The sequence below is a fragment of the Chiloscyllium punctatum genome, chromosome 35 (genome assembly GCF_047496795.1).
Source record: "Chiloscyllium punctatum isolate Juve2018m chromosome 35, sChiPun1.3, whole genome shotgun sequence".
NCBI lineage: Eukaryota > Metazoa > Chordata > Chondrichthyes > Orectolobiformes > Hemiscylliidae > Chiloscyllium > Chiloscyllium punctatum.
Window position 1 is genome coordinate 67,571,307 of NC_092773.1, and position 72,089 is coordinate 67,643,395.

Consider the following 72,089-nt stretch of genomic DNA (forward strand, 5'->3'; position numbering starts at 1 on the left):
CATGAATAAACATCAAAGGGACAATCTATGTGTGAAGCTGGGAACATTGACAGATTGTGACGTGAGAGCTTTACATCTGTTTTATTTGGGAGAAGGAGACTGCAGGTACAAATTGCAAGAAGGTGTGTCGGACGTTCTTGAGCAGATTTTTTAAGATGTGAGCAGAGATGGGCTTGGCTGGAATAGGATTTGACCAATTCCGAGCTCTGGATGAGTTGTAACACAGACTGCTGTGGGAGACAAGTGAGGAAAGGCCCTGACTATATTTGTTCAGCAGAATCTCACCAAAGGGGATCTGCCAGAGTACTGGAGAAGTGCTAATGTGGTTTCACATCATTGCAAGGGTGGTAGAGGTAGACCAGATTTTTATAGACCAGTGAGCATGAGGTAGGTGCTAGGGAAAGTGTTAGAGAAAATAAGGAAGGAGAAAATTGATTTCCTCTGAGAGGTAATATTTGATAGTCGTCACGACGTTATCAGAGAGAAGTAACACGTGATGAATTTTAATTAATTAGTTTGAGGACGTCGTTTATTTAGTTTTTCAGCAAGGCCTTTGACAAGTCCCACGTGGGAAACTGATAAAGAAAGTAAAATATTTTGGTATTTTGGGTAATGTGGCAAGTTACATGAAAAATTACCCTCTTGGCAGGAGACAGAGAGTGGTGGTAGAGGCTGTTTGTGTGGATGGAGACTTGCTTCTGTTCTGTGTCCCTTCTTATTTGTATTATTAATAAATAATGTAATTGAGAATGTTGGGGGATGTGTGGAGAGTGTGACAAGTAAGATTGGCCGTGTGGTTTGCAATGAGGATGAAAGTATAATTTTGCCGGAATATATAGACGGAATGGTCAGATCAACTGTAGATGGAATGTAACTCTGATAAATATGAGATGATGCATTTTGTAAGAAGGAACCAGACAGGGGTGTACTCAGTGAAAGGCAGCACACTAGAGAGCTCAAAGGGTCCTTCTCCACAGGTCCCTCAATGTGACTCGTCAGGAGAACTGACGAGTTAAGAAGTCATAGGAGATGGTGGAGCTAGCGTTTATCCATCCAGCCATAGATTATAAGAGCTATACAGGACTTTGGCTCGGCCGAGGTGGAATACTGTGTGACGTTCTGGGAGCCACATAAAAGGAAACATGTGATTGCACTGGAAGGATTGTAGAGTTTGCTTCCTGGGATGGAGTGAATCAGCTATAAAGAGAAGTTGGATAAGCTCGGGTTTTTTTCCTTTGGAGCAGAGAAGTCTGAGTTGGATATGATTCTGAAGATAAGACTACGAGGGGCATGGTCAGGTTGGATAGAGAGAAGCGGTTTCTTTTCGTCAACGGGCCAATATCAAGGGGACAGACTTTTAAAATGAAGTTTTGAGGTTTAGAAATGAATTGATTCTTGCTTTTACCCAGACGGGTTTGGGGTCTGGAATGCATTTCCTTAGTTGTTACTTGTCAGGGTAAACATGTAACCGTTAAAAAGTACCTGGAGGAGCACTTGAAATGTCATAAAATTCACGGTGACGGTTGTCTTGTAAGAAAGTGGGACTAATGTCGACCATGCTGTGTTGCTGCTGGTATGGAGTTGAAACTTCTGTAATTGTTTCTTACATTGTGGAATGTCAATCATTCAACAGCTAAAGGCAGGAATGTTTGGGTTATGCTGAGTATATTAACACGGTAGTAAGCGTGGAATGTAAATAGCTTTTAAATGTAAGTCAACGGGAAACGGAACAATGAACAAGCGCAGGTTCTTTACAGACTGAAACCAGAGAATGGAAGTGGAGAACTGGGAAATGACAGAACGATGGAGAAACTACTTTAGTTGTGTCTTCACAAAAATAAAAATAAAGTAAAAACAAAACATAAGGTAATAAATCTTCCCAGCACTACGAAGAAGTTTAAGTCTGGTGAGAAAAAGGAAAGTAATAAATAATATGAGTAAATTACAGTGTTGGACAAAAGATTTATATGCAAGGAATGTGCAAAATTAAAATCAACGTAGATTTGTGAATTGGGAATCAGATTTGAGAATCAGACTGGTTTGGAGAACAACAGTGAAGGAATAAGTGCAATACATTGTGATTCTCAGAAAGATTTTGATTAAATCCTAAACCTAGTGTGTAAAGTCAAAACTTATTGGATTGAGGGTAATATATGAACGTGGTTTTAAAATGGGAGAGCTGGCAGGAAACATTAAGTATGAATAAATCAATGTTTCTTCACAGTGGAAGGCGCGGGGGATAGAAAAGTGTTCGGTGTTCGGCCCCAGCTCTTTCCGAAATATCGAGCCTGCTTAAGGCACTTAATGATGTTGTTTGTCAGTGGGTGAGGTGGATGTAAAAAAGCTCCAAAGTGATACAGGGAAGTGCAGGTAATGGGCAAATATGTGGCAGATGAAGAGCAATGTGGGTACTTGTGACATTGTGCAATTTGGAGGGAGAAGGTAAAACAGTAGCCTGCTATTTGAAGAGGGATTGGTTGGGAAATGTTGTTAATTAAAGGGACTTATGCTGTAGATTTTGTTTCCTACTGTGCAGACCTCCGAGTTCCATGCAGGGCAGTTGCTCAGAATCCAAGCGTCAGTACTGGGATTGGCTTTGGAATGCTGACCAGTGTACACAGACCTACTAAATCGTTAGCTGTAACATTGACAAGGATCTGGATCTACTTGTACACCAGTCACTGAAACGACATTGTCGGAGCAGAAAGCAATTAGGAAGATAAATATTGTGTTGACCATGAGTGCAAGGGGATTTGAGACCAGGAGTAAGAGGGGATTTGTGCAGCTGTGCAAGGCCTCTGTGAAATCCCATCGCGAACATTGTCCAGTACTGTGTGTGTGTTTTTGTCTCCTTATCTAATAAAGGATAAACCTGACATTGAGGGAGTACAGCGAAGGATGACCAGACTAATCTCTGGGATGCCAGGCTGCTTGTGAGAACAGAGTTTGGGGCGAGTGAACCTGTGTCCCATGGACTTAAGGAAAATAGTTAAATATATAAAACTCTGACAGGATGACAGGGGAGCGTAGGACTTCCAAAACAAGGGGCCACACTATTAGGTACAAACATGCCAATCTGCATTGAGATGACAATAAATGGTTGCTCTCAGAAACTGATGAATCTGGGCAATTTATTCCCACGTAAGGCTGTGGAAGATAAGACACTGAATATGAATACTGATTTCCAGTCACGAAAGCCAATAGAAGTGACGCAGCACTACGTTTTGAAGATCAAGAGTCAGACATCATTGTATCGAATTTGTGAACAAAACGATGGATTGAAGGGACTGCTGAGGTTAATAATTAAGTTTGTTCCAAACGGCAGTCATAATTATGGATAAGTCCATTATGTGCGAGAAATACATGATGGCGTTATTCAACCATGAACTAGAATGAGTTAAGGTCAAGGTTTTGAATCGGGTACTCATTTCCTGATGTTTCTGTGCAGGCTGTGGGAAAACTCTAGAAATGTTGTCGCCAGCTGTCCGGTGGTAGGAAGGAGGTGTCTGCAGGATCTACAGTACTGTATTTCCTGTTCCCTTTTTCAATATCGAGGCAGGTGTCGGGTGTTCTGTGCATGTTCATCCTTTCTTTAAGATCTTAGAACAGTTTGATGCAATTGTGTGTCTTGCTTGTCCGTTTCAGAGACCATTGAAGAGTGTATCAAATGCCTATGTGTCTGGAGTCATCTCTCAGCAAGATCAGGAAAGCACAGGAGATTTGTTTCCTGGATGTAAATTGGAGAAGCAAATTGGTGCTTACAATCAACTTTGGCTTGAAGGTCACAATCACGGATGCAAGATTTTACAGCTCAATATTCTTTCAGTTGTTCCAAACTTGCATCAGCTGGCAAAGATTTAGCCAAATCTGGATTAGCAATCCAGTGACATTTCCACAACAGCGCCATCTTTTCCAGCGGGGCCTATTGGAAAGCACAATGAGCAGGCTATTTCAGTGCTGTTTGACAGCTCTGTCCAAAATAACTCCAGCCATTTTGATCATTGTGATTGATCTGAGGCCGTGGTAATTTGTAATTATTCTCCTTTTAGGGGACCGGCCATAATTGAATTAATATTCTACAGTGTCAGATAGATGTGGGAGTTGGAGCTGGAATGAAACACGTTCCACAGGTATACGACATGCTGTGCAGCACATTTCTTCAGTCCTATTGCAGGAATGGTGTCAGGGTCCATCGCTTTTGTCATATCTACTGTTGTCAGCTACTTCCTCATGTCACGCGCAGCGAATTGAATAGATTAAAGACTGGCATATCTGATTCTGTGGGCATCGTGAAGAGGGTAAGGTGGATCAACGAACCAACACTTCTGGCTGAACATGGTGCAGAGAATACATCGTTGACATTTACACTGATATGCATGGCTGTTCCAATATTCATGATGAGTATATTTGTGGCGCCCTCTCCTCCAGTGAGTTGTTTATCCGTCCATAACATTTTTTGACTGATTGTGACAGAACTGCATAACGTGGATCTGTTCAAATTTTAGTCCTGCTGTTTGGAATGTAACCAGCCAAGTGCGGGATCTTCACTGGTTTGCAATCAGGTTTAGGTACACATGGTTCTGACCCTGACATGTTCACCCAGAATCGTCACTGAACCAAAATGGGTTGTTGGTGATAGCAGACTGAGGGATTATCTCGGGGCAAAAAGTTACAGACTGTGGTTGAATACAATTCTGCTTCTGCTTCTGTCATAGACTCTTAGAGTCATACAATATGCATATCGACCTTTTGGGCCAAATCGTCTATGCTCACCAGATTTCCTAAACAGAACTCGTCCTACATTTCATCTTTCTGCACATGCCCCCCAAAACCTTTCCTACTCATGTACCCATCCCATTTTCTTTTAAACATTGTAATTGTACTGGTCATTACAACTTTATTGGACCGCTCATTACATTTACAGACAACCGTCTGTGAGAAACAACTTCCCACTCCATCCCATATAAATCTCTTGCCTCTCACCTTCAACTTATATTCTCTGATATTGGACATCGCCAACGTGGGAAAATGACATTGGCTATTCATGATGTCCATGCCCCTAATGATATGATAAACGTCTAAAATATCCTACGAAAAAGGAAATCAAAACAACCTAGCCATATATCTCAATACTTCTCTTTTCCATAACGTCATTGTCAATATTTTTCTCCGCTGTCTAGTTTATAACATAGTTCCTACAGCAGAGCGACAAGAAATGTACTCAGTAATCAAAATCTGGCCTTATCATTCTCTTGAACTGCCACAATATGATAGCTGTATTCCTATATTCAATGCTCTGACCGATGAAAGTAAACTTGTCTAACGCCTTCTACACAACACTGTCTACTTCTGACTCCACTTTCAACAAACTATGTACTTGGATTCCTGCGTCTCTCTGTTCAAAGACATTCTGCACAGCCGCACCTTTAACTGAGTAAATCCTGTTCTGTTTTGTCTCACAAAATGCAACACATTCTATTTATCCGCATGAATTCCATCTGCCAGGCCTTGGCCCAATGGCCCAGTTTATCACAATATTATTTTTCGCTTAGTTAACCTTCTTCTCTGTCCATTGGAACACCAATTTTGGTTTCGTCTACAAACGTACTCTACATGCTTCTTTATTCTCTTCCAAGTCATTTGCAAAAACAATGAACATTAGCAGCTTGGTTCGGTGGCACACCGCTGGTCACAGGTCACCGGTTGGAACAACAAATCTCTGCAACAACCCTCTATTGTCTCCTATCGTCAAGCCAATATTTCTTATCTAATTGACTATCTCTCCCTGATCTCCTGTGATCTAACCTTATTAACATGTTACCATGCAGAATTTTGTAGGACTCACTAAGGTCGACCGAGACGACGTATGTTCTTTAGCTTCATATGTCGTTTTGGTCCCCTCTTCAATAATTGCAGTCCAGTTTGTGAGACACTTATTTCCACATACAAAGTCGTGCTGACTGTACATATTCAATCCTTGCCTTTCCAAATGATATGCATCCTGTCTCTCAGAATGTCCTCCAAACATTTACACACACTTAACATCAAAATCACAGGACAGTACCGCCCTGACCTGTCCTTATTGTGTTCCAGTCCTCGAACATTTCACATGTGGCTGTTGATAGTACATAGAAAACAATGAATAAAACTTGCTGATCCTTCAAATCAGAAAGGAAGATAAAAGGTGTGGGAAAGCTCAACAGGTATGAAAGTATCTGTGCAGAGAAAACAGAGTCAAAGTTTCGGTTCAATGACACTTTGTCAGAATCTGAAGGAATGATATAAATATTTCAGACATGGGGCATGCGGTTTGTTTCCTGTCTTCCCGCAATGATCTGAGCTACTATTGAACATTTCCTGGGTCGTTATCTAAATTTATTCACTTAATGACCTCCAACACTCCCTCTTCTGTAATGTGGTCTTGTTTCAAAACATATGTCCTCATGTGAGTACATGTGACAATATACCTATTAAAACCAATTCATCTCCTGTGATGTACACATAGATGGCACTTCGATTTTTAAGCAGCCCTATGCTTTCCCAGTTAATCGTTTGCCCTTGCTATGCTTGTCCAATTTCTATCAATTCTCCTCACCTTTATCAGCCAAAGCTATCTGATTACCCCATTTGTCCTTCCTGATTTCCCTCAGAAGTGTAATCCTACACCCAGTATGATCCTCAAGCGATTCCCTTGATCTCAACTATCTATACCTGACATATAGCTCCTTCGTTTTACTTGACCAGCACCTCATTATCCCCGGTCATGTCCTGTTCACGACTCTTGATACCATTGCCCTTCACACTACCAGGAACATGTTGTCACAGCACCGTCATTATCTCGCTTTTGAAAGACTCCCACTTGCCTTACGTCCTGTAGTTGCCAACAGATTTCCCCAAATCATGTTGTGAAAGTTCTTGCCTCATGCCGTCGTAATTAGCCTTGACCGAATTTAACTTGTGGACGAGACTTATCCTTTTCCAGGTCTATTTTCAAACTGATATAATTTTGGTCACTGGTCTCAAGTGTTCCCACTCTAACAGATCAGTCACTTATCCTGCCTTATTTTCCAGAAAGGAAATAAAGTTGTGGTCTAGGTCAGATCAGCCATGGTCTTACTTAATGGCAAGACAAACAGAAGGAGCTGAATGTCTGCATGTGTCTGTGTGTTTATGATTGTGTGTGCCTGCGTGTGGATGTCTGTTTCTGTGTTTGGGTCTGTGCGCTTTAGTGTGTTAAGATTAGATTAGATTCCCGACAGTGTGGAAACAGAGCACAGCCTTCAGCCCAACAAGTCGATAACGAGCCTCCAAAGAGCAACCCACCCAGATCCATTCCCACACATTCATCCTTGAGCATTGCACTACGGATGATGTAGTATAGCGGCACGGTGGCGCAGTAGCGCAGTGGTTAGCCCTGCTGTACTCACAGTGCCAGAAAGCCGGGTTCAATTCCTACCTCAAGCGACGGTTTGTTTGGAGTTTGCCCATTCTCCCTGTTTCTGTGGTTGTTTCCTCCCACAGTCCAAAAATGTTCAGGTTTGGTGAATTGTCCATGCTAAATTGAACAACGTGTTAGGTTTAAGGGAATGGGTGGGCTGCTCTTCGAAGGGTTGGTGTGGACTTGCTTGGCCGAAGGGCCTGTTTCCGCGCTGTGAGTAATTCTAATCAATTCATCTAATGTGCACATCTTTGATGCTGTGAGAGGAAGCCCTGGCAGTGCTCACCACTGAGCCACGTTCCCACTGGCCCGAGAACATCTTGGTCTGCATATTGCTTTGTGTTGAATGAACAGCTCCTCTGGGTTTATGGCGTGTGGGCTGGTTCTGTGAGGTGGATTGGGAATATGTTAAGATTAACCATTGAAGCTGATCTGTCAATGCCTTTATTTCTCCTTCTTGTCATTGGACCCTGCATCTTTCACTCGATTAATGTTGCAGTCGCCCATTCACAGTACAACAGGTTCGGGCATAGCCACTATTGTGGCAGCAGCTCCAGCCACTTCATTCAGAAGCCATCAGCCATTCCCATCATCTTCGGGTGTCCATGGAGGAAGAAAAGCCGGCCTCTCGAATAAAGGCCGTCCCCTTGTCAGACGGCTCAAAACACATTTCCCCTTCCCAATTCCAACCACCAAACAACAGCATGAAAATATCCCGTGTGCACAGAAAGCAACGAGGCCAGTGGCATCGTCAGGGAGCAGACCATCAGGGAGATGGAACAGCCCTTCTGATGATTGAAACGTTCAGAGTAAACTTTCCCGTTTTCACAGTATCAGAATGGCATTTGTGTTGTGATTCATCATGAAATGATCACTTTGCGAACCCGACAAGCCCCAGAACATTCTATACCCGACACTCCCTGGACATTCTATAATCAATATTTCCTGTAACAATCTGGATCCGTCATTCCCTGGAACATTCAATAACTGACATTCCCCGGAACATTATGTATGCAAAATTTTCTGGAGCATTATTTAATTAAGATTCACCGGAACATTATGTACCCATCACTCTCCGGAACATTATATATCCAACATTCTCTGGAACATTCCATAACTACATTCTCTGGAGCTTTCTTGATATGACATTTCCAGGAACATTCTATAACTGCCATTCTCTGGAACATTCTATAACCGATATACCCTGGAACATTCCACAACTAACATAATCCAGAATATTCCATACCCGACATTCAACCAAACATTCTGTTAATGACATTCTTTCGAGTCTTCTCCAAAACATTCTATCACTGACAGTGTTTGTGAATGGCCGGACGTCAGTGATGGGACAAAATGCAAGATGCTGAAGGAAGATATCCTGTTCCATGGAGAAGGAGACACTGTGCCGGTCGGTCCCTCAGGCTGGTGAAGTGGTGAATACGTTTTTCTGGCATTTTCATTTCGTCACAACACAGAGTCGATCGTAATGTAGGTTGAAAAACAGAAATTTGCTAACTCTGTTGTCTTCAATGAGTTGGTGGATAATATTTCAGGACATCAACTTTTTCATACTGCATATGAAGTGGAAACACGTGACATGTGCCTGTTGTCGAGTAATCCAATGTGTGGGAATGCTCGAGAAACCATTTGTTCTTATGGATATGTCGCTGTGTGTTCGAATTGGAAGGGTACTTGTGTTTGATGACATATCTTTGACAGTAATTCAGAACTTCCCTTTTGTTATTCCAGCTCTAATTATTTGAATACATCTCTGAAGACAGTGACACATTTTAAAATCTGAATGCGTATTCAATTAAACTGGTCACTTTGCCTCCAGGCTCATGTGTAATGCCTTTGCTTTCCTTCCTCACAGTTAACGTGTTGACGATCTACGTCCTGCTTTATTAAGATTGTGGATTGTCTCCATGTGTCAGACGTTATCTGGGAGCCATGGCAGTGGCGGATCTACTGGTCATTATCCTCGACTTGATATTGAGACACATTCCCGTTGTTTATCCGGGACAGTTTTATTTTCTGAAGTCCATCCCCGTGTGTAATATCCACGCTAGTCTGCTTTGTGCAGCCACTGACTGTTCTGTCTGGTTCACTGTCACCTTCACCTTCGATCGGTTTGTGGCCATTTGTTGCCAGATACTGAAAAGTAAATATTGCAGTGAGAAAACGGCAGCGGTGGTTCTTGGATCCGTAACTGTGCTGAGCTGTTTAAAGAACATCATTTGGTATTTTATGCACACACCTAAGTATTGGCTGCGTAACTCCCCCTGGTTTTGTGTGATAACAGGTACTATTCAAACATCCCGTTTCTGGGGCACAATTGAGCTCCTTCACCACATCCTAACACCGGTTCTTCCATTTCTTCTGATTCTGCTGCTCAATGTTTTCACCGTCAGACACATTTTAGTAACGAGCAGAGCCCGCAGGAGACTCCGGGCTCATACCACTGTGGATGCTCAGTCTGACACAGAAATGAGCAATCGGAAAAAATCCATCATTTTACTGTTCGTGATCTCGGTCAATTTTATCCTGCTTTGGTCAACGTACATGATATTTTTTATGTGGCACCGGATGGCGTGGACTGGGTATGTGCACGGGTATCCAAATAGCTTTGTGCAGGAGTTAGGCTTCATGCTGCAGCTCCTCAGTTGCTGCACAAACACCGTGATTTATGCCGTGACCCAGACGAAGTTCAGACAGCAGCTGAAGAACGTGCTGAAATATCCCTTTATCCAAATTCATCAATCAGTTAAATTCACTCATTAATCAATCCATCTGGAATTATCTCATTTCCGTTGAAGTTTTCAGCGAAGAAGTAGCCCATCACTGTTTTACGAGACTGAAGGAAGCGTTGGTTTGTCCAAGCTTATCCCACAAGGTGTTAGCGAGACACATTTTAATGTTTCTTTCAGCTCAGGTGCCACTGACAAAAGGCAATATCCTACTGGATGTATCGATTATTTCAATTTGTTAACGATTAAAATGTTTATTAAAAAGTGCTGAGCCACAGAGTGAACAATGTTTTTGTTTGTCTTTGTGTTGACGAAGCTGAGCTGGAGAGTGACACAAGAAGGCTCCAATCCTGGTTCACAGGGAAGTAGAGGTGACCGGGAAATAAGCTCACAGTTTAAGTAACTCTGTCCTTGCTTTCACCTCACCAACCTAGACGTCGGCGAAATTCATCTCTCTCCATTTGACCCTCTCCCTCCATATTTCGCCCCGACTCTCAAACTGCGGCTGTGCCTCGCAGTCCCAGCTCAGACTTGCACACTCAATTTAACTGGCACTCCCTTCACCATTCTCCATCACTCTCTTTCCGTACTGAACTCAACACCCACTAAACTCACTCTCTCCAATCCTTCTTTCATTGAATCCTGTCCCACCTTATTTTGCTGTGGCAACAGAGGAGGCATTTGGATCTTCAGTACGGTGTTCCGGGAAAAAGTTATTAGTTTGGTGCTTCTGGTGATTGCTAGGATAACAGACTTGAGCTTGGGCCAAACATTGTTGCTTGTGTCAAAAGTGGGTGTGAGTACATTAGTCATTATGATGGGGTAAGTGAGCGAGCGGGAGCATAGGCTGTGTCTGGGGTTAAAGTGTGGAGGTTTGACACAAGGCTATTGCACAGGGATCGGACTGTGTGTGACACAAAGTCTGTTAAACAGAGAATAATGTGTGGATGTGGTCAAAGACCATTTCTTGGGAATGAAATGAGCCGGGTGTCACAGGCCCATTCTCAGCATAGGGTGTGCGCGGTAGAGTGAGCATAACAGTGGTGGCATGTCTGGGGGAGTGAGCATTACCGACGGGGAGTGTAGGGACGAATGATTGTGACGGTGAGGGATTACACCAGCTAGTGGACGGGACAGTGGGCTAGTGGCCATTGCAGTGCTGGAGTGTGCGATGGTGTGAGTGTGACAGTGGGGAAGTGTGCGAGAAAGGGAGCGTGATGACGAGAAAGCATGTGGGAAAGTGAGCATGACGGCGTGTATGCAGGGGTATGAGGTGATGGTGAGGTTATAAGCGGGGGGGGATCATTATATTGGGGGAGTGTCGGAGTGTGAACGTGGTGGTGGGATCGTGTGCGGAATATTTAGCGTGACAGAGGGGAAGTCAGCGTGATGGTGCGGGGTTTGGGGACACTGAGTGTTACGGCGGGGAGAGATAGTCAGAGTGAATGTAATGGTGGCGAATGAGGGGGGAGTGAGCGTGATGATGGTGGAATTTCCTGGAGTGAGAGCAACTTTGGGAGCGAGAGCAGGTAAGTGATGATGACGGGAGTACTGCGTGGGCAAAAGTACATTATGGTGGTGGAGTGTGCTGGGGAGTATGCATGCCACTGGGGGTGTATACAGGGCTGAGAGTGGAGAGTGTGAAAATTTTCCAAATATGTGTGTGACGGAAGGGGTGCACGTGGCAGGGAGTATTCCTGTTGGTTAGTTGAGCTGGGCAGTGGGCGTGACAGTGAAGGAGTATCAGGGAGTGAGTGTGACAATGTTTGGGTGTTCACGGGACTAAGTGTGACGGTGGGTAAGTGTGCGGGGAGTTTGTGTGATGGTGGGAGGGTGAGCGGGTTAGTGATCACTGCGACGTGGGAGTGCGTGTGATACTTAGCATGATGGTGAGGGAGTGTGTAGGGCATTAAGTGTGACGGTGAGAAAAAGTGTCGGGAAACAAGTGTGTTGTTGGGGGCGTGTGTGCTGGTGTGTGTGTGATAATGTGGACTGTGCGAGAGAGTGAGTGTAACAGAGGGAGAGGGCGTGGAGGTGTTAGTGTGATGGTAATTGAGTGTGCAGGCGTGTGTGTGCGGAGGGACTGACTGTGATGGTGGGGGAGTGAGCGGGGGAGTCTTCTCAATGATCGGACAGTGTGTAGCAGAGTGAGTGGGATGGTCAGGCAGTGTGGGAGGAGTGAGCATGACGCTGGGGGAGATCGCAGTGGAGACAATGTGATGGTGAGCGATTGTGGGAGGAGTGAGCGTAATGGTGCAAGAATATGTGCACGACGGAGTGGCCGGGGGAGGGGGTGTGACGGTGGTCGAGTGAGCGGGGTATGAGCTCGATGGTGTGAGTGTGTGAGCGTGAGGTTGGAGAGTGTGCTGGACTGAGTGTGATGTACAGCAGATCAGGCAGTTTGACTCTAATCTTGATTCTAATCTCTGTCACCATGACCGCCTTACACTCATTCTGTCACCGACACCCTCACTCTCTCACACTCACTCCATCATGATTATCCTGTCCCGGTTCAGTATGACAGTGACAAAGTGAGGGTGCAGATGTCAGGATGATGGAGTGAGTGAGAAGTGGTTAGAATGACAGTGATGGAGTGAGTGTGAGGGAGACAGGATGACAGAGTGAGCGTGATGGGGTCAGGAGGACGCTGACAGAGTGAGAGTGAGTGAGGTGACAGTGAGAGAGTGAGTGTGAATATGGAAGGGTGATGGTGACGGAGTGAGTATGATGGGGTCAGGTTGGTTGTGATGGAGTGAGTATGAAGGTGTTAGGTTGACAGTAAGAGTGAGTGTGAGGGGGTCAGCAAAATGATGATGGAGTGAGTGACCGTAGTTAGAATGATGGTGAGGGAATGTGAATGTGGGGGGCAGTGTAACAGTGAGAGAGTGAGTTTGAGTGTGAGGTGTTTCTGGGAGCTTCAGGGTAATGGTGAAGCAGTGAATGTGAGGGCCACAAGGTGATGGTGAGCGATTTTGTCGGGCATTTAGGGTAACTATGTTGGAATGACTGTAAGGGCGTAAGGGAGACAGTGATGGAGTGAGTATGGGGGGGTCAGGGCTATGGTGATTGTAGTGATTGTGAGAGTTTTCAAAGTGACACTGGCAGAGTGAGTGTGACGGGCCACAGTGAGAGGATCTAAGTGATGGAAGGAGTGTGTGGGGGTCAGGGAAACGGCGACAGAATGAGAGTGAGGATGTTGATGTGATGGAGTGACTGTTACGGGGTCAGGGCGACCGTTATTTAGTGAGTGTGAATGTGTCAGGGTGATGCACTGCGTGTGAGGGGGCCAGGGTGACAGTGACGGAGTGTGTGTGTGGATTTCAGGGTGATGGCAATGGAGTCAGTGTAAGGGGCTCAGAGTGGCAGTGAGAGAGTGAGTGCGAGATTTGAAGGTGACGGAGTGTGCGAGATGCCAGCGTGAGGGAGTGAGTGTGAGGGTGTCAGTGTGATGGTGAAGGAGTGAGTGTAAAGTTGTCAGTGTGATGGTTCACCATGCGAGTGTAAATGCATCAGCGTGACAGTGATGGAGTGAATATCAATGTGTCCGTGTAATGGGGAGGGTGTGAGTGTGAAGATGTTCGGGTGACAGTGGAGAAGTGAGTATGAGAGGGTCAAGGTGACGGTAAGACAATGACTATGAGTGGTGAGAGTGACCGTGGGGAGTGAGAATGAGTGGTGGCAGCGTGAGTGTGAGCGAGTGATTGTGAGAGGGTCAGGGTGATGTTGAAAAATGAGTGTGATGGGGTTAGGGTGACGGAGAGCGAGTGAATGCGATGGCGTCAGAGTGACAGTAATGGAATGAGAATGAGGGGTAGCATGTTCGTGAGTGAGTAAATGTGAGGGCGTCTTGGTGATGGTGAGCGAGGGAGGGTAACGTTGTCATGGTGATCATAAAGGAGTGAGAGTGTGGGGCTCAGGGACACGGTAACAACGTGAGTTTGAGGTTGCTTGGGTGACAATGAGGGAGAGACTATGAGGGATTCAGAGTGAGCGCGGTGGAGTGAGTGTGACGGGTCAGAGTGACGGTGAGGGAGTGATAATGACGATGAGGGAAATAAATCCTTGGTGGTGGGGTCCGTTTGGATGTGGCGGAAATGACGAAGGATGATCCGATGGATCTGGAGGTTGGTGGGGTGATGGGTGATGACCAGGGGGGTTCTGTCCTGGTGGCGATTGGAGGGGCAGGCTTCAAGGAGCGGGAAGTAGAGGAGATGCGTTGGAGAGCATCGTCAACCACGCCTGAGGGGAAATTGTTGTCTTTGAAGAAGGAGGCCATCTGGGTTGTTCAGTATTGGAATTGGTCCTCCTGGGAGCAGATGCGGTGAAGGCGAAGGAATTGGGAATATGGGATGGCGTTTTTACAGGGCGGAGGGTGGGAGGAGCTGTAATCTCGGGAGCTGTGGTAGTCAGCTGGTTTATAGTAAACGTCCGTGTTGAGTTCAGGTAAATTTGAAGTCGGGGTGGAAGGCGTTAGTAAAGTGCATGAGTGATTCAACCTCCTCGTGGGAGCACGAGGTAGCACCAATACAGTCATCGATGAGGTTGAACAGTTCATCCACTTTACTAACACCGTCTCAGACTCCTCCCATCTCTTCCTCGACCCCTCCATCTCTGTCTTGGACGACCGACTCAACACAAATGTTCACTATAAACCGACTGACTCCACAGCTACCTAGATGACACATACTCCCACCCTGCCCGCTGTAAAAACGCCATCTCTGGACTCATAGCAGAAGCACTAATGCAAAAGTTAGAACAAATTCCGCAATTACTGCAAATTCAACCCAAACTCTGGGACAGATATGTTGATGACACCTTTGTAATAATTAAAAGCACAGAAATAGAGAACACACACCAGATCATCAACGCCACATTCACAGGAATCCGATTCACTGGAGAGGAAGAAAACGACAACCAACTCCCATTCCTAGACGTGATGGTACAGAAAACACCGAACGGAGAATTCTCCACAAAGGTTTACAGGAAAGCCACACACACAGACCAAGTCCGAAACTATGAAAGCAACCACCCCAACACACATAAACGAATTTTCATCAAGAGACTATTCAAAAGGGCCACAACACACTGCAGCACACCAGAACTACAAAAAGAGGAAGAGGAACACCTATGCAAGGTATTCGCCAAAAACGGATACCCTCGCAATTTCATCAACAGATGCCGAAGGGAGAGACAACGGATCGAGGACATGCCGCAACCCAAAGGATTAGCCAAACTACTATACATCAGGAGCATTTCAGAACTGACAGCCAGACTACTGCGACCACAAGGACTAATCACAGCACACAAACGAACAGCCACTCTCAGACAACAACTCACCAGAACAAAGGACCCGATACCCAACATGAGCAAAACAAATGTAGTGTACAAAATCCCATGCAATGACTGCACAAAACACTACATAGGACAAACAGGAAGACAGCTAACGATCCGTATCCACGAACACCAACTAGCCACGAAACTACACGACCAGCTATCCTTAGTAGCCACACACGCAGAAGACAAGCAACATGAATTCGACTGGGACAACACTACCATTATAGGGCAAGCCAAACAGAGAACAGCCAGGGAATTCCTAGAGGCATGGCACTCATCCACAAACTCCATCAACAAACACCTCGACCTGGACCCAATATATCGGCCACTTGAGCAGACAGCTGGAACTGACAACCGGAAGCGGCAGAGACAGGCCACTATAAATGCCGGAGGAACCAGCACAGAAGCGCTTCAGAGGAGGCTGCCAAGCACTGAGGATGTACCCTAGACAGGGGATGAAACGTTTGCAAGAAATATTCCCAGCTCGGCGAACAGAACCACAATGCCATCGCATATTCCCAAGTCCATCGCCTTCGCCGCATCTGCTCTCCATCTCTATCTAGCATGTCCGACTGGTCGTCATCTACAACCCCACAAACCTCCAGATACACCGGATTATCCATCGTCATTTCCACCACCTCTTAACGGACACCTCCCCACCCCTACCAGCGTTTCGGAAAGACCTCTCCCTCCGCGACTCACTCGTCAGATCCACACCAATCCAACCTCCACTCCAAGCACCTTCCCCTGCAAACACAAGAAATGCAAAACTTGCGCCCACACCGCCAACCTCACTTCCCTACAAGGCCACAAGGGATCCTTCTGTATCTATCAGAAATTCACCTGCACCTCCACTCACAAAATTTACTGCATTCGCTGCACCCGATGTTGCCTCCTATACATTGGGGAGATGAGCCATCTACTTGCGGAATGTTTAAGAGAACACCTCTGGGACACCCGCAACAATCAACCCAATCGCCCCGTGGCTGAACACTTCACACCCCCACTCCGTCAAGGACATGCAGGTCCTTGGCCTCTTCCATCGCCAAATCATGGAAACGCAATGCCTGGAGGAAGAGCGCCTAGTCTTCCGCCTAGGAACCTCCAGCCACAAGGAATGAATGCAGATTTCTCCAGCTTTCTCATTTCCCCTCCCTCCACCTTTTCTCAATCGCAACCCGCAGACTCAGCACCGCCTTCTTGATCAGCAATCTTCTCTCCGAAATCACCGCCCTCACCCCCTCTCCCGCCTATGACCCTCACCTTAACCTCCTTCCACCTACCGCATTCCCAACGCCCCTCCCCCAAGTCCCCCATCCCTACCTTTTATCTTCGCCTGCTTGGCATACCCTCATCATTCCTGAAGAAGGGCTTATGCTCGAAACGTCGATTCTCCTGCTCCTTTGATGCTGCCTGACCTGCTGCGCTTTTCCAGCAACGCATTTAAAGATAACATATGTTGTGTGCCCAACCCTTTATAAAGCTAACGCTGCAGGCATCATCAATGCAATATTCAACTCGACAATCGGCTGACAATGTTGTTTCGGTGCCCCATTGCTCTTACGGAAGCCTGTTTGCCTAACTATCACTATCACTGCACTCTGTAAATGCTGCGGAGTGACAACCTTACAGTGACACTACTCGCCGAAGACGTTACTCTGAACCTTGTTTAAAATCACTGTACAATGTAGCTCAGACTAGGGTGGCTCAGCCAAAGACAGGATGCTAAATCTTCTTTCCCCCAGTATTTACCAGTTTTGCAAGTATTCCCATCTCTGTCGCCTGTCCAATATACCTCGCCCTTCCTGGCCTCCTGCAACACCAACTGAGAATTCGCTCTATCTACATTAAATCCCTCTTTAGTACACTCCAATTCTAATTCGAACTTCATTAAAGCGTCCCTACCTAACAAATTAATCGGTGTCTCCTTAAAGAATAATAAAGTTGAAATGACTATTTAACTACCAAGTGTAAACTTACTGGAGCTCTAAAAATTGTCAATTTTGGTTTTCCTACGAACGCTACAGTTTCAATAAATTTAATTGAAATGGGAAGGTGAGTGGCATATTGCGGTTGAACACAAGTATAGCTAGCTCCAGTATTCATCACCGTGTTACTGAACAGTCCTTCTACACTAATCTCTAAAATAGGTACCTGTTCAGCCTCCCGATTCTCCATAAGATATTGCCCCTTCCCACTTGGATTCTCTGGGCACCCCGAACAGATTATGTATGGATTTAAAGGCTCCGTTGGCTTGTCGGGAATTGTGGGGAAACAAGCAGACGTTTTTGACTCATAAGTCTAACCTGGGGATGGAGCGCCAGGGTTAATGTGGACAATATCTCCTCAAGTGGGTTGGTAGATAACAGACTAATACACTATTCCTGATGCTTTTTGAATCTGAGTTCCGACCAAACCCTGTGCCCCCTCCACACCTCTTTTTCCCTGTCCCTGTCCTTGGTGACACCGGTTCTGTCGAGGCTGTTAGTTAATTTCATATTGGCTTGGAATGTTATCTGTGTAAAGGAACCTCCAAAACAAACTATCCTTGGCATAACCTTGCCTGGCCCGTGCCAGGTGTCGATAGACAGCTCTGCCTGCACCAGCATGTCATTCTTTTAATTAGTTCCAATCAACCGAATCGTCACTGGCAACGGCATTTTGCATTTTACTCTCTGTGCCTTTTTAAGTTAGCCGAGCTGCATTTGTGTCAACTGCCTTTGCACCTCCTCCTTTTGTTCAGCCAGCTTCTTTTGGACTTTCTACTGTCTTACGACCGCGTGGTGTACATGACTTCTGAAGTTCTGGCTGGCCACGGACGTTACACCCACTACCTCTTCAAGCTTAGATTTGACATGAGGGGCATTGCTTCGACAGTAGCTGTCTGGAACATTGTGGTTAACAGGTGAGCACCTTTCACAACTTTGTTTCAAGACTCCACCATTTCAACTGATTTTCCGAATAGGCTGCTGGGTTTTCAGTATTTCTCAATGGAACCCTTCACAGGGCTTTACGATTTGGCTTAAGTGGTAGCTGCCTAACAGCCAACCATACCCTTTGTATTACTTGATCAAAACCAGCACCATCAATCGTCGGATTGTCCACAACATTCTTCGGGTGGTTCAGTCCATTATGTTTCTTAATTTCAGGAATCCCACCAAAAGTATTAGCAGTGTCTTCAAACCCCCATGGCCAACAACTGCCCCGTAGTTTCGTCTTCAAAGACTCTAATCCACTTTCCTACTCCATCATGAAAACTGGGCAGCACATTCCTCAGCCCTTCCAGACCCTGGGTTCCCCAAGGAATGTAGTGCGGCTGTCTCCCCGCTTTGTAAACAATGGCAGTATCTTCCACATATGAGCTTCATTCCCTGATTCAAATTGCTACAGATTTCAATTCCAACCAAACTTGCACTTCTTCCGATCTTCCTTCCTGTGTAATACCTCATCTGCTCCCCTCCCCTCATCACTCTCTGCCTGTCTCAGCATTGCATTCCTGGAATAACTTAGAGGTGCCCAGTAATCGCTTTGTTCTCTTAACATGTGTAACATCTGATTTTCACCTCGCAATCTTTATTTGTCCAGTTGTAAAGTTTCTAATTCTGTTTGCCTCGTCGCCTGTCCCGCCTCTCATTTTATTCTTAACACATTCTGCTCTGGGTCAGCTACTTTCCATTTCAGCTCCCCTCTATCTCTACTCTTCCCCTTGTTACATGACTTTGTGCGATATTCTCTTCACCCGAATTGGGGACGGGGGTGTTGGATGAGGTTGTGAGGCTTTTCCAATATCGAAATCTATGTTTCATAGGTGATTTCTCTTGCTGAGCATTCACACCCAAAGGCTCTTTGTTATGCTTTGTTTCCAAAAGCTGCTCGTTCTGCTCTCTGGCACCCTCCTGTCATAACTGGTGACTGAAAAGGTTTTTGTTCTCAACCTCCCCTACAATTCCAAACAGCCATAAAATCTCTATCTCTTGTTCACTCTTCAATGTTTTATTTTATGATTTATACTTAAGTCTGTAATTCTTAATTAATCCTTCTATTTTATGGCACACATTTGCGTCAAAATACCCTCTTTTGGCCATTTAGTTAATAAATTATTGTTCTTCTTTCCCATTTTGCAGGCGTTTTTACAAAATCGTGTCTTAATAATGGAAATTACTCCACCAAAATTTCAACTGCAGTCCCTTGATTCATCCTGACGTACTGTTCTGTCCAATTAATCTATTACCTCTTGTCTCCCAACTCTCTCCGTTATGCCATACAAGTCCGATGGCACTTAATATTAATATTCCCTAAATCTGCAACTCATTGCAAACCCTGACAAAGCGAACAGTCCATAAACTTCCTTCGTTTCAACTAACTAACAAAAACAATCTATTCTCTTTCCTTCTGCCTGAACCATTCTACGACTGTATCTGAATAATGCACTAATCGCTGATAGTTCCTTGAAAACTTTTTAAAAAATGTTTTCTTAAATTCGTACAGTGCAAAATAAAATCAAAACACCACGGATATCGATCTCTGGGAAAAGGAAAACAAACATTTAACCACCAACAAACACGTATGCATACAAACAAGATCACAATGATTAAATTGGAAAATCACCCGAACTCTCTCACATGCAGACAGACACAAAGACCGTTGCAAGCCAGAACTGCTCTCTCTCTCTCTCTCTCTCTCTCTCTCTCTCTCTCTCTCTCTGTCACACACACACACATACACACAAAGCCTTGATAACAGACCCTTTGATCATTTCTAAAATAAAGTCTAATCCAGGCTTTATCCTAAACATTCAACATCAAGGAACACTTTAACACGATGACTATTCTCGCCTCTTTCACTTTTAATCATATAATTACCAATCTGCTGGCATTCAATTTGGTTCAAAATCTCTCGCACTGCACAACCCTGCCGGAGCAGACCACCATGCAATCTGCAAAACCATCTCGCAACTCATGACGCAGTAACCACAGGGGATAGCTTGAAATTTTGTCTCAATCTCTTTATTCTATATTCCTCCCCATCCCTCCACACGCAGATTTTCTGAATAATTCTCTGCGTCTGCTGAAACGTTGGGAAACTATTCACCTTCTGGTTCTTTGGATCAGAGAGACTCACCAGCAGCTTTCTTTACATTCTTGCGCTCCCAGCAATCTCCCTTATTTGACAGAATACAATCTAAATTCGCAACCCAACGCTTATTCTTTCTTTGCTGGGTGGCCAACCCTGCATCCTCTGTTCAGAGGAAAATGTTTCTTCCAGTTCCCATCTGGAGTGCCAAATTTGTTGTAGAATAACTATTAAATGTTCTATAAAAGATCTCCAGGAGTGGCAGAAATTCTTTCACGAAATGAAAATTTAATCTTGCAAAATCAAAGCTGTGTGAGCCAGAAAAATGTCTTCCCTGACTCCCCACAAGCTCTTTGCTCTTCTTTAACTTACACAGTTGTTTTTCCCGCTTTTATCAGAAAACAGCTCGCCAATAATGCTGGATTGCTTTGTCTTTCTAAACTTATCGTCATACGCCACACCGGTTCCCTCCACCACACTTAGCCTCTTATATTGTAGCGCTGTCATCTTCAGCATTCGCTCATCGCCAAGATATTTAATTAACCGATCACAATGCACTACCATTATCTGTTACTGGAGGCCTGTACCATGATCCCGGGCATTCATTGCAACATTAAGTTATCTATATTAATGCCATGATAACTACCAAAGACAATATTCCGATCTCAGCTGGAATATTGTGAACAGTTTTATTGATTAATAGACATGATTTAGTGTCACACATGACGAAGTACAGTGAAAAACCTTGTTTGCAAGCAGGATTGACCAATCATCGGGTATGAAAAAGCAATAAACTTGGACAGAGAAAGGCATTCATAAGACAATACACAGGCCGAGTGCTAAGTAGGATCAATATTAACAAAATCAGCATTACGTGAAAGAAGAGAGGCCATTCGGCACTCTAACAGCAGCAAGGAAGAAGCTATTCCTGAACATTCTGGTGAATGTGTTCACATTCCTGCAACTTATTCCTAATGGAAGAGGATTTTGGAGACCATTACTGTGGTGGAGGGGGTCTTTGATGAAGATGGCAGTCTTACCGTGCCAATGAGCCTTGTAAATGGAGTCCAGCGATGGGAGGCTGGATTATTTGATGGTCTGGGCTATGCACACCATCTGCGGTGTTTTCCTTTTTCGGTCCTGTGCAGAGCAGTTGTCATACCGAGCCATAATGCACTGGACTGTATGCTTTCAGTGATACATCTGTTAAAGTTGGCGAGGGGCATTGTGGACATGCTGCATTTGCTGAGCTGCCTCAGAAAGAAGATACGTTATTGTACCTTGTTGACTGTCCCATCCACTCATTACAAGAAACGCAGTATACAGAATGTTCAAGAGATTGATCCATGGCGTATGAGGATTTTCCCAAGAGATGAAGGAAAACCTTATGGAAAATTCGCAAGGGATTCACAAAACAGATTCATAGAGATTGTTGTTTCATGTTAACACAGATAAGCTCCAGAGGTGGGCTGAGAGGTGGCAAATTGTGTTTAATGCAGAAGTGTGAGGTGATTCAATTTGGTCGGAATAACTGGAATGCAAAGTTCTCAGCTAATGTAAAGATTCTTGGTAGTGTAGATGAGCACAGATCCTTGTATGTTGCCACCCAGGGTGACAGGTTTATTAAGAATGCATTGCTAAGAATTCATACAGTGTTTTAGCTTTTATTCATAGAGGGATCGAGTTCCAGAACCATGAGGTTATACTACAACTGTACAAAACTCTAGTGTGGCTGCATTTGGAGCATTGTTTATACTTCTGGTCACCGCATTATAAGAAACATGTGCAAGCTTTGGAAAGGGTGCAGAGGAGATTTACTAGGATGTTGCCTGGTATGGAAAGGCTGAGGGACTTGAGGCTGTTTTCGTTGGAGACAAGAAGGTTGAGAGATGATTACTAGAGACATATGAATAATCAGAGGGTTAGATAGGTTGGACAGGGAGGGCCATTTTACAAAGGGGGCATAGCTTTAAATTAAGGGGTGACAGACATGCGACAGATGTCAGAGGTAGTTTCTTTGCTCAGTAACGGTATAGAATGCTTTGCCTGCAACGGTAAGTACATTGAAGTCGTCATTGGACAAGCATATGGAGGTTCATGGAATAGTGTAGGTTAGATGGGCTTCATGTTGGGATGACAGGTCGGTTCAACATCGAGGGCAGAAGGGCCTGCACTGCGCTGTAATGCCCTATGTTTGAGAGTCTAGGACCAAAAGACAAGAAGACATCAGAGTTGAATGAATGCCATTCAGCCCATCGAGTCCACTTTGCCACTTAATCATGGCTGATGTTCCATTCAATTCCACTTTCCCGGAGTCTCACCTAATTCCTTGCGGGATCAAGAATTTATCAATTTCTGCCTTGAAAACACCCAACGTCCTGCCTCCACTGTGCTCCGTTGCACGAATTCCGCAGGCCCACTACTCTCTGGCTGAAGAAATGTCTCCTCATTCCATTCTAAATTGACTCGCTTTAATTTGAAGACTGTGTCCACGGGTCCTAGTCTCCTCGCCGAACGGAAACAACTTCCCAGCTTCCACACTTTCGAAGCCATGCATTATCTTCTAAGTATCTATTAGATGTCCCTCAACCTTCTAATCTCTAATGAATACAATCCCAGGATCCACAGCCGTTCGTCATATTTTCGGACTCCTATTCCTGGGATCAAACTTGTGAATCTCCACTGGACACGCTTCAGTGCCATTATGACTTTCCTGAGTATGGGGTCCACAACTGGATGCACTATACTAAATAGGGCTTAACTGGAGCTTTATAAAGTTTGAAATCACGTCGCTGCTTTTATATTCCAACCCGCACGTGATAAATCACAACATTATATCTGCTTCCTTAATCATAGACTCACCCTACAAATCAATCTTTAGAGAATCCTGGACTCGCACTCTCAGATGCCTTTGTACTTTGGCTTTATGAATTTTCTAACGAATTAAAAATATTCCATGCCTGTATTCTTTTTTACCAAAATGCAAGACGTCGCAGTTGCTCACGTTGAATTTCATCAGCCAATTCATGGGTCACTTTCCTGAACTGTCTAAATCTTTCTGCAAATTCCACACCCCTCAGAACTACCTGCCTGGGCGCCGAAATTCATATAATCCGCAAACTTCGCCAGAATGCCCCCAATCCCTTTATCCTGATCAGTAAAATATAAAGTGAACAGCTGCGCCCCCAACACTAAACCTTGCGGGACCCCACTTGTCACCAGCTCTCATTCTGAAAAAGAAACTTTGATCGCAAATCTGTGCCGTCTGTCAGACAGCTAATCCCCAATTCATGCCAGTAGGTCCACCTCGAACACTGTGGTCCCTCGTCTTACTCTGCAGCCTCCCGTGAGGCACCTTATCAAAGGCCTTTTATAAATCTAGATACATAACATACACTGTGTTTCTCAGGTCGAACTTACTTGTTAACTCTTCAAAGAATTCTAACAGGTTTGTCAGGCACGACCTCCCCTTACTAAATCCATGCTGACTTGTTCTAATCCGAAACTGCAGTTCCAATAATTTATAAATCTCATCTTTAATGATGGATTCGAGAAATTTACTGACAACTGATGATACGCGAATTGGCCAATAATTTTCCAACTATTTACTTAATCCTTTCTTGAACAAGGGGGTTACAAAAGCGAATTTCCAATCATCTGGGCCTTCCCTGACTGTAGTCATTTTTGAAAGATCACAGTCAGCGCCTCTGCAACTTTCTCAACCACCTCCCTAGAACTCTCGAATGCTGCCATCGGGGCCAGGAGATCATTCGCTCTTTGGACCTTTCAGATTTTCCGTCATTTTCTCTTTTGTAATAAGTACCACACTCAACTCTGCCCCTGACTGTCGTTAATTGTTGGGATATTACTCATGTCTTCCACAGTGAAGACTGATGCAAAGTACTTATTACGTTCTTCAGCTAATTCCTTATTTCCCATCACTAGCATTCCACCATCAATTTGGAGCGGCTCAGTTTCTCCTTTTGCCTCTCGTTTGTTTCTTATGAATTGAAAAAAGTTTTTACGACCATTTCTAATATTACTGGCTTGCTTGTTTGATCCACTGCTTCCTTATTTTTCACCTTGCTTTCCTCGGTTTGTTTTTGTAGTATTCCCAATCTTCTGATTCCCCAGTGCTCTCATGGTCATTTTTCAGTCTCTCACTTCTTCTTTGACACATGTCCTGACTTGCGTTGGTTGTTTAACTCCTCCCGAATCATCTTTATTTTGTTTGGGATGGAACACTGTACTGTGTCCTCAATTACACCCAGACGCTCATGCCATTATTGATCTATTCTCTTTCCCACGAGGGTCTGCTAACAGTCGATTTTCGTCAGTTCCTCTCTCATGCCCTTGTAATTTCATTTATTTAACTGTAACACCATTACATCCGATTTGGCCTTCTCTCCTTAAAACTGCAGACTGAACTCTACGATATGATGGAGCCTGCCTCCTAAGTGTTCCCAAACCTTACAATTTCCTTTAAAGTCTGGCTTATTACAATGAATTAATTCCAGAATAGCCTGCTCCCTTATAGGCTCCATCACAACCTGTACCAAAAAGGCATCCTGTATGCTTTCCATGAATTCCGTTTCTTTAGATCATTCCACAACATCACTTATCCAGTCGACCTCCATATTGAAGTCCCCCATGATCACCGTGATATTGCCTTTCCGACATGCTTGATGTATTTCCTGGTACATTTTGCATCACTGGTCCTGAGCATTGTTGGGAGGTCTGGACGTAACGCCCGCTCCCCCTTTTTTTTGACTTTGTGGTCCCTCAACTCCACCCACCCAGACTCCACATCATCTGACCCTATGTTATTCAGTGCAATGCATTTAATCTCATTCTTAACTAAGAAGGCAACTCCGCTCCGTCTGCCTGAGTTTTCAATCAGTTGTAAATCCTTGAATGTTTAACTGCCAGTCCTGAACCCACTCAACCATGCCTCTGTGATGCATTTCACATCATAATCATTCACGATGATTTGTGCCATTAATGCATCTGCTTTGTTACAAATACTATGAACATTTAGATGAAGCACCTTCATGCTAATTTTTTTTATCGTCATGATTTCTTAATTCTCTACTGAATTGCCCTAAGTTATCATTCCTTTTTGCTTCATTCCGAGCCGGCCTTGAAGTTTAAGCCTGCACACATGCTAACCTACTGTTTATCTTTCTACTTGGCTCCATACTCCCTGTTACTTTCCCGTTCCCTTCCCGCCAACTGACAAGGTTTAAGTTCTAATGAACACCCCATTTATCCTTTTCGTCAGAATACTGATTCCAGATTGCTTCAGGTCGACACTGTCCCATTGGTACAGATCCCTCCAGTTCCAAAATTGATGCCAATGTCTCAGAAAATGGAATCGCTCTTTACTGCACCAAACTCTTAGCCACGTGTTTACTTCCATAATTTACTTATCCCTGTGCCAATTAATACGTGGTTCGGGCAGTAATCCAGAGTTTATGAGCCTTGAAGACCTGATCTTCAATTTCCTTCCCAATGTTTGACAATCCGCAAAAAGGTTCTCTTTCCTGGCCTTCCCAATTTTGTTAGTGCCAACGTGGAACACAAAAATTGGATCCTACCCCCTCCCGCTCCAACATCTATCCAAGCCGATCGAAGACATCCAAAACTTTGGCACTCGGCAGGCAACATACTACGCGGGACTTCCGAATCAGTTTGCAAAGGATACCAGCTGATCCGCTAATTATAGAATTTCCTAAAGCAACTACTTGAATTTTTGAGCCCCACTCTTGTATGGCCTTCTGCCCCATGGTGAGTGGTCAGCCGGGTCATCCTTTCCACAGCCCTTTTCCTCATCCATGCAGGGAGTAAAATCTCATACTTGTTGAAAAAGGTCAGTGCCTGATCTCAGAAACCCATACCTGCCTCAATTGCAGTCACACCCTGTTTTCCCTGATCATAAACTGAGTTTGAGTTACTTACACTAGTGAATGTGACTGCCTCCTGAAACAAAACGTCCAAGTAAATTTCCCCGCTGTGTCGCTGTGTTTGAAACACAGATTCAAAAACATCAATTCTGATCAATTATGACTAGTGGACATGATCTCAAAGCAAGGAGTCACCTCTGTTGGATTGAGATGAGGAGGAATTCCTTCTCTCAGTTGGTGCTAAATCTGTGTAATTCTTCACTGTAGAGGGCTGTAGCGGCGGCTGTTCAGTGTATCCGAGGCAGAGATAAATAGTTTTTTTAAAATTAGTACAGGAATCAAAGTTATATGTTCAGACAGAAAAGTGAAATTAAGGATTTTCAAGTCAGACTTGATGAATTGAATCGTGTACTGCTGTTCCTATGTGTTACGACTTTTTTTTTGTGTTTCTGCTCACTTTTTTTCCACTTCCAACTCATTTCACAGAGTAAAGAATGGGAAGATTTGCAACGACAAGATTTGAAACCAAACATCAGTTCATCATCTGACGGAGTTGCCGAGCTTATTATCGACTGAATATGATTGGATTTTGAACATGGAAGTAAATCGCATCATTCCCGGCGGGGTGAAACTGTACGCTTGTAGTACGCGTGGACAAGGCTTCAGCAGATCATCTGCCCTGTCACAACATGAATGCAGTCGCATGAGGGGAGGCCATTCAGCAAGTTGACAAAGAGGACTCTTTAATTGTCCACATTGTGGGGAGTGCTCCGAAGTGTTACAAAGTTGATAGTGTACAGTCAGTAAAATAAAAGAAGTTTTCTTTTAAATTTCTGAATTTAGATTACATTGGCGGCAGCCAGAGAGCAGAACAACGAAGAGACAGGCTTTTTCAACATTGATACATGTGACAATTGGCAGTTAAATAAATACCCGAGTTTTGATTGTTGATAACCAATTAATTTAAGGTATGCCCAGGATATCAAAATCAAATTAAATTTGAATTTATTCTATTCACAACACTGAAAAAAATGAGAGGGTACAATGCTGGGAGTCCAAACTATCAAGACAAGATGGGAATTGGGCTAACTGCCCATCAAACTGGAGAGCAGGTGCAATCCGAAGAAATAAACATTTTATTCTCAAAGAATTCTAGAAGGCACTACCTATCATAAGGTACCTTCCCCTGAGAAATCAGCTAAAGGTCAGCAGTTACCCAGGTAGAAGACAGTGGAATAATTAGGCCAGAAGAAAGACATCATTCGAGACTGTATGAGATTTATGAGATTAAGATGACTTAGTGTTTAATAATTGTTTTATTGAAGCAGCATTTCAACAGAGTGTGAGTCAGATAATAATTAGTTAAGACGAAGGGAGCGAGGATTTGTTAATACGTTTTTTATAGATTTCACTGTTTTCGGTAGAATAGTTATATTGTCTTTTAAAATGGGAACGAGGTTTGTTCTTTCACTCACTCAAACTTGCAGCAGATTCTGAGGTGAGGCGAACTTTTCTGCGTGTTTTGGTTTTACTAAGCAGATGGGATCGATCACTGCACCGTGATAGAAAGATCTGTGATCCTCATGGCACATCAACGTGTTCAAAGAGACAAAGGACAGTTCAGGTGCTCTCACTGCGGGGCTGGGTTCAAATGGTGATTCCAATTCACTGCCATCTCACACTGGGGAGAAGCTGGACACCTGAATTGAGTGTAAGGAGTAATTCACTTCGGAATCCAACCTTCTGAAATACCAGCGACTGGGGAGAGGTTGTACACCTGAACCTGAGTGTGGGAAGGGATTCCCTGTGAAACCCAACGAGCTGAAAAGTCAGCGATCGCAAACGGGAAGAGGCTGAACATCTGAACTGAGTGTGGGAATAGATTCACTGTGAAATCCAAAATGAGAAAACACCAGCGAGCTCGTGACCGATAAGGTTTCTTTTTATTGTGAACATATTGAAGCTTCATAGTCTCCCTCCATCTCTGGCGGAAGGTCTGGACGACAATGAGAAAAATCCACTTTGTGTTAAATGTATTGCCATTATTATTTTCGAAATCTCCAACATGTGGTTATGTTTCTACAGGTGATCTGTTTCTGACTGCAGGAGCAAGAGTTTGCTGTGAATCATGTCCAGGGCACAACTGCGTTCATTGGGAACTTTTTCTTTTGATCATTATAAATTCAATGTGTTAATAAAATGACAATATGCAGTTATATCAGGTTTGTGGTAAACACACAGCTTGCTGAGGCTCGCTAGTATCCTCAACATCTTAATTTGAAGTATTTTCCCTTTCTCTCCCCTCTCTCTTGGGAGATAATCATGAAGTTTCTTTCACATTCAGCTTGAGTCTATCTGAGCAGCTGCCTCTGTACTTCCCTCCTTTCCCTGTATCATTCTCTGAAGTTTAATTTTATCTGAGCCCTGAACTCTTATTTTTCTCAAGTTTCTGTCCTATCTCCACATCTCCTCACGTCCATTGGAACCATCTCCTCGTCCAAGGACCCTCTTCCACTAATTTGCTTCAGCAGATAACCTCCCCCTCTTTATTTTTGCGTGTCTCTTAGAAGAGCTTTGTTTCAACGTGGATGTAATAGATGTGAGTGCATAACCCACATGGGGCAAGCGGACAGACAACCTGACTTGGAGCTGATGTACTAGTGATACCACCAGAGACGCTGTGTTTGGCCATTCTACTAGCAGCGCCAGGCGGAAGGTGCTCCGGATCTCCCGAATAGACAGGGTCTGTCATTGGTTGCAATGAACCAGATGGGTGTCCTCAGCAGGCAGGCGCTCGGATATATCATCAAAAACGGGTTGGCGATACTCAAAGCCTTGGGGTGATGCCTGTTCACTGATATTGTTAACATTGCATGCTTTCAGCTATTACAATACCTTTCACTTCAAATCTTTCTTCTGAAAACATATCCCTTAAATTTGCCCCACAAGTTGATAGGGTTGCGAAAAAGGTGCATTTTTTTCTGCTTTCTGCAGCAGGGGATTGGTTTTAAATGTTGCGAGGTTGTGCTGCATCTGTGTAGAGCCCTGGTTTGACCCCATTTGGAACATCCTGTTCAGTTCTGACCACACCACCCCCTTCTGTGTGTACAGTGTCGGAGCTGCAGAGACGATCCGAAGGTATTTACCAGTATGCTGCCTAGTCTGTAGGCCATGCCTTATGAAGAAAGGCTGAGGGAATTAGGGCTTTTCCCATTGGAGTAAAGAAAGATTACTGGTGACTTGCTCGTGCTAAGGGGCAACAAACTGTTCTCAACTTCGTGTGATCCTCAGTGGCCATATCCATTTCTGGTTTGATGATTGGGAAAGGCATTGATGAAGCAGCTGAAACTGTTTATGCTGAGGAAACTACCCGGATTATCTCCTTTCCAGATGTCCAACGATTCAGATGATGGACTACCACGAACCACAAATATCTTCCTTTGTGCTACGAGTGACTCCAACGGGTGTGGGAGTTGCATTGAATACCATTATGTCCAATATTGTTCAGCGCCCTGACGCCATTCACAGCCAAACAGTGCCTTGATATCTGGGTCACTTACTTTTACCTGAGCCTTTAGTGCTTACCTTTTTTCTTCATATCAGCAGATGTAGGAGAAGGGAATGTTTTCTTCAAACTGTTGTTACTGAATTCCAGGAATTCTTTATTCCAGAGTATGAGTGCAGCGAGATTACTAGAAGTACTTAAAAAGGAGGGAGATGAACTGTCACCTGTCAGAGAGTTGACGGCGATGAAGCATTGGGCATTAAAGAGAATTGAGACGGAAGGAAAATTAGGCATGATCGTAAAGAAATGCAAGGCAGGCTTGGCGGGGCGAATGACCTGCTCCTGTTTCCTATGTTCTCACAATCAGTTGTTGGAAAATTGGAGCGTATTATTTACCTAAAGGCTCTGTCACTGAATGTTGCAGGCAGGGTGGACAAAGGATTCTGTGAGACATCTTTGCGTGAGTTATGGGGACTGTATTCACAGTCAATAAAATGACCAACAATCAAAGCACAATTTGCAGCAAGGGGAAAATCTACAACGAGAGAGATAATGAGCCTCATTCGTACCAGCTTGGATTTTTCAATTGCATTTTAAAAACGTCCCCGAACTGTGTGTGACAGTCTTGAAGGTCTGAATAGTCCACCCTGTTTCTATGCACCAGGTTTTCGAAGGAAGTAGCCTCCAACTGCTCATGTCGAGCAGGTTCAAGGGACTGAATGGAACGTAGGAACATAGTTCTGAGAGGCCAAAGTGGGTTTTTATACACTTTGAGCTTTCTCCATCAGGCTCGAAATTGTGAAGAAAGCAATGAGGATGATAACTGATGTGTTGACCTTCATTGTCAACAACCTGCCACTACCACCTTCGATTCTTACCTTCGAGCTAATGACATCCAGATCTCCACGGATTCCATATAATCTAACTTTTCTAACAGACTATCATGTGAAAAATTGTCGAACACCTTACTGAGCTCCATTTCGCCAACATCCGCTGCTGCGCCTTCATCATTCTTCTTCATCCTTTCTTTAAAAAATCAATGAATTTAGTGACACACGATTTCCCACGCACAAAACCCTGTTGACTACCTCTACTCAGTCCTTTGTTTTCCAAATACAAGTATTTCCAGTCCCCTAGAATATCCTCCAAGAGCTTGCCCACACTGACCTCAGAATCACCGTTGTGTTATTCCCTGGCGTTTCCTTATCACCTTTCCGAAATAATGGTACGACATTAGCCAACCTCCAATCTTCTGCACCGCATCTGTGGATATCCATGATGCAGATATCTCATTAAGATGCCCAAACAATCACTTCCTTAGCATTACACGGAGTTTAGGGTCATAACTGATCCGGTCCCCGGGCTATATCCGCCTTTGTGCATTTTAATATTTCAATTCTTCCTCTTCTCTAGTACAGACACTTCCCAAAATAACGATATGTGTTTCCACAATTTCTCTAGATTCCATAAACTTATCCATAACAAATATTGATATGAAGTATTCATATAGTATCTCACCCAACATCTGTGGTTGCACAGATAGGTGGCCTTGCAGTTCTCTCCCTAACTGCTCTCTTACTGAATTGGTAGAATCCCTTTGGATTCTCCCTGACACTATTTACTGAAGAGTTCTCCTCTCCCCATTTTGGCCCCCTGATTTGCCTCTTGTGTATAAACCTGCTGTCGTTGTACCCCTCAGTGGATTCATGTGATCATTGCTCTCCATACCTATCCTATACTTTCTTCTGTTTCTTCAGGAGACTCACCATCTACCCAACCAAAATACGTTCCAACTGCCAACATTGCCCGACTTATGAACAGGAATATATTGCTGTTAGACTCGTTTCTGAAGGTATCCCACTATTATGTGAATAATCTCTCTTAAGTAGTTTTTCAAAGTTCTTTGCTAAAACGTTCTTTATTGGAAATACCAAATTCAGAACTTTAATATTTATGTCAGGACAGTCCTTCTGCACATCTCTTTCAGAATTAACAGTTACGGCATAACAAGCTCAAGAATTCTTGTAACAGGCACGAAAGGCTGAATGGTCTCCTCCTGTCACTTTCTTACAGACAAAATGGTGACAGATTTCGACCCCCTGTTCCGGACAAGCCCACCGAATGCTCTTAATGATGACCAAATGTTAGGACACGATTTGAAAACACTTCATTTCAATATAGGTGCAGCATTACATGAAGTCAATAAGCCATAAATATTAGTACCCTGATTTATGATCTCTATTAATTTCCCCATCAGTCACCTTCCGCGGTTGGTTTCTTATAAACAGGGTGGAATGTGTACAACTCTGCAGTGGCATGGCACTATTCCCACATACAATGAAGAAAAATTAAAAACATTGAAAGATTTATGGTCCATCCTTCAAAAACCCTCTTCCATTTCAACCATACCCCCTGAGTAAATGTTCCCTTTTATTAGGACATGAAAAGTGATGAAAGGAAGGGGTTAACTGAAACTCTTTTTCCAGTGACTGTGATTAATGAGATTCTCCATTGGATTCTAATTATCCCAGTGGAGGGTTTGAATCATTTTCATGAAAAATGCGCTCCATTCACTGTGTTATACCAAAGCATGAGTGGCAGCCTCTGAAGCATTAGCAGGAATCAGCAGCTCCAGAGAGAGGGGGAGAACAGATCAGAATCTGACTGCATTGTACTGGGGTGTTCCAACAATGGATCTGAATCTGAGTACATTATACCGGAATGTTTCAACAGTGGACAGGGATTTATCCTGGAATATTTGGGTTCTCACTACATATTACGATTATTTGCCATTGTCAGGGCGGATTGGATATGTACTTTACATTATTCAATATATTTATTATCCAATCCTGGCTATCATTGGTGTCCCTGGTAAGTCTTACTTTTCAATTATTAATTTTACAACGTTTTTGAACACAATACTGTTATTTTCATTTACTCGATTCTTCTTGGTCCTGCTATTGTACCAGCTGAGAGTCTGAATCCAGACATTCATTCCACAAACCACTACTACCAACATCAGTCAACATGTTGATGCACTCTCTCTCCCTCTTTCCTTCAAGCAGAGTCTCTTGTGTGTCTCTATGTTGACCTATTCAGTTTCAGCTGTGAACCATAATTCATTGTATCACTGCCTTTGTTATTTGAATATTGGGAGTGTGGAGGTAGTCTCTCAGGTTCTGGTTTCAAACCTCATTTCCTTCCTCTCACTCCATCTGATTGCGAACCAATATCTGAGCCTGAATGAGACAAAGTGCAGCTGTGTTGGTCGCTTTGGCCATGAATTGATTCCTGTCACCATAACTGACTATTCCGTTTGTCATTCGTAACAACTCAAGAATACTTTTCACTGACTCAGCCCACCTTGACCTATAATCTTACTGATGTCAATAATTTCCTGTTGACAATTCCAGCATCAAACCTGCAGAAGCAAATTTGGGTTGACACTCCATGACTCGTATCTGAAATCACACCGAAATCTGATCCATCCAGCATTCCTGTGTGCAGTGATGTATATTGCTATTGAGCCTCGTAATGCCATTATTTTAATATTCACAAATACGACATCATATCTGTTCGTCAATATCTCCCCTGCCCATTACCCAAAAACCTGCCAGTTGCTCATATTCAAAATGACTTGCTCCATGTGTGCTCTGTCCGACAATTACTTTCACAACAACCACCGCCTCAGACACAGACATGCAAGCACACATGAAGCACCGTACAGATCTGGTACGTTTAGATACAGACATAAATTTGAGGGAACCCCAATTACTGTCACTCGCAATATGGGATGCAAATCTTCCCGTGTTTGCAAATATCTAGTCCACGTATCACAGCAATGTACTGACAAATCTTTGCAATACTCCCAATGTAGGGTTCATAGCTTGGTTTGCTGACCAATGCACTAGCACCGTCTGCATAGCTCTTGTGCTTGTCTGTTAGCTTGTCTCGGATTCGACTGCCTGGGCTGGTTCTGAGAGGCAGTTTCAGAATGTGATGTAACGTGCCATATCAGTTGACCTGGCAAAGCCTTTATATATATACTCATTCTTTTGAATTAAACCCCTCAAAGCGTAAAACCTCTACCTTTTCTTTCCGCTATATTTCCACAACATGTACTCAGTTAATGAATTATCTGTTTCTATCTATTTGTGAGTCTCTCTGTCCATCTATATCTTTCCCTGGTCATGTGATTCCCTGAATCACATCTTTGAAACTTGTTATGTGTCAGTCCTCTGAACGCCTTTTGTTTGGCCCTTTCAGCTGATCGTGCGGTCAGTAACACGGGCAAGAGCCCAAATATTATTGTATCGGACCAGGCATCTAACGTGAAGCTGACGGGCTTCTCACTGACTCTTCTTGTTGAAACGTTAATGGAGTTTCTGGGGATGGTTTGATCGAGGTTGTGCTATAATCCATCTCAGACAATCACGGGACAATGAGGACTTTGTAACTCAATTCTGGACAGAGCATGGGGGCCGTACCAACTGGGTCTACAACATGAAGAAGTGAAGCAGAGGCGTAGAGAGGCGAAGCTCTGAAACAATGGAATGAGAGCATGTCGGGAGAGGGATCTGCTCTATCTACTTGTGTCTAAAATGGACACACTCTCGCTCTCCCCCTTACACACACTCACATTTACACTCTCTTGCACATGCAGGCATATTTAAATATTTGTTGTGAAAGTGCATTTGAAAATTTGTATTTGCAGATTGATTATATTTTGTTCAAAACCATAAAATGTATTGGTATCAGATAATGTGACATTTTATACACTCCTACTTCGGAAACAAAACGAGTCTGACACTAATGGAAGACACAGGCAGACTCAAAACCAGTCCTCACGCCTAAAATACATTGTATAACCAGAGGAGTCCCCTCCTTTACATCGATAATACATTAAGTTATCTCCCGGCAGTGACTTCGCATAAAGTTAAGATTTGCATATTGATGTATCAAGACCGACACCTCCATTCTCACTGAGTAAAGATGTAAGAGCCATCTTAAATGTATTGAATCCATGTGCATATGTTGCATGACCCTTTGATCTTTTCCTCATAAATTCTCTTTATCTGGTCTTCTTTTTCAGTAACACCTGCGGAATGAGAAGTGCTCAAAAAGCCAGTGTTTTCAAAAAACTCCCTTTGGACTATAACCTAGTGTCATGTGATTTTTTTGGCATTATTCAGGCCAATCCAACACAGGTACATCCATAGCATGGCATTCATTGGTTTGCCAATCATCTCTCCAAGCAAATAATAATTTTTTAAAAAACCGGTGGGCGCTTGTATTGCATGGTCATTTTTGTAGGGTATCTTAACCAATGCCGTCTGGATATCCAGTTGCAATATATGCATAGGATGCCCTTTATCCACTTTGATTGACACATGTATACATACACTCCAGCAAACAATTCATACTCGATTTGTCCTTCTTGAAATAATATTGATTGTAATGGATTTTATTTGTACTTTGATAATCCACTTTTATTAGTCTCTTAATAACAGGTTTCAACAACAGCTTCAATTCCGATAGGTTGCGCACTGCTTTATATTCCCTTGTAGAGCTGGTTATTCTAAGTTCTTCCTTTTCTATAACCTCTGCGTTCCCAATTCATTTCCCGTGTAACAGACACAAAACGTTCAAAGATCTTCTCTGATCGCTGTGTATTGGCATGACTGGCTGAGTCGATTCATTTGTGACCTGGTTTACTTCATTGGCTGAATGTACTCTGGGTTTTCCGACTTTCGAGTCTCGATGCTCTGAATGTCCTGTTCCTGTTCCTGACCAAGCCGCTCTAGATCTGAATGTTCTCCTCGTGATGCTATGGAGACGTTTGGGGGCTTACAGAATCTTCCTGCTGTGGTGCAACATTTCAAGGTGCTCAAGTGACTTCTCAAATACTTCCACAATAGGCTCCAGATTCTGAACAGTCTCCTCCTACATCGCTGAAATGAGTTTCAGAAAGTGACTGTTTTACTTCTGTTCCAAGTCAACAGAAATGGGATTGAATTACCTCGTTATGTTTTCGTAAAAACAAACTCAGAGGGCTTCACGTCTTTCTGCTGTTCTCGTGCAACACACTCAGTGGGAAAAATAGCCTTGCCTTAAGCTGACAATTTCACCTCACTTTGTGGCTCCTTCCAGTTCATGTCTTGCACCATTGAGAAGGCTGAATGTTCTCATTTTTCTGTTGTGTAACAGGATACAAGTGCTGCCTGGTCTATTATGGGTCCTCTGTTGTAGTGCGGATTAGCTAATTGGCTTCTATCTGAAACAGTGTATGAGGATACAAGAATTGAACAGCATCCTCCCTATCTGGTAATACAGGGTTGAAGAAGTTTCTCTTGCGGTTCAAATGTTCCAGGTTCGATATCTGAATTGGACCTCCTCAATTTGCTGTGCAATTGCCTTCTATTGGTGAGCTTTAAAACAAAATTTTGTACATTTGAATAGATATTGCATAAACTTGCACATCCCTCTCTCATCCGTTAACGTGCCATTGTGGCTTAGTTGGTTAATGTGCCATCTCGTTAAACACAGATATCCGGGGTTTAAACCTTAGCTATGCTGACACCTCACAAGGATGAGTTCTTACTTAAATTTCTCTCAACCCCATCTTGCTGTTCCATCAGTATGTTGATTCCACTTGGCGATGTAGAAGGAGACAGATATTGACTGAAAGTGATTCCCGTGTTTAAAGGAAACAGTGCTCCCACACCTGTAACCTGGGTTTGCTCCCAGACAGAGAATTTCGTGTTAAGTATTAAATGGTGGCTCACTGGTTTAATCACTTCCCTGTGCAGCGAAATACGTAGCAATACCCTCAATAGCTGGTTGCAAATCTCTCTCATGGATTCAGTTCAACGTGGTAGCATGGCTGAGTTGGCTACGGTGCTGGATTTAGGCGTTGGTGTCAAAGTAGGTGTGGGTCAAAGTTTGTATCCCTTTGCTACCACTTATTCTGTTAAGTTGCATCTTGTTGCAGGTGAATTCTGTTCAAGTTGAAAGCTACAAAATATAACCTGTTTCGTGCAAATGGCTCCATGATGCGTGACAGCACAGAAGCGTCTGTTGTCAGCAGCCACACTGTGTTTCTATGGTGTTGCGCTTGTCACATTCAATTCATATAGGAATGCTTTCCTTTCCGATACTGGGCAGAAACAAGGCTTTGCTGATGCTTCATTGTGCAGGAGCGTTCCTTCGTCCACGCAGTGTAGCTCAGTGGTTAGCTCTACTATTTCGCAATGTCAAAGAGTGGAGTTCAGTTCCAGTCAGGGGTCGCTGTTTGAGTGGATTTTGCAAATTCTTGCCTTGCATGTGTGGGTTTCCGCAAGTTATTCCACCTTCCCCACACAGTCCCAAGATAACCAGCGCATGTGGATTGGTCAAGCCAAGTTATCTGCAATATCCGGGGACGTGCAGGCTGGGTGAATTAACGATGGAAAATGCAAAGTGACATAGATTTGGTAGGGTGTGAGTGTGCATGGAATTGCCTGTGGAGGATTAGTGTGAAGTATGTGTGTCAAATATCCTGCTTCCAAACTGTAATGATTCTATGATGAAAAGCGTTGTTTCAGAAATACTCTGAGGGAATAATCTCTGAGTTAATTCAAATGCCCTTTCCTCAGTGAGGCAGTTAAATCTGGACAAACTGCTCGAAATGTGACTTCAATAAGATCCTGTGCAGCAGGAGCAATATTTTGCCAGCGTACTGAAAGGTTCCCACCAGACATGTTAGAGCAATGGCAGCTCTCTGGGGGGGAACACACAGCGTTGTTGAAAGGTCATTGTCCTTGCCGGCTCCACCAGAATAACAGCAGATCTGGTAAACGTTTCAAATGGACATTTGAGAAAAGAGATATGATGTTGCAACATGATATCAATGCTGAGGTCAGACTTGCCAATCACCTTCCCTCTATCGACTGTCAATCTCCCAGAGCTCACGTCACTCAGACTCCACTGAATCTGATAAGGTGGAGATTAGAAACAGCAAAAGGTAGCAAATATTGAGGGGAGTTGCATAGTAAAACCAAAAGCTGCAATGCGAAAGTTGGGCATGGTATAAATCAGGAACTTAGATAAACTAGTTTGTGTGTACAACAGAAATGAAGAAGCAATTCAATTTGCGTCAAACCTGTATTAAACCATGGGAATGCTAATTCAGGGAGAAATGGATATCATGAGCATGAATGAAATAGTTCCCTTTAATAGTCTGTTAAACACAAAATTTCAGATCAGGCTGTTTTGGAATTGCTGTTCAGTGATGAAAAGAGCGAATTGAAAACGTTGACATATTGATTGCCTGGGATATCATGCATTTTTCCACTTTAAAACTGGAAATATAGAATTGCATTCGAATAGCTTTGCAATGGAAGAAAAGGTTGAGTCGAGAACTAGAGACCAGTTGCCTTGTCATCCACACGAGGGAATGTGTTGGAATTTACTATAAAAAATGTAATTTGCACACTTCGAAAGTGCTAGTAGAACTGTGTGGCGCGGCAAAACACAAGAGGTCATGCAGTATCCAAGTAGGAGGAGAGACGATGCTTCGGCCATATTCACTGAATCACTAATGTTGGTGCAGTGGTGTCAAGAGGCTGAGAGATCAATACGGCTTGGGGTGAAGCTGGGGCAAGATTCTGGGAAGGTGATGGGTAGATACAGATGAGAATTTACAATGACAGGTCGGAGGGGATTGAGGAGCAGATAGGTGGGAAAGAAGATGGATGCTGCGACAGGTAAAGAGGACCTTTTAGCCTCGTTCCCCCTCCACCCCATATTCCTGATGAAGTATTTTGCCCGAAACGTATACTCACCTCCTCTTTGGTAATTGTCTGACCAGCTGTGCTTTTCCAGTGCCACACTTTTCGACTCTGACCCTCAAGCATCTGCAGTCCTGAATTTCACCTGGAAAGTAAAAGCAAACTTCAAGAGAATGACTGCTTTTTTATGAAAGGGAAGTCATTGTTTATATTATTATTTCTTGAAGATATATGATGTAGACATCAACAGTTGGGAACTGGTGGATGTGGTATAGTTTGATTTTCAGGAGGCATATATTTGGAGAACTCAGACAGTTAGTTGGTAGAAGGATTGCATGGTGGCACAGTGGTTAACACCGCTGCCTCACAGCACCAGAGACCCGGGTGCAGTTCCCACCTCAGGCGATTGACTGTGTGGTATTTGCACATTCTCCCCATGTCTTCGTGGGTTTCTTCCCACCGCCCAAAAATGTGCCGATTAGGTGAATTGACCATGCTAAATGGCCCGTAGTGTTAAGTGCAGGTGCAAATGTAGGGTCTGGGTGAGTGTGCTTTGGCGGGTCGGTGTGGACTTATTAGGCCAAAGGGCCTGTTTCCACACTGTAAGCAATCTAATGTAAACAATGTGTTTGACTCTGAATTTCCCTCTTGTCAGTTAGATATGGGCAGCAAATTATGGTGCAACCAATGATATCGTAAACCACTGAGTAGTAAAAAACGACATGGACGCCTGTTCTCCAGTCAGATGTTACATAGTCCATCTCCATTTATGGCTGTACGTGGCATCACGGCACAGCTTCGATCTGATCAGATTTTTTAAAATGAGGTCATTCCCCATTGCTTATCCATACAAATGACTGAAAAGCCCTGCACAACAGATGTTGGTTTTGCGTCTTGGAATGCAAGCAATCAAGTGCGTTACTTGTACCGAACTGTCAATATTTTTAAGTACATATGGTTCTGACACATGCATGTTCACCACACTCATCATTGAAGAATAGATCAGTTGATGTTAGGCTGAGGAATTATCCCGGGGGAAACAGTTACAGATTGTGATTGAATACAATTCTGCTGCTGCTGCTGATGGCTTCTACAGCAGCACATGAATGCCGAGTTCTGAGCTGCAATAGCTGTAATACCATTGTATTCGCTGTCCCGCAGTTTAGACCAAGAGCCCTTCACCCATTAATCCTGAGCTCATTGACCTACTCTGGACTGTGATGTGGTAATTTTAATATTCTCATTCTGTTAGCGTCTCGCCATGGTGTCACGCATCCAGTTTGGCTCATTCCTCAAAACCATTTGACATATCATCTGAACATTTTCCCTTCGAGGAGGCACATCTTCTGTATTTAATGTGAATGTTCAAAGTTTGTGAGAAAATTAATATGAATGTACTTCCCTCTGTTTCTCTTCTCGTCCGTGGTTAAGAGCTCTGTGCTGTCAGTGATACCAAATTCAGAATCAATGAATTTGTGCACCTTGTGTTATCGCTCACTTTCCATAGTATGACACTCCATGTCGAACAGGGTGTTTTTGGAGCTCTGACACACGCCTTTGAAACTTGTTCAACAGCAGCAATTGGTGGAGAACCGAAGCAAGTTTGGCCGCATCTGTGGAGTCAACGCAGAGGGCGGCAGTGTGGCACAGTGGCACAGTGGTAAGCACTGTTGCCTCACAGCGCCAGAGACCCGGGTTCATTTCCCGCCTCAGGTGGGAAGTTTGCACGTTCTCCCCGTGTCTGCGTGGGTTTCCTCTGGGTGCTCTGGTTTCCTCCCACAGTCCAAAGATGTGCATGTCAGGTGAATTGGCCATGCTGAATTGTCCGTCGTGTTAGGTAAGGGGTAAATGTAGGGGTATGGGTGCGTTGCGTTTCGGCGGGTCAGTGTGGACTTGTTGTGCCGAAGGGCCTGTTTCCAAACTATAATGCAATCTAATCAGAGTTAGTCATTCAAACCCAGAGAACATTCCTCTTCACTTCTAGTTTCTCCACCGATTTTCATTTTCATATCCGATATCCATAGCTACTTGTTTAATTGAAATTTTGTTCTGTGCCCATTGTAGTCTGCAGAAACTCAGCAGGTCTGGCAGCATCTGTAGAGACAGAGAAATACATTCAATATTTCACATCCAGTGTAATATTTCTTCAGAAATGAAAAAAAAAAGATTGGAAAATCAGCTTTTTAATGCCTTCACAGAGATGGCGGGGGAGGGGGTTAGGGTTGTAGAGCGGGAAACACAGCACGTGGAGGATCAATGCCACAAAACAATGGGCTTTCAATTGTGGTTAAAGAGATATAGATGTTAGATTAATGTAAATTAAGGTGTGAATGAATGGGGCAAAGACGTTCTGTCTTTTGAATGAAAGATAAACAAGACTCAGCCACACAATTTATAAGGGAGACGAAGAGGGTAAAAGTATGAGAAATGGAGAACAGTCATGATGGGAATAAGACCTTGAAGTTACGGAATTGAATATTAACGCCATCAGGCGAGAACGTACCTAAATATAAAGTGAGGTCTTACGAGAGCTTGGGTTGTGCTTAATTTGAAAACAGGACCAAAATGTCAGCATGAGAGCAAGGTAGATTATTAAAGTGTGAAGCAATGAGAAGGCCAGGTTTATTCTTACAGACAGGTGGAATTGCTCCTCAGCAGTCTTTTTTCTCAGCCTCAGCAAAGTAAAGGAGACTGCATTGTGAGCAGCAATTAGAGTGGACTGGATTGAAAGAATACAAAATAAATACAGCTTCATCTAAAAGTTGTGGGCCTTGGACAGGATAGTGGGAAACAGTGAATTCGAAAGCGTTGCATCTTATGCAATTGCATGAAATGTGCCTTGGGGGAGTAGGGAAGTGTTTGTGGTGGTGGAAGGTATCAAAAGTGTGTTGCTGGAAAAGCACAGCCGTTCAGGCAGCATCCGAGGAGCAGGAAAATCGACATATTATCTCCCCACCCCAGAGGCACTCAGCCTCATTTCTGCAGAAGAGCTTTTGCCCGAAAAGTCGATTTTCCTGCTCCTCGGATGCTGCCTGACCTGCTGTACCTTTCCAGCGCCACATTCTCGACTCTAATCTCCAGAATCTGCAGTCCACTCTTTCGCCAGGTTGGAGGGTGTCACAGAGGAAATGGTCCCTGTGAATTACCGACAGTGGATGGAACGGGAAGAGGTATTTGATGGTGCTGTCCTGCTGGTGGAGTCGGAAGTTGTGGAGGTTGATCCTCTGAATGTTGATTCAAGTGCAGTCGAATGTGAGGACAAGAGGATCTCTCTCATTGTTTTGGCAGGTGGGGAAGGCTGAGGGGTTAGTAGCAGAAGATAGGAGGGGAACAGCTGAAGTTCACGTCCACTATTGTTAGGGGGATTTGTCATTGACAGAAAAGGAAGTCATGTAGGACGCTTGCTCGTGAAATATGGAATGATCAAACGGAAATGACAGAGAGAACAGAAACTGGGATAATTTTGTCACTTTCAGATGATAAAGTGTTCAGCAGCATGCAAATGATAGAAAACAATCAGACATCGAAAGTGCAGTTTTCTACCTTATGTTGGATGTGAAAATACATCCAGGAGAATATCAGTGTGTGTAGACAGGCGGACACCTTAGCAAACATTTCATAACGCTCAGCAATAATTGTTTCTGTTTGAAAAGAAGGACTCGATAAGAAGATGAACTACCCATAGTTCACAAAGGCTGTCAAGGATCTCCTCAATCACAATTTGTTCAGAACTAGTGTCGGACAGATTCTCCATGTTTACTGTTGTTCAAGATTAATGTTTGACACTTGGAAGCGAGAAAGTCAGGAAAGTATAGACAGGAGACCTGGAATATGTGATTAGGGAATTCGTTAAAAAGGAAAAAGTGGAGAACTTTAACCTACTTAACATTGTTGTTCACAGGGGGAATCTGTATGTATTTCAATGATAATAAACCAGCTGTTAATAGGAGGCAAGTACTCAAATGGTCCCTCACAAAGGAACAATGATTTTGATAAAACGGTGAAACTAAAGGTAGACAAGTTGGCAGCAACAGATACACAGTTTTAAAAGAAGTTGTTACAGAGTAACTGACGGCATTGCGTGAAATATTCCATAACTGGCCAGATTACAAGAGTATTCCAACGAAACTGAAGAATCTCCAATGTCGCACCTGCCTTCTACAAGACAGCTAGACAGAAAACAGGGAACCGTGTTAGAGCGTGTTTTTCTTTTAAGGATTTCCAGGGCATATCGACAATCTTTACGCAGAATCGACATGGTTTTGTGAAAGGGAGATGATTTTTGCCCTGTAGAGGTATGCGATATTTTACTCGAAATTCTTGCAGACAGTTCGTTGGGGTTTCAAGAGACTATCTTCAGGTACTACAAAATAAAGGTCCTTGCACAAGACTGGAGCTCCCAGTATGACGGATAATGTATCTCCTTGATAATCACAAATATCATTGCGATGCCATCAATGGGGAATGACTGCGATAAATATCTAAGTTTGCCTTTGAGTAAAATATATGAGGGAAGGCTTGTTGTAAGGAGGTCAGGAATCTCAAAGTGAACGTAAATAAACTGAGTGTGTGGGCAAATAATTCACGGATGGAGTTTACTGTAAAAACTAAGCATGACGTCATGTACTTTGGCACTGAGAGTCACAAGTCAAGCTAGTATTTAATGTGGAGGAAATCAAAGAAAATTGCAGGACAAAGGGATTGGGGTGTTATTTTGTATGAAATAGAAAACGTTGTTGATGAGAAAACGTGGACCCTGTTCATTTGGGTGCCGTTAGTGTTTCATTGTACAGTTTGACTTTGATGGATGTCAACAGGGTGGTTCAGTCAAAGTAGACCATTTTTCATCCTCATCTATCTTGCTATCTTTGAAAGTCTTCAGGAAGTTTTGGGTGGAGTGGATGGAATGGCGAGTGTCTTCTACTATGTTTTTTAGACTTTGTTGTAGCTCTTTGGCCAGCCTGGAAGTTGGTGTTCCAGGTAGCGAGACGATGGGTCTCAGAAGTCTCCTGGTTTGTGTATTTTGTGTAATCCGTGGAAGCGTGGTGTGTTGGATCCGTCTGGTTTCATTTTTTTGGAAGACGGTCTGAATTTGTTCTCCAGATTTCAGAAGGTTTTTGTAGAGGGCTGTGATTCGGTTCTCGAGTTGTGGGGTCGTGTCTATCGGCACTTGTTGTTAAGTGTTGGTATCTGAAGTAGTGCATTCGCTTTATCAATGTAGGATCTTTGATTTAAAATTACTGACTATCGTCTTTTTGTGCAGTTGGAATAATAATGATTTTATCTTTATTGTCATTTTTCTAGTGCCCTGCTTTCTTGTGTATTGAGTGTGTTTCCTTCCATTTCGAGCTTCGTGTTGGAGCGACTGTCTATCCGATGGTTTGCTTGGTTTATTGTTTGATTTGGCTGCCGTTCAATGTGGTTTCTAATGTTGTTAATAAATCGCTCTTGTCTGCATCCTAATCCTGTTTCTAAGATGGTTTTTTTCAATGTGTATTCAGGATTGTTAAGATCCTGAATCCATGCATCTGTGCTCTCTGTGTTGTTATTTTGTGTAATTTTGTCTATGTGTTTCTGCAGATCTAGTTTTTCATGCTTTTTGTGTTTGTCGTTGTCTAATGTCGAGAGCGGGTTCAAGTTTGTCTCTCCATTCATAGCCCGTTACAATAGAGAGTGAAGACTTTTGTCGCAAGTCTTCCCAGTTGTACTTATGGAGTCTGTTGTGGGCCTTATTAAAAGCATATCCTGAAGCATTCTGTGGCAATTTTACTCTGTCATTCGTTTGGCACATAGGGTCTTCAATGAGGTCTATATTTAATCCTCTTACTCAGATGGATACTAAGATACTATTTCAGACATTTATGTAACACTTTTTTCTTTAGGCATTCGAGCAGGGAGTACAGCTGTTCGAGGGTAGCGCTCTGTCGGATGGTATTGACAAATCCCTTTGACATAACAGCCCTATTCACATCTGTCAACATCAACCTGGACATTAAAACATGGACTACACTAATAGAAGAACTAAAGACGCATACAGCAAATTCCAGCAACTTCAACAGCAAGGACAATATTTTCAAGCTACTGGACGTATCCCTTAACACCCACTTCACCTTCAACAAAAAGGAACTACAGACAAACCAACTGAGCACCAACGGGATCTCCAGTGTTAGGAATTTTAACAGAGGAAATAATGCAGAGACTCGAACAGATGGCTCTGCCGTCAAACCAACCCAAACTTTGGGTCCGCTTTGTGGATGCCACATTTGTCATCACTAAGCGAAGCAAATTAAAAGAAACCTTCAAGGTCTTCAATAAAAAGCTTACCAGCATAAAGTTCACGAAAGAGGGGGAAAACAAAAAACAAACTGACATTCCCAGATGTCGCAGTAGAGCGAACAGCCAATGTGGAAGTTCAAACCAGTATCTTCAGGAAAACAACACATACGAAGCAAATGGTGAACTACTGAAGCAAGCATCCCAACATCCACAAACGAAGATGTATAACAATATTATTTCAACGAGCCATCACACACTACAGCAAAGTGAAGCTACAAAGAGCAGAGGTAAATCACCTAGGCAGTGTATTCAAAAAAATGAGTACTCAGTAATCACAAACCGCTGGTTTCTCAGCAACAATCCGACAAAAAGCAGACCAAACACGTCCGGAAAAAAGAGCCACTCTCCAATACATCGACGACATCTCGGAAATTACTGTCAGACGACTCAGAACTTTTGCATCATAAAACCCTAAAATCCACCAACACACAAACACAGCAGCTAATGATTATGAAACACCCTATAGAGGCATCGGGCAAAGCTTATATAATTTTCAAAATATGCTGCATGAACTGTAACAAATACAAAGATAACTAGCCACCAGACACATGGGTTTCAACTAGTTCCAAAAAGGTATGGCCCACTCTCACTGATATACTTAGATACAGATGAGGAAGGACAATACTTCGACTGTAACAACACATCCATCCTCACACAAGCCATACAGAGATATGCACGAGAATTCCTAGAAACATGGCATTCCAACTGGAACTCTATCAACAAACAAGTTCGCCTGGATCCCATATAGCATTCCCAAAGAGAATGAAGAGGAACTGACATCACCAAAGGAAGTGATGACACCACAGCAAATGTTGTCAAAAACCAGGATTCCCAGATACATAATTAGAAAGCGAGCTGTAGCACCAGTGCTGCATCGTCAGGATCGCCATAGACGTTGCATAGTATGGTGATGAAACGTCTGCAAACGACTCTTCCAGTTCAGTGAACAAACCTACATTCAGAACAGGGAGATATAGCCATTTGGCCGAAAAAGCAAATTGTAGGTAGGAGACAGAGTGTGGTGATAGGGGACTACTTTTAAGACTGGAGGTCCGTGAACAGTCGTGTTCCATAAATTACCATACACTATCGACTTTTTTTTGTAATTTATATCACTGATTTGCATGTGAACACATGAGGTATGTTAACTACGTTTGCAGATGACAACAAATTGGAGATGTAGTGGGCAGCGAAGACTGTCACCTCAAAGTACATGAGGATATTAAGCAGATGGACTAATGGAGTGAGGACTCGGAAATGAAGTTTAACTTGGTTGATTATGGTGTGGTGCATTTGGGAAAAAAAAATCAGACCGGAGTTTGTACAATTTATTCTAAGGTCCTTGGCGATTGTTGCTGATCAAAGAGACCTTGAAGTGCAGTTTCATAGTTTTCTGAATGTGGAGTCTCAGAAAGAAAGGGTCGTGAAAAAGGTATTTTGCTTTGGTCAGACTGTTGAGTGTAGGAGTTGGGAGGTCATGTTGCGGCTGTGCAGAACATTGGTTAGTCTACTTTTGGAACATTGCGTGCAATTCCGTTCTCCTTCCTATCGGACGGATGTTCTGAAAATTGAAATGATTCAGAAAAGACTTAAAAGGAATTTGTCACGGTTGGAGTATTTCAGCTCCAGGGAAAGGCTAAATAGGTTATGGCTGTTTTAACTGCAGTGTCGAAGGCTGAGCAGTGACTTTTCAGAGGCTTATTAATCATGACAGACATGGATAGAATAAATTGAAATGGTCTTTTCCATATTTGGGGGATTCCAGAACTACAAGGCACAGGTTTAGTTTGGTAGGGTAAATATATAAAAGGAAACCACGCGCAACGTTTCCATGCAGATTTTGGTCAATGTATCGAATGAAAGAGGTAGTGGAAAATATTCAAATTACAGCATTTAAAAGGCATCTGGATGGATGTCGGAATGGGAAGAGTGTAGCTGTATATAGGCCAAGTGCTGGCAAATAGGAATAGACTAGGTTCGGGTATCTGGTCGGCATGGACGAGTGGGACTGAAGGGTCTGTTTAAGTGCGGTACATCTCTGTGATTCTACAAAATCAGTGTTATCATCAACACAGCTCACCACGCCGTCTATTCCACTTTTTAAAAAAATCAACGCACTGCTATGCCATGCAGAATTTTGCTCTCTGCATATTTTGACAGGCTGTATTGTGCAGTTGCCTACCCTGGTCAGCACAGTACTAAAATCCGAACGGAAATTCTTTCAGTTTTCTGGTATTTAGGTTATTTGTTAAGTGAATTGTGTGTCTGATATAATTATCCATTTCGCTGATCATGACGCACACTTAATTTCTGTTCTCATTCTTATGATTGGATCTGGAAAACTCTCAACCCAGCTATTTCCCTTCTTGTGCCAAACCCTATTATTGTGAAGCTTGGTTTTGATTAAGTAACAGTCCAATTATAACGCAAATATATTTCCCTCCGTATCTTAACCTACCTTTTCGTGTTTGTCTCTTTGGTCGATCAGGTTCCATTTTTACAAAGCTCACAAAGAAAGTAAGAAATGTTCACCTCACGCTCCTGTTCACTGCACAGTTTGCCCCACGTCGTGCTTCACGTTGGCCAGGATTCAGAATTATTGATTCACGTCATTGACACTTGGCGTGTTCCTGACCACTGAATGCCTGTGACTGTCCTTCTCAGCTGATCATACGCTCAATTACATGGGGAAGCCCCTTGAATATTGTTCAAAAAGTCTGTTCATCTGACTTGTATGAGAGAACCGTCTGTTGACCATTGACTCTAAGTGGTCACAGTATTATATGCAGACAGCCAATTCTGCATTGAGATGAGAACAAATGTTGACACTCAGAGACAGATGAACCTGACTAATTTTCGACCACGTGAGGATGTGGAAGCCAAAACGCTTGATATAAATAAGAATTTCTCGATTCTGAGGGTATGGGGGGAGAGCATGAAAATGGTGTGGAAAAACAAAATGGCCCAACATTATGTTGAAAGTTGGAGCAAAACTGATAGACGGAAGGGACCACTGCCGTCAATAATAAATATTGTATATTTATAATCATATTATGAAGTGTGCATGTTGTGTGGAAACATTACACTGAAGAGATATTCGCCCTATAACTAGAATAGTTATAGGGCCCGATGATATGAAAAAGCCTATTTCTTTCTCGATGTTTCTTTGCAGTCAGTGATAAAGCTCTAGAAGTGTTGTCACAAGCTCTGAGATGTTAGCAAGGCGGCTTCTGCAGGACTGACTGTGTTTCCCGTTGCCACTTCTAATACCGAGGCTGCTGCCGGGTGTTATCTCTGGGATTATACTGGGAGAACTCAGAGAAGTTGACACAATTGACTGTATTTACTTGGTCCTTTAAGAGAGCATTGAAGAGTTTTTCACATGTCTGTGTGTCTGGCGACACTTATAGGCCAGGCCAGGTAATCATGGGAATTTTACTTCCTGCACGTATATTGGTGAAGCAAATCTGGGTTTAGAAAAGCCATTCGCGCCAGGGTGACTATTACGGACAGTACATTTCACATTTCAATAGTTAATCAATTGTTTTTTCTAACTTTCACCAACTGCCAGAGCATTAGCCTTTTTGGGATGAGTAATCCAGCGACATTTCCACAACGGCTCCACCTCCACATAGGGACCTATCAGAAATCACACGGAGGAAGTTACTTCTGTGTTTGCTGACAGTTCTGTCAAAAGGAAATCGCACCTATTTGATTACCATGATGGAACTGATCGGGATGGCAGTTGTGCAGAATGTAATTAACCTCTTCTTGGGGACTGGGCATAGTTAAGTCATTTTCCAAGTTGCTGTGGGTAGACGTCAGAGTTGGAGTTGGAAAGAAACAGCTTCCACAGCGGCACCATTTGTGATGCAGCACAAGTCTTCATTCCTTTGGCAGGAATGGTGGCATGGCCTTTATCATATCTACTGTGATCAGCTGTTTCTCCATGTTACGTGCAGCAGATCGAAATGATTAGCAACTTTGAATCTATGGTCATCATGACGACGGTGAGGTAGATCATGGACTCAACATTTCTGGCTGAGGTTGATGCAGATACGACATCCTTGTCTTGCGAACAGAAATGAACAGCTGTTCCTTTACTTGGGATGGCGATATTCGTGGAACCTGCTCCTCCAGTGAGCTGTTTAATTCTCCATCACCATTTGTGACTGTTGTGGCAGGACTGCAAATCTTGGATATGATATGCTATTGTTGGGATGATTTCTCCCTCTGTACCTCATGCTAGTTCTTCTGTTTGGAATGCAAGGAGTCAAGCCGGCAGCTTTGGCTGGTAATCATCAGTTTTGTGTCCACATGGTTCTCACCTTAACATGTTCACCCACACTCGTCACTGCACCATTATCAGGTTGATGCCAATGGTAGACTGAGGGATTACCCCATACAAAAGGTTATAGATGATGGTTGAATACAATTCTGCTTCTGTAGATCCTATTTCTGCACGGCCTCATCAATATTAACAATTCTCTATTAAAGCAAGTTGGGAGAGAAGGTTCCCTGAAAGCATTTACAAAGGATATTTGACTTGAAAATGACGGGAGTGTAATGAAAGTTTTTTTTTAAGAAAGATGAGTTGCAAAGTCATAGACTCTTGAAGTAGTGCAATATATAAACAAACACTTCCACACAAATCGTTCATGCTCATCAGTTTTCTGAAGCGTAACTAGTCCGATTTAGCTTCATTTGGCACTTAACCCTCTGATACTTTCCCATTTATTTACCCATCTAACTGTCTTTAAAATGTTGTAATTGTACTCGCCCCTACCACTTTGTTTGTTAGCTCGTTACAAATACACACCACCCTCTGTGAAAAACAGCTGCCACTTGGATCTCGTTTAAACCTCTTCCCTGTCTACGTAATCCTCTGCCTTCCACTTTTGAGGATCTCTACCCTGTGGTAAAGAACTTTACTGTTCTTCCTACCGATGTCTGACATGATTTCATAAACCTCCAGAAGGTTACCCCTCATCCTCCAGTGTAAACGAGCCGAAGTCCGACGCTGCCCATCCTATCATTATGTCTCAAATATGCCAGTCTCCGTCACATCAATTGAAATATATTGTATCGTTTCCCGTTCATATAGCAGATCGACAAGAATTGGATTTACCGTTGTGCAGTCAAAACGTGACGTTCCGACCACTATTCTCAGTGCTCTGACCGATAGTCTGTAAAGTGCCTAATAATTTCATACCTTCCCTGTCAGTTTGCGAATCCATTTCAAGGAACCCTGCAACTGCACCTCACTTCTGTCTGTTTAACAACACTCCCCAGGGCCCGATTGTTAACTGTATAAATCCTGCTCTGGGTTTTCAAACAAAAATGCAGCAAATGGCATTTGACTGTATGTTGCACCATGTGCCATTGCTCGGCCTTCTGACCCAGTTGATTATGGTATCATTGTCAGCTGAGCTAACACTCTTCACTGTCTATAATATCGCCAATTTTGTGTCGTCTAAAAGATATTATTATCCCTGTTTCCTATCTTCTCCAAATTATTGATAAAATAACGAACATCAGTGGACCAAACGCCGATCCTTGTAATACGCATCTTCTCACAGGCCTCTAGTTGAAACAACGAACCAATGCCAGCGACCTCTGGCTCCTACTGTCAAACGAGTTTTGTGTCTATTTGGCTATTCTCGCTGGTTACCTTTAAAGTGTCTACCATGCAGAGCCATGGTGGGCCTCACTGATGTCCACGTCAACAACATATGGTGCTTTACCTTCATCTGCTTTGTCACCACTTGGAAAAGTTAAGTCAAGTTTATGAGAGACGTTTCCCTCACACACCAAGTTATGCTGACTATCCCAAATCAGTTCTTTCCTTTCCAAATGCATGTAAGTCCTGTCTCTAAGAATTTCCTCCCAAAAGTTACCCACGCCTGACACCAGCAGCACCCCTGTCACAACATTAGGTGTCTTCCATTCTTCCAGCACCACAACTGTGGTTGTCAATGATACAAATAAAAAAAACCGAAAGAACTGCAGACACTGTAAAGCAGAAACAAAAACAAAGGTTGTTGATATATTTCAGCAGGTCTGGCAGCATCTGTGCAGAGAAATGACAGTTAACGTTTTGGATCCAATGACCCTTCCCCAGAACTCCGAGGGACGGTGCAAATATCTCAGCTATGGGGTCCAAAATGTTTCCCTAGCTTCCCACAATGACCTGGGGCAAACATGTAAACCCCCGGACATTTATCTCCAGTTAACATATTACAGACCTCCAGAATTTCTCTTCCATCATGTGGCCTAATTTCAAAACATCACGACATGTATTCATTTCCCCGAGTTCCCGAGCTTCCATGTTTTTATTCACAGTTAGTACTCATGTAGGATTTCACCATGGAGCGGGCACAGGCTGTACGACAGAAAATCGAGGGACGCCGAGTCATTGTAATCAGTATGAACCCAGCATGACCAGGCACTTAAGAACTCGGAGTTGAAGCGTATTTCGTTATTATTACACTTTTATTAGAAGAACAACCGTGTTTTACATTTAACCACATTTCTACTTTGTGAAACGATGCTGTTCCATGAGGGGGGTGCGGTTAGCGTGGTGTACCTTCGTACCTCAGGTTGTGTGGTGTGTTGCAACTTGTAACCTTGGAGTGAGGACATGTGACAAAAAATATGAAAAAGCAAGTTATACTGCAGTGGTTACGCTCATAGATGACTCTTTGATTTTTATGGTTCTGTCCAGTATGGAAACAGGACTTTCAGCCTAACAAGTCCACACCGACCCTCCTAAGAATAGCCCAACCAGACCCATTTCCCTCTGACTCATACACCTAACACTCTGGGACAATTTAGCATGGCCAATTCCCTGACCCGCACATCTTTGGACTGTGGGAGGAAATTGCAGCATACCTACGCAAACACGGAGAGAATGTACAAACTCTACACAGTCACCCGAGGCTTGAAACGAACCCGGGTTCCCGGTGCTGTGAGAGTGCAGTGCTAACCATTGAGCCACCATGCCACCCATTTTTAAGGGGAAGAATACAAAAGCAAGATTCCTTTTGCCATTAGTATACTGGTAGACTATCTTCCTATACTTATTTAACTAATTCTGATGGAGATGTTATCTTCGAGAAATTTCGATTGGCCTGCTCCTCAGATGCTGCCTGAATGTTTATGATTTTACGTCACCATACCCTTCGACTTGGTCTCCACCGTCGCCAGTCCTCTCGTCCTCAAACAAAAATAATTCGTCGAGTACTTACCATGTTATTTCCACATATCACTCCATATGATCGGAATACCACTTCTAGGTCATTTCGATTTTCCACTGGAAGGTATCTGAATAATTTATCCCAGTTTCGTCATTGCCCAATTTAATGTCAGGTATGTTCGATTTAGAATCATCTGGACTTGGGTTTCCCTTCTGTGTTGTAATCAATACCATAGTCTCCTTTTGCTTACCTTCCCTATCCAAACACCTTTTGAACATATTTACACGACACACTTTGTGAGATTCCTTTCTGTCCAGAGTTCACCACACTGAATTATGCTATTGCCTTGATAATTTCTGCTAAACCTTAATTGTAAAGTTTCACCTAACATTGGAATTACTATGAACACCTTATGCCCGGGAGCAAAACGACAGTTTTTATTCCATGTTTGCTTTCTGTTCCACTGTATGGTGTGATACATTCAAATGCTGTCTAGCCAACTTTCGACTCTATTTAGTTATGATAAAAAAATTATGCATACTCCAAATACGTGGTCTGTGAATTCTGACTTAACAATTTATCCTCAAACAATTTTTCTGATCTTCTCACTTCATGCCCAAAATGTAATTAAAATGGACTGAAATTTCGTTGATTCATGTGTTGTTTCGCTGATCACAAAACACACAAACTGAATTCCTTTTTCCCATCATCTGGATAGATTTAACAAATAGACTTCAACATTGTCTTTAATTTCTGATGCCACATTTCTAGTGGTCTCTGCTCTTCTGCTAATTTTCCATTCTTCACTGGACACTGTAACCTCACTTTACATAATTAAGCTTTTTTTGTCTCACATTGAATTTCGTTACGCAGAACTTTTTTTGGAAGTAAGCCGTCAGAAGTACTTTTGTCTTCATCTTTCAACATCACAGATAGAGAGCAAACTGTAACTCTTAATATTGTAACCTCTTAAACTACTGCTCCTGGCAAATGCGAATAAACTTTTCCTTTACAGTAAATGGTTTAAGAGGATGTGGTACATGCTGTTGAACAAACTTTTGACCAGCTTGTACATATTGGTGCAGCTTTCTCACCTTCTCTGCGCTCTTTGATGCGGCTCCAACCAAATTCATTGTCTTGTTCTTTCTTTTCATTGCCAATGTTTTTCCTAACAGACCAACACTGCGATTTCACGTGGCCTACTTTTTTGCAGGGAAAACGTGAGATTCTTTTAACTTCTCTTTCCACTTCAAGTGTTTCCATTTTATCCTGAAGTCGATTATCATTTTGATCTTCACCAAGACATATTTCTCCCTTTCCGATTCCGCAATTTCTATCACTGAGGGAATGAAATTGTCTTTGAAAGGCAATCTTTGACTTTTGAACCAATTCATAAATGTCAGCCATTCCAGCTGCTGATCTTGCCGTTTTATCTCTCTGCACTTCCACGTGAGTCCGCACTGCTTCAGAAAGTGAAGTTTTGATCTCCTTTCTTCGTGACACTTCGTGAAGTTTAAACCCCCTCTTTCTTCCTTTCTTCTCTCTCTCTCGTCCCCTACACTACTCTTTCTCTCTATTCTCTATCTCTATTGATTTTTCTCATCTCTCTGCTTTTAATCGTAATTTCATGTCATTTCCCTCAAACGCAAGGTGCGACATGTTCAACTGAATGTTAGCTGTCTCTAAAGGTTCTGATGGTGGTTCCAGCAAATTTAAATGCTGACGTACCTTTGTAATTATCTCTCCTTTCATCACGGGAAGAGGCATCTCCAATTCTAACTTGTCTGCTAACTCCAGCCTCTTGGTCTTAATTACCTTCTGAAAGAATCCCAAGGTAACTTCTTCCACTTCTGGTTAATTAACGGTGACTGAAAGGGAAAATGCAATACGAAGCACTGTTTAAACGAACTGAATTCACCACCGAGAACAAAATACACCACAAGTAACATTGAACATAGAACATAGACCATCACGGTGCAGTACAGGCGCGCGATGTTGCGCTCACCAGTGGAATCAATCTGAAGTCAATCTAATCTACACCATTTCAGGGTCGTCTATTTGCGGATCTATCGAGCTGTGACGCAATGTCTTCTAGTCGATCAACGCAATCCCAATTCGCAGGTATCAAACAAAACATACCCTGCAAAGAATCTCTATCTTTCAGGAACACGGCAAGACCATCTCCAAACATTTCAAAAAGGTAGCCGGAACCATAATATTGTCAGTTTTTTTAAGCAGGTTTAACGTGCATATTCCAGGAGTGATTCAATTGGACAAACCACTTAGTTTAAATAATACGGAATCTATAGACCACATTTCAAATGAAATCCAAACAAAATAGAGCAGAATACAAAATAACTTAACTGTTCAAATACATAATAAATTATCCCAACTTAATGATGCAATCCATGCCGAGTGGTGTGGCTTAATGATCGGTGTTGGGACCGAAATTATTCAGAATTTACAAAAATGATTTCGAAATGGGTACCATGTGCACAGTATCAAGGTTTGCAGATGGCACTATGATGGACGGCATCGCCAAGTATACAGTGGACTGTGAGACTTTGCAGAGGAACATAGATACATTGAGTGAGTGGGTAGAGGTCTGACGGTTGGAATGCAACGTTAATAATTCAGTGGTCATACAGTTTGGTTGGAGAATCATTGTAAGATCAATGTTACTTGAATGGGAAATGAAGGGTTATCATGCTATCATGCAGCTATCTGGGTGCCCTTGACGCCTAGTTGACGCTACTTCAGTTAACGTTTTTAAAGGTAAGGTAAAAGTTTTCATGAAAAATAAAATAATTAAGGGGTACGCAGAGAGTGAGAGTACGTGGACCTGAGTCCCAGAAAAGGTCAGCCATTATATTATTGAATGAAAGAGTAGGCACGAAGGCCTGGGCAACATACCCCTGCACCTTGTTTTCATGTTCTGTTGTGTTCTTATGGTCCAAATCACAATAAACCAAACCAGAGTGAGCAGGGCTGGGAGAAGTGACCACGCCCAATTCAATTTGCAAGTTTCTTTTGGAAAAAGCACGAATGACTTCAATCTGAAAGGTTATCAGTTACCTACAATAAAACTTGCACTAAGAAAAACTTTCACGCCCAGATTTCCCAGAGTGTGTGTAATTTACGACAATGAAAAAAAGCCAAGAACTCTTTTGCCTTGTGGAAAGAGCAGAATCGTCACACCCTTTTTGCTCTCCTGATTTTCCTCTTGACTGTACTCCTACATTCCGTCTACTCTTCAAGTGATTCACTCGATCCCACTTGCCGAGACCTAACATGAAAATTCTACATTGTTTTCTTGACCAGAATGGCAATATTCCCCGTCATGTACTGGTCACCACTTCTGCGGGAATTACCCTTCACACTAAAAGGAACAAGATTTCCCTGAACGCTCGTTGTCTCACTTTTGAAAGAATGTTACTTATCAGCCACTCATTTACCAAGAAACAGATTTCCCCAATCACCTTTTGAAAGTTCCTGCTTAATACTGTCATAATTATCCTGTCCCAAAGTATAACGTTTAGTTGTCCACCTGGCCTATTCGTTTCCAGAAGTGTTCTCAAACTAATAGAATTCCGGTCACTGGTCCGATAGTTCTCTCACTCTCACAGCTCACCCATCTTCCCTGTCGTACTCGCAAGAGGGAACAACGTAGAGGTCTACTTCAGATGATCCATGGTCATATTTAATTATATCATTGGCTTGAGTGTGTGAATGTTTGCATGTGACTAAATGTTTGTTGTGTTAGCATGCATTCTTTTCTGTGTTTTCCTCTTTTTTTGTGCGTGATTTTTATTGTATTTATTTGCATCTGTATCTCTGAGTATTCAGAATTCTGTCGTTTTGCAAGTGAATCCATTGAAACGGAAATAAAAATGTCCCTTTTCACTTTTTTTCCCCTCTCGGTGTGTCTCACGCACTCCGGTTTAATGTGATGTTATACCAGGCTCTGATGCCCTCTCCATTTCAAGCAGCAGCTTTGTTTGGAAAATTCATCAAACACAGTGACTGTCTCACATTTGAATTAAATTAGATTGGTTGCCTGTGCAATCTGATGAGTGTAGTGAAACGTTTCTGATGTCGTCAGTTATTGCACCATATTAGGTCCAAGGTTCAGACAGCGCTGAACCTCACTTCTTGGCACTGCTGTCTCACAGCACTGAGGAACCGGTTTTGACTGCACCCTCGGTCGTGTTGTGTTTGTGCATCCTCCCCATGTCTGTGTGGGTGTCGTCTAGGTGCTCCAGTATCTCCTGCAATGCAAGGAGATACTGGAGCATACTCTTCAGGAATGTGTAGGGGATGTGCATCAATCCGAGTAAATGTTTACAACTTATTCTCATTATAATTTTGAAGAGCACATCAAAACCCATTAAAAATAAGGAAAAGTGTAACAAAATCCATCTCAATCCTTTGTATAGTGCTCCACTCAGAAAGGTATGGAAAAAGACTCCAGTGCTGCGGTATGCACAGCTCCCGTTCTGGACAGATATATATCATTGCAATGGTGTGGTCAAGACAGTGTTCGCCTCTGAGCAGATTGCTTAATTGGACAGAACAGAGCATGGTCTACACAGTGCTTCTGGCTGAATAGATGTCTGTTTTGGGTTTATGGTTTTGGGTTGGTCCTGTGCGGCGAATTGAGAATGTGATAAGGCATTCCATTTCTGCTAATACGGAAATGTCTTTATTTTATTCTTGTGATTGGACCACCCGTATCCCTCCAATGATGTTACAGTGTGACCATGCACAGTACATCACGTTGGTGAATACCCACTGTGCCATCGCCTTCGGGTCTCCACGACAAAAGGAAGAATGGATAACGGCCTTGATAAACGGTCCAATACACACTGCCCCGCACATTTCCCCACCACCAACCAACCACATGAAATATCCTGTGTGCACTGAGAGCAAATATGCCAGTGGAAACATTAAGGAAAGTGATCATGAGGCAGATGGAATAACACATCTGGTGTCTGAACGCGTCAGAGTTAACATTCCAGTAAACACTCTGTTATAAAGTCCCATAGATTTTCTGTTAGAAAACATTCACCCTTTTATTTTTCCTGAAAAAAATCACAGGTTCACAATGAACTACGTAATATTCTATTTGAAAAATTGCTATTGCTTATCGAATTACTGACTCTCCACGTCCTGTTGACAACTCCGTTTCCTGGATATCATAGCGTCTTTGATGTATTTAATTAGAATGCATTTCTTCCATTTATCAAAATCATTGGGAAAGTTTGGATGTAATTGTGGACCCAGCACTGATCACTGTGTCACTGTAGTTGTTAATGTGCGTTAAACTCATAGAGAGTAATTTGTCCATTTAATCGTGCCTTGCTATTCTGTAACCAACCTTCCTATGTAGCAGCTTTGAAAGTCTAAATGTTTCTTTACATTCCCTATGTGACAGACATGAGGGATTAAGTGATCTGCTCGAATTGCTGAGTAACAGCCTCGAATGGCTGAATGACCTCATTCTGTTGCTGTTTTAAACTCTTGATTCGGCTGAATGGTCTGCTTCAGTGTAGGTGCAGTTGTGAGTGGTGCCGAACGTTTTGAAATCAACGTTTTGAAACAGCCCACCTCTGACTTTATGATGGAGAAAAATACATTGATTTGGTAGCAGCTGGTCGCCCACAGTGCCTCATGAATGCCGAGATTCCAGTTGCTCGGTCCATTGGAGGTATGTCCAACTTGGCAAGATAACAGGGTAGGCGGTATCTTCAATATGAGGCTGAGAAATTCACAGTGCCAGGACTATGTGTTGGCTGTTCCTACAGATATTATTAGGGGCAGATCCATTTGTGACAATGCGTTTGGTGAGAATGTTTTCCTCTTGTTGGCTCATCCATCATTTCCCACAGTCTGGCTGCTATGTGTTTAAGTCCTTGCTCTGCTCAATCATTGGTGAGTTTTTGGAGACACTCTTGGTGATCAACATTGAAGTCCCAGATCCGCAGTACGCTCTGTGTCATTGCCACAATCAGCGCTTCTTCTGATTTATTTTCAACATCAACATTGACATATTGATCAACAAAGACTGGTGTGCAGGACAGTGGATGTCCATCCTCAGGAGATTTCCCAGAACTGTTACCATGAGATTTCTCGAGTTCTGGAATCAATGTTCAGCAATTCCAAGATAACTGAGTCCCTGAATGCAGACCACAGTGTACCCACCGGTGGGTCTGCCCTATTAGTGGTAAAGCATCTGCCCAGGGATCGTGATGGAACTTCATGAAACACTGCCTATCAGTACTGATTCTGTGAGGATGAGACTTTCATCCTTTTTACTGATTGGTCATTATGAGGAATAAAGGGAACAATGAAGCAGGGACTATTGGGTTAAAAAGCTGAACGAAATGTTCCATATCAAAATTTCTGTTGAATCCTTTAAATAGATCAAGGAATTCATTTCATTCTTTGGGGGGAAATTCATTTGATTTAATGGCATTAGCGAGACCTGATTGCAGGATGACTGTTATTGGAAACTGAACATCGAAAACATTTCATATTTTGGAGTATTATACATTCAAATCAAAGGAGGTGGGGGAGATCTCGGAGTAAGGGATGGTTTACATGATTGTAAAGAAAAGATTTTTCATCAAATGATCGAGATATTGTATTCACCTTATTGCTTTTTAGAGCAAATTGCCAGTTGAGTTTTGGGAGAGATTCGGATCGTGAAGGTGAGTGAGTCTCAGTAAACTAAATAGGCAGAAGGGCGTTTGTGATGTGGATCTTCATGACACTATAAACGTCTGGACCTGACATTCCCCAGTATTCGACAACTGGCATTTCCCTGAACCTTTTGTAACAGACATTCTTTGGAAGATTCTATCACTGACATTGTCCAGAACATTTTATGCCCGACGTTACCCGGAACATTCTACAACTGACATACAGCAGAACATTATATGACCGATATTCTCCAGCGCATTCTGCAAACGACATTTTCTGAAACAATCCATAAATGATTTTTCCAGAACATCCTCCAACTGACATTCCCAGGAATACTCTTTCACTGACAGTATTTATGAACGTCAGTGATTTGAACAAAAGAAAAGATCCAGAGGGGAGATATCCTTTTGCAAGGAAAAGCAGGTACAGTTCGAACATTTAAAGAGGTGAATACATTTTCCCTACGTGTACATATCTACACGACAGTGGACCGATCACAATTTAGTCTAAAAGACAGAAATTTCCAATGTGCGGTTGTCTTTAAGGAACTGGGTGAGAATGATTCAGACGTCAAATTTTCCCCCCTCCGTATTTAAACCCTCGAGTGATCAGGTATGTGGGAATGTTCGAGAAAGCATTTTTTTTAATGAATGTATCTCCGTGTGCTTGGAGACGGAAGGTTTCTTGCGGTTAATGACACAATTTTGTCATTAAGTCAGAACTTCCAATTTGTTATTTCAGGTCCATTAATTTTAATAAATTCCTGAACGCAGTGACATTTTCGAAAATGTCACTGGGTCATCAAACAAACGGATAATTTGTCTCCAGGCTGATGTATAATTTGTTTGTTTTCCATCCTCACAGTTAACATAGTGACGATCTATGTCCTCCTTGCAAAAGATTGTGGATTGTCTCCATGTGTCAACTGTTACCTGGGTGCCATGGCAGTGGAAGATCTACTGGTCATTATTCTTGACTTGATATTGAGGCACATTCCTGTTGTTTATTACGAACAGTTTTATTTCATGTATTCTATCCCCGTGTGTAATATCCACGCTGTCTTGCTTTATGCAGCCATTGACTGTTCTGTTTGGTTCACCATCAGTTTCACCTTTGATCGATTTATAGCGATTTGTTGCCAGAGGCTGAAAACTAAATATTGCAATGAAAAAACGGCGGCTGTGGTACTCGGAGCAGTGACTGTGCTGAGCTGTTTGAAGAACATTTTCTGGTATTTTATGTTCACAGCTAAGTATTGGCTGGAGAACGCCCCCTGGTTTTGTGATGTAATAAAGGATGTCCGTTACTCACGAGTCTGGATCGCAATCGAGTTCCTCCACCACATTCTAACACCAGCTCTCCCATTTCTTCTGATATTGCTGCTCAATGTTTTCACGGTCAGACACATTTTGGTGACCAGCAGAGCCCGCAGGCGACTCCGAGCTCACAATAATGCGAACGTTCATTGTGATTCAGAAATGAGAAATCGTCAAAAATCTGTCATTTTACTGTTTGTGATCTCGGCCAATTTCATCCTGTTGTGGTCAACGTTAATGGTGTATTCAATATGGTACCGGATGGATCATATTGGGTTTAAGTCTATATTTCTACATACCTTTGTGCAGGAATTGGGCTTCATACTGCAGCTCCTCAGTTGCTGCACAAACACCGTGATTTATGCTGTCACCCAGAAAAAGTTCAGAAAGCAGCTAAAGACTGTGTTGAAATATCCCTTTGTCCAAATTCAAAAATAAGTTAGATTCAAAAATAATCAATGCATGAAGGGCTTTCTCGATTGAGTTCATTGTTTCAGCAATGAAACAGCCCGTCACTGTGGTAACCGATTGGGAATCGTGCTGTTTTGTGAAACTTACCCCACTGGGAGTTATAGAGTCACATTTCAAAGCTTCTCACAACTCAGGGCTCAGTGCTAAAAGCAGCATCCCAGTATTGGTGTCGATCACTTCAATTTATAAACAATAAACTTGTTAGCTGAAAAGTTCCAAGTAGCAGAGTGAACGACACTGTTATTTCAGCTTGTATTGAAGAAGCTGGGCTGGAGAGAGACTGACTCACCCCTAGGTCCTGGAATTCAGGGAATGAAAGGGTACTGGGTCCCATCTCAGATAATGGATTTAAATCACCCTATCCTTACTTCATCTCTGGCTCACTGAGTTCGATCTGGCCTTTGGCGGAATTTAACACACTCCTTTTTTTTTGCTTTCTATCCATATCTCCTTCCAACACTCACACTGCCCCATATCTTTCTCTCTCTCTCTCTCTTCTATTTCCGTTGACACACTCAATTTCACTGCCTCCTTCGCCGTCCTCGTTCACCGTCTCTCTCGGATTTGCACTCTCTATCTCCCAATATCCCTCTTTTCAAACCCCCTTCTTCGAAACCTCTCACACCTTCCGTTGCAAGGAACCAGTGAGAGATATTGATGGCGCTATGGATAATTGGTCAATGATAGTGTAACAGAGGGAGTGTTTTGGAGGATGAGTCTGTTGCGCGGGTAAACGCCTGGCGATGGGGACAAATGCCAATCACAGGGGACACAGTGGGTGTGAGGACACTGTACGTTACTTGGCGGTAAATGTCTGGATGGCACCATAGGCAGTGGCCAGGGTAAAACTTTGGGGTTAGGACAATAGGGCATTGTGTGGGGATCAGTTCGAAGGTCATTTATAGCAGATTCACTAAGGAGGGGGTTACAGGCCAGTTCTCAGGGGAGTGAGTGTGGGAGGAAGTGAGCTTGACGGAGGTGCATTGAGCAGGTTGATGCGTGTGATGGTGGAGTAGTAGTGTTGGAAGTGAGAGTAACGTTGGCTGAGTGAGACGCCGAGTGGGTCAAACGGTAGAGGTGAATGCTGTGGAGTTACCACGAAGTGGCAGCGTTTGTGGGAAAGTGAGCCTGAGGGTGGAAGAGTGTCCAGGGAGAGAGACTGTGCAGGAGCTTGTGGAAGAGTCAGCATGATGGTGGGGGAGTGAGCTAGACAGTGGAAAAGAGTGCTGGGAATGAGCATCATAGTGAGGGATTGTGCAGAGGAGTGAGTGTGATGGTGGGAAGTGAGCGTGGAGTGTGTGTGATCTTAGGGAAATGAGAGGGGGTTGATTGTAACAGTGTTGGAGTGTGCGGGGAAGTGAGCATGATGATGGGGGGTTGAGTGGGTGCATTTGCATGATGTTGAGGATGTGAAGGGAGAATGAGTGTGATGGTGTGGGAGAAAGTGCGGAAGTGTGCTGAATGTGAGTGATTGTGCGGGGCAGTGATCATAATGGTGGGAAAGTGAGCAGTGGTGTGAGTCACAGGGCAGTGAGTGTGATGGTGGAGGATTGACAGTGGAAGTATGTCTATATTTGGTGGAGTAAGGGGAGAACTGAGTATGATAGAGGGAGAGTGTGCGAGTTAGTTTGTAAATTGATGCGGGATTATGCACTGGAGTGATGAGGCGGAGGATAGTCTGTGGATGAGTGAGTGTGATGGTGATGGAATGTACAAAGAATGTTGGTGTGATGGTGGGTGAGTGTGCAGTGGTGTGGGCGTGGCAGTGGGCGTCTGTGCAGGTTAGTTAGTCGACAGTGGGGGAGTGAGACAGTGACATTCAGCGAACGTGCAAGGGAGTGAGCAGCAAGGTTGGTGACTGTGCATGGAAGTGATTATGACGGTCTGGGAGTGAAGAAAGGAGTGAATAAGGCAGTGCTGACAGCACGTTGGTAGAGGTTTGTGCGAGTGAGTGAGCGAGATGGTGGAGGATTGCTTCGGACAGTCAGCATGATAACAGAGCGTGCCATGATGTCAGCTTGACGGTGGAGGAATGAGCGGGGGAGTGTGCACGACGCCGTAGTAGAGTGTGGGGGAGTGAGAATGACGATGGGAGAGTGTACATGGGAGTGCATTTGATGGTATGGGAGCGTGTGAGGGAGTTGCCATGTGATTGAGGTGTTTTTGGTGGAATGAGGATGATAGTGGGGGCTTGTGCTGGGGAGTGTGGGCCACAGCGGGGAACTGTATGAGGAAGTTAGTGTGACTGTGGAGTTGTGTGCATGGAGTGAGCGTGTCAGTGAGTTAGTTTGGGGGGAGAGTTGTTATGGTGATAATGGAGCCTGCATGTATTGAGATTGACGCTGGGGGAGTGAGCAGCGAGTGAATATGAGGGTGTGCAAGTGTACAGGGGAGTAAGCCTGATGGGTGTTTGTGTGCACGGAGGGTGAGCGTGATGATGGCGAAGAGTGCAGCAGCATGAGTTTTACAGTGGGGTGAATGTAGGTCAATGAGTGTGATGGTGAGTGTGTGTGCAGATGTGTGAATGTCTGGGAGGTGTATTTCAAGGGAGGGTGAGTGTGACGGTAGGGGAGTGTGATAATAGTGAGCGTGACGGAGGTGTAGTATGAGGGGCGTCAGCAGGACATTGGGGGAATGTGCGGGTGCATGCAAATGATGGTAGTGGTGTATGGGAGCTGTGAAAAAGAGTGCGAAAGTGTGCAGGGAAGTTAACATGATTTTGCAGATGTATGTGTGGGAGAAATGGTGATTTTGGGGCCGTGTGACAGAGAGTGGTTGTGATGGAGTGGAGTGTGCAGGGGTGTGTGCGTGAGAGGTGGGAAGTAAGGCTGTTGGTAGGGGAGCATGAGGGGTATTTGGATTGATGGATTGAAAGTGAATGGGCGAATGAGTGTACTGGGGACAGTAAGCAGAGTAGCGTGCGTGAAGGTGTGTAAGAGTGCCAGGGAGTGAGCATGATGGTGGAGTAATCAGTCGAGGAGTGTGCATGATGGAGGGGGCGTGAGCAGAGCAGTGACCATGACTGTTGGAGTCGGAGCAGAGGAGTGTGTGTGGTGTTGGTGGTGTAACTGGGGGAGTGTACATGTTTATGGGGTAAATAGCGAAGAAGTGTGCATGACGATGGTAGAGTGCGCTGAGCAGTAAGCATGGAGGTCGGGGAGTCAGTGAAGGAGTGAGAGTGACGGTGGCAGGTGCAGAGACAGTGAGTGTGAGGGTCAAAACGTGTGCGGGGAGTGAGCGTGATGGAGGGACAGTGCGTGCAGAAGTGAGTGTGATGGTGGGGTAGTGTTCGGGGGAGTGACTGTGAGAGTTGGTGAGTGTTCAGTTAAATTAATGAGACCATGGGAGAGGGGATGTGGGAGTGAACGTGACGGTGAATGAATGTGCGGGACAGTATGGATGATGGTGTGGTAATATCCGAGGGAGTCAGAAAGATGTTAAGGGTGTTTGCAAGTGAGTGGATTTGTTGGTATGCTAGCGTGTGGAGAAGTGAGTGTAATGGTTAGAGTGTGTGCAGGTTAGTTAGCATAAAGTGGGCGATACTGCTGGGGATTGAGGATGACCGTGTTGTCCAGTGCAAGGCAATGAGTGTCGGTGTCTTCCTGTACATGGAGTGGAGCTTACAGTACGGGATTGTGTGGGGCTGTTGACAGGGGAACAGGATATGATTGGAGGCTATTCCCAAGGTAACAGCGCTGGTATGTGTTTCCAGGCTCTTGCTCGGACAAGAGAGTGGGAATGTAGTTACAGGCTATTTCTTGCGAAATAGAATGTGAATGTCTTCACATGTTTGTGCGAGATAAACGAAGTGGGAATGGATTCACATGTCCTTGCTGGATAGCGTTGTGGGGATAGATGAACAAGGTGTTGCTAGAACAGTTTTGAGAGAACTGAACAGTCGGTTGCCGTGGAACAGAGTACGGGTAGAGTCAGAGGCAGTCGCCAGCATAAAAGAGTGGTGATGGGTTAACAGGCCGTTGTTACAGGAACACAACAGCGATGGCATTGCTGCTAGACCAGAATGTAGATGGATACAGGGATGGGTATGCAGTACCTTTCTCGGGAAATAGAGTGGGAATTGGATCACAGGCCGTCGTTCGGAGAAAAAAGTAGGAGTGAGTCACTGGCTGTTGATACGGTAACAGATCCGGGACGGATTCATAGACTCTTTCAAGTGTGAAAGAGTGAGCATGTGTTCACAGGCTTTCGCTCGCATGAAGATTACGGGTAGATTCACAGGCATTTTCTCGGGTAATAGCGTGGGAATTGGTTCATTGGTGGTTGCAAGGATAACAGAGTAACTGTGGAGCTTTTGGTGTGGTCAGATAGCAGGAATTCATTCAGTCTCTTGCACGACGAAAAGAGTGATGATTTGTTCAAAGGCCATTGCAAGGAGAACAGAATGGGAACGAGTTCACTGGACATTAGCTGAAAAGAGTTTCGATGTGCTAACATTCTGTTGATAGGGGAACAGATTTGGGATGAAGCCACAGGCTGTTGCCAGAGTAACAGCAAGGAGATGTGTTCACAGGCCATTTGTGTGAGAAAAGATTGTGGATCGGTTCAAACACTATTTCTTGCGTAGCAGCGTGTGAATGGTTTAACAACTTATTGCGAGGGAAAATAGCGAGGATAGTTTCACAGACTATTGCTAGGGTAGAAAGGGTGGGAAACGGTTCACAGGCTATTGCCAGTTCGTCCGAGTGGGAATGGTTTCACAGTCTATTGATAGATAACCAGAGTGGGAAGGGGTTCACAGGCCTTCCCCGTGACAACATTGTGGGTCTAGGTTCATAGGCAGTTACCAGGACAACAGAGTGGGAATGGAGTCAGAGGCAAGTGATGGGTTGGTAGTACATTGCCGGTAGAGTAGAATAGGCATGGGTTCTTTGGATTTGCTTGGAGAAAAGAGTGAGGATGTATTCACAGGCCTTTGTCAGGGAAACAGTAATGGGAATGGTTTCACAAGCAGGTGCCAAAACAGCAATGTAGGGATAAAATTACAGACGTTGCTCATGGAACAGGGTATGGATGCGTTCAAAACCTGTTGCTGGGAGAACGGAGTCCGGATTTCCTCCATGGAGATGGCTAGGTGAATAGAAAGGGATCGGTTGACAGTCTGTTGCAAGGAGGAGAGAATGAGGACAGGTTCTCAGCACGTTGCATGAGGAAGAGTGTGGGTATTGACTCACATAACATTGTCAGGGGATCAATTTCAGTATGGTTAAAAGTCCGTTGCTGGGGGAACAGAGTGAGGATGTGTTGTCTGGCTGTTTCTAGATGACCAGAGTTGGGATGGGTTCACAGACCGTTACTCGCCGAACAGGATGGGGATGGGTTCACAGGTCGTAGCTTGGGGAACATAGTGGGAATTGGCTCACTGGCTGTTCCGAGGAAAACAGAGTAGGAGAGGATTAACAGTCTATCGTTACAGTGACAGAGCAGGAACGAATTCACCGTAACTAGCAAGGAGAAAAAAATGAGGATGTGTTCACAGGTTATCACTAGCTTAAAGAGTGGGGATGGGTTCACAAGCAGTTGCTGGTAACAGTGTAGGTATGGAGACACAGGCTGTGTTCCGAGAACAGTGCAAGGATGAATTTACATTCTCTTTCAAAGAGAAATGAATGAGGATGCGTTCAAAGTTCGTTGGTACGGCAAATGAATCGGAATGGCTTCATAGATAATTGCTCTGGAAACATAATAGTGATGAGTCATAGGCTGTTACTGGAAGAACACATGGGGAAGAGTATCAATGGCAGTCCCTCAGAAACCAGAGTGAAGTGTAGCTCTCAGTTTGTTGCAAGGAGAATTCAGTGACAATGGGTTTGCAGGCCTTTCATACGGGAAGAGGCTGGGAATGGGTATACACATCACTGCTAGGGGAAAACAATGAGAATCGGTTCACATGCTGTTGTTGCAGAAATGGAGTGGAGATAGTGTCACAGGTCGTTGCCAGGAGAAGAGTCTGGGAAGGAGTTACAAAATTGTTAGGAGAACAGCATGGGGAGGGGATCATAGGCGGTTACTCGGAGAACAGAATGAGGAATAGTTCATTATCCGGTTTCGGAGAGAAGATTGACGATTAGTTCACAGGGCATTGCAAGGAATAAAGTTCAGGGATAGGATCACAGTCAGTTCCAGCATAAATAGAGCGGAGCTGGTTGCACACAATAGAGTGGGAATGGATTCACAGACCGTTGCTGGTGAGTGTGATGGAAATTGGGTCACAATGTTTTGATAGAGAATAGGCAGCATGAGTTCAGAGGCCATTGCTAGAACAGAGTGCGTTTCGTGCCACAGCCCGTTGTGAGGGTAACACATGAGAATGGTGTCACAGATAGTTGATAGGAGAATAAATTTGGGAGGGGTTCGGTAACTGTTGCCTTTCCAACAGAATGTAGTTGGTTCACAGGCCATTGCTAAGTGAACAGGGTGGGATGGGGTCACATGTCGTTTCGTGGGTAAAACAGAGAGGGCGGGTTTTAAGGCCATTGCTGAGGGAACAATGTGATGATGGGGATCACAGACTGTTTATCGGGAGATCAGATTGCAATGAGTTCAAACTTCTTTGCTCGGACTTCCCTCAACTAGTGAGTTTCCATGCCATTCTGAAGGACGCCAACGGATTTGGTTTCACAGGCCATTGTGACACGAACAGAGTGGGAATAGTTTCAGAGGCCCTTCCTGCGGAAACACAGCGGAAAGTAGTTTATTTGTCATAGTACGGAGAACAGATGATGATGTCTTCACAAGTTGTTGCTTGCAGAACTGAGTAGGGATGCAATGATCGAAGGAATATATGCCTTCACGGGCCATTGAAAGAAAAAATAAAAATGATTGGGAATGGATTCAGACTGTTGCGGGGAGAAAAGACTGGCGATGAGTTCAAACGTTTTATTATGGTGTCGTGCAAATAATGAGTTCATGGGCTGTTCTGACCGGATAACTGTACGTATACCTGAATTCTTACTGCTTTGATTTCTCAGGATGCTGCTAGATAAACAGAGGAGGGATATATTCACAGGATGTTGTGAGGGGAACAGATTGATGTTGGGCTCAGAGGTCGTTGCGAGGAAAACAGAGTGGACTGCTTGCTCAGGACGACGCGACCAGAAAAAAAGTGGGTATGGTTTCACAGGCTGTTGCTAGAGGAACAGAGTGAAGGTGGTTTAAAGTTCTTCCCAGTGGAACAGAATGGCAAAGGGCTGAAAGGATGTTGCTCGAAGAATAGAGTTGGAATGGGTTCACAGACGATTGCTCGCTAAAGAGGGTGAGAATTGGTTCACATATTGTTGCTGGGGTTGCGAGGGAAAGAGAGTGTGGATGGTCGCACAGGTTGTGGTTACGCATACAGAACTTTGTTGGATTCACAGTCCATTGATACGGGAACAGAGTGTGAATAGGGTCACGGGCAATTGCTAGGCTAACAGATTAGGAATGGGATCACACACCATTGCCAGGAGTATGCCACGGTCTGTGACAATATTAGCCATCTTGGTACAGCGATAGAGAAGATTGCATGAGGGCAGTTAGTGTGCTGATATAACAGAGAAGAGGCGACGTTTTTGTATTGCCCCTCCCACCAGTTCCTGAACTCCATCGAGCCCTCGCGTACACTTCTCCCCGTCTGTCCCCAATCTAACCCAATGTCTCTATATGCAGTTATTCAGTTTTGTTTGATTGCAACTGGTAGGAGGGCTTACTGTCCTAATCGTGCAATATAAAGGGGAGGTGAAGCCGGATGTGATACAACGAATGAAATACGACCAGAATACAACTCTGTAACACCATGTAATTTTCCATGGGCTCAGCATTCGAATTCGGATTGGATCGATCCTGCACATGGAGGAGGGGAATAGTTTGTCCCTGGTGTGACTGCTCAGTTGGGTGACCAGCTCAGGTGAGGAGCTATATTTCTGGAATTACCCTGATATTTACGCAGGATCGCCATCATTTCAGGATCTTTGCTTCGTCCGGCTGGATGATCAGATTAATTTTAATTAATTGACAAAGCAGGCATATTGATTCTCTCAACTTTTATTTGAGTCCAACTGAAAGAACTGTCCGCAGCCGTTGCACTAGAATACCCACTGAGGCTGTGTACTGTGACAGCGCTCTCTACAGTTCACTTGATATCCATATGAGACAAGAACAGGATGAGGTCTTTGGCCGGTCAATCGTGCTCTGCTGTTCATTGGGATCGTGGTTGAGTTTAATTCCTTGTGTCTGCTTCCCAGTATTTTTCTTATGACCTTTGGTTTTCGTATTGATCAACAAATTGTCAATGTCAACCTGAATTATGGTCCTGCAGCTTGGTGTAAAGGGCTTGCGACTCTGAATTGAAATTCTTCCTACTCTCTGTTTTAACATCGTCCGCTTTATTCTGAAATTACGATAACAGATCTTGGCGCTCCCATCAGGGTAAGCATCCTCTCAACTTTTCAAATCTCAAGCACATTAAGAATCCGACATGTTTCATCACACCTTTGGTTGATTAACTCCAATGAGTAGTGTCAGACACACTCCATCTATGTCGCGAGTTAATGCTCTTTCTCATCACTGCACTGCATTAACCCTTATCATTGTAAATTAACGTGTCATGTAAGTCTTAGAGCACAACAGTGGCTTTTGGTCAATATGTAGCTGGCTGTTTTAAAGAAGAGAATGATTAAAAAAAATCGTGGTCTGGAACTTCACTGCAGACACTTTATTTCAGACTCTTAAGTGTGACAATGTGCTAAACTAGTGAGGGCATCTTTGACCATTAATCAGATCAGTATCTTTGAACTGTTGCTTGGTAATCTGGAAGAGAACATGATTCATAGCTTGCTGGGGTGGATGTAGCAGGTGGGCGGAAAGGAAGATATACAAATAGACGAGATCAAGGAGGCTGTGCTGTATTGGAGGGTTGTAATTGGGATGAGGTGGATGTTGGGAAGATTGGAAACTAGCGAAATCAATGTTGATGCTAGATCTTTGAAATTTCGCGAGGTGGAAGATGTGGAGTTCTTCCTGCAATTATTGGTTGGCTTGGAATTGGCGTTTGAGGAGGCCGTTTTGCAGGACCTTGGGGGAGTGCCGAAGATGTTGCCGTAGTCGGGCACAGGGTGGTGGTGTTCCTTCGTAAGTGTTGTACTAGAGATTTTCCCTGAAAACTTCCATGAGTTAGCGTCCTGTCGCTACAACGTAGAGAGGCCCACGGTGAGAATTACGGATACAATAGATGAAGCTGGTGGATCTGCAGGATCATGTCTGCCTGATGTGAAAAGATACTTTGGGGGCTTTGAAGGAGGTGTGGGCCGACATTTTACTCTTCTTGCGGCGGCGAGGGAAGATGCTGTGTGCGCAGGATGGATTGGTGGGGGAAGTGAAGTTTCGGAGGAGGTATTGCATGGAAAAACTCGTTGTGGAACGCAGATAAGATTGGACATGAGTGTGAGAGCATTGGGCTAGAGTCACTCAGCATTGGAAATGATTAACTATATCCTCAAAGTCTTAGAAATTTTTATATCAGGAAACTGACGATTCTAGTCATTTACTCTCCGGTCATACATGGCTCGAAATAATTAACTGGGGCCCCAGCTTGTGAGCACTCCTGTGTTATCAGAGGATTTTAGTTGGTGATGCCCGTGTCCCAAAGTATTCGAAACGTTTTACTGATGTGCCAGAGAGTTTGAGTGGATTATCAGTGGCCTCAGAGGTCTTGAGTGAATGTATCTGGAGTCTTGGTGATTTCCAGATCATTAGGCAGTTGTCCAAAAGAACTAAGGGAGATTAACTGATGCCCATAGATAATATTAAGAGATTAGCATGGGATTCCAGGGGTTTTGATAGGATCAGTCTGTATTCCTAGTGAAATCAGAGGGTCAGCATCCGGTCCAGGTCGATTCACGTGATTTTTTCTGGGTTCCCTGTTGTGTCGAAAAGTAAAGCTCCTCCCTGAGACCAACCGAGAGAGTCTCCTGGCTTCGTAGAAGATTTAAATGTTTGGAGAGGAAGGGTTGGCTTGGAGAGGAGGGTGACCAATTGCCAAGAGTAGCAGAAGACTCAGGAAGATGAGTTTCTGGACCTGGATGGTTCTGCAGGATTAGCCTGGGGTTGAATATTATTTGAATGCCTGAGTTCCCAGAGATAAGAGAAGATAAATTTGGAATCTTGGAGGATTTCGTTGGATCAGGCTGATGATGCGAAGATCGGAGATGATCAGCCTGTGTTCCCAGAAAATTTGAAAGGATTCGGCTAGTGTTCCAAGATGCTCGACAGCATTAATATGCTGTCCCAGAAGTTTTGGTTGGATTAGACCTTGTCCGCAAATGATTATAGAAAATGAATCTGGGTTTTGAGAGGATTCAATTTAATCTCCAAAACATCTGAAATTATTCGACGTTTGTCACAGATGATTCAAGAGGTATGGCTCAGGTCTCACTGCTTCGAAACGCACTTGCATGCAGTCCCAGAGGTTTACAGAAAAATTGCTTCGGGTCGCAGAAAAGGCAAATGTATTTTCTGGATACCTTGTGAAGTCAAGCCGATTACCCAAGATCTTCGAGGTTTTGAGCCGATAATGCTGGTGACCTAAAGAATTCTAGTGTGTTATATACGTATCGCAGACAATTTCAGAGTATACCCTCTGGTCAGAGATGGTTTAAAAGGATTAGATTAGGATCTCAGTCGTTTGTGTGGAATTATGAAGAAATCTCAGGGTTTTGAGTAAACTACCTTGGACTTCCACAGATTTCGAGATGATTAATCTATTGTCCATGATGACTCATGTGTTTTGTAGATAAAGTCATCCTTTATGGGGTGGGTGTGATTGACGGCATTTCACGAATGAGAAATGAACTTCAAGGATGTGGGTAAAGGGATTCGATCCCATCCAATGTTCAAAGAGAGAGGAAGACAAATTAATAGAGTGGGGTCAAAAATAAAAAGAAATGTCAGGAAGAAGAGAGCTGAAGGAGAGATGAAGAGAAAGGGGTGGCAAGAGAAACTTGATCGACAGTTAGCTAGACAATGATTTGCCGATTATTTTCTGAGGAAATTGTACCCTCAGAGTCCATCAGAACCCGTTAAGTATTATGAATTATTGTCTCTCATTAAAATTAAGAAACATTCTATCTAATTTGTCAACAGGAAGCCGGCACTAACAGTGTGGTAATAAACGAGGAATCTGGTTTTTTGACGTGCAATGCTTGCTGAAGAAGGGGAAGCAGCAGTCTTCGTCATGTCTTCTGAAGTTTGGCTAGGGAGACCATCTCAGCCATGAAGTTCAATAATTACAAGAAACACCCCGAGAG